The sequence below is a fragment of the Molothrus ater genome, chromosome 24 (assembly GCF_012460135.2).
Source record: "Molothrus ater isolate BHLD 08-10-18 breed brown headed cowbird chromosome 24, BPBGC_Mater_1.1, whole genome shotgun sequence".
Lineage (NCBI taxonomy): Eukaryota > Metazoa > Chordata > Aves > Passeriformes > Icteridae > Molothrus > Molothrus ater.
Window position 1 is genome coordinate 6,589,108 of NC_050501.2, and position 65,508 is coordinate 6,654,615.

The 65,508-nt window shown below is 61.1% G+C and overlaps 6 protein-coding genes across 6 annotated transcripts in view; 4 read left to right on the forward strand and 2 right to left on the reverse strand.

The window, feature by feature from the left end:
• The first annotated feature begins 2,057 nt into the window (after positions 1-2,057).
• Positions 2,058-3,839, forward strand: SH3BGRL3 (SH3 domain binding glutamate rich protein like 3). Its single transcript, XM_036397102.2, has 3 exons — positions 2,058-2,191; positions 2,458-2,625; positions 2,920-3,839. The coding sequence occupies exons 1-3, from the start codon at positions 2,144-2,146 to the stop codon at positions 2,983-2,985; spliced, it is 282 nt and encodes a 93-aa protein (XP_036252995.1). The 5' UTR covers positions 2,058-2,143; the 3' UTR covers positions 2,986-3,839.
• Positions 3,840-4,362: 523 nt separating this feature from the next.
• UBXN11 (UBX domain protein 11) lies at positions 4,363-14,790 on the reverse strand. Its single transcript, XM_036397109.1, has 12 exons — positions 14,766-14,790; positions 14,383-14,483; positions 13,572-13,626; positions 11,915-11,991; positions 11,258-11,513; positions 10,008-10,228; positions 9,204-9,281; positions 8,319-8,439; positions 7,220-7,314; positions 6,925-6,998; positions 6,086-6,226; positions 4,363-5,450 (listed from the first exon to the last, which is right to left on the reverse strand). Exons 1-12 carry the CDS (start codon positions 14,776-14,778, stop codon positions 5,288-5,290), a joined length of 1,395 nt encoding a protein of 464 aa, XP_036253002.1. The 5' UTR covers positions 14,779-14,790; the 3' UTR covers positions 4,363-5,287.
• Positions 14,791-19,206: 4,416 nt separating this feature from the next.
• Positions 19,207-26,859, reverse strand: CRYBG2 (crystallin beta-gamma domain containing 2). The gene is made up of 19 exons (XM_054517209.1): positions 24,928-26,859; positions 24,219-24,263; positions 24,017-24,135; positions 23,593-23,803; positions 23,374-23,513; positions 23,164-23,290; positions 22,843-22,878; positions 22,629-22,756; positions 22,345-22,471; positions 21,960-22,102; positions 21,764-21,890; positions 21,644-21,676; positions 21,438-21,550; positions 21,229-21,358; positions 20,916-21,055; positions 20,578-20,701; positions 19,876-20,034; positions 19,404-19,563; positions 19,207-19,295 (listed from the first exon to the last, which is right to left on the reverse strand). Exons 1-19 carry the CDS (start codon positions 26,857-26,859, stop codon positions 19,207-19,209), a joined length of 4,083 nt encoding a protein of 1,360 aa, XP_054373184.1.
• An 8,697-nt stretch (positions 26,860-35,556) lies between these two features.
• LIN28A (lin-28 homolog A) lies at positions 35,557-47,635 on the forward strand. Its single transcript, XM_036397083.1, has 4 exons — positions 35,557-35,587; positions 36,366-36,544; positions 45,566-45,750; positions 47,422-47,635. Exons 1-4 carry the CDS (start codon positions 35,557-35,559, stop codon positions 47,633-47,635), a joined length of 609 nt encoding a protein of 202 aa, XP_036252976.1.
• A 4,931-nt stretch (positions 47,636-52,566) lies between these two features.
• Positions 52,567-62,515, forward strand: DHDDS (dehydrodolichyl diphosphate synthase subunit). The gene is made up of 9 exons (XM_036397050.1): positions 52,567-52,628; positions 53,574-53,657; positions 54,463-54,579; positions 55,118-55,260; positions 55,887-56,003; positions 56,178-56,279; positions 56,932-57,046; positions 58,174-58,281; positions 61,002-62,515. Exons 2-9 carry the CDS (start codon positions 53,595-53,597, stop codon positions 61,236-61,238), a joined length of 1,002 nt encoding a protein of 333 aa, XP_036252943.1. The 5' UTR covers positions 52,567-52,628; positions 53,574-53,594; the 3' UTR covers positions 61,239-62,515.
• Positions 62,516-62,609: 94 nt separating this feature from the next.
• Positions 62,610-65,508, forward strand: part of HMGN2 (high mobility group nucleosomal binding domain 2) — a 4,912-nt gene continuing 2,013 nt past the window's right edge. Inside the window, exons 1-3 of the mRNA XM_036397103.2 lie at positions 62,610-64,329; positions 64,910-64,954; positions 65,359-65,388. Coding sequence (XP_036252996.1) covers positions 64,315-64,329; positions 64,910-64,954; positions 65,359-65,388 — 90 coding nt within the window. The 5' untranslated portion in view covers positions 62,610-64,314. The remainder of the gene's footprint in view (positions 64,330-64,909; positions 64,955-65,358; positions 65,389-65,508) is intronic.

Below are 65,508 nucleotides of genomic sequence, written 5' to 3' on the forward strand. Positions count from 1 at the left end.
GACCTGCTCTCCTCAGGTGCTGCAGCCATTCAGCAGCCAGCACGAGTTGAGGAATAAAGCAACACTTAAAGACTCTGGAGATGCTTCCCCTGGGCACTGTTACCCCAGAAGCCTTAAGCCTTTTGTCCCCCTGGATCAGCAGTGGGAGTGGGCTGTGATTCAGACTGCAGAGGAAGTGGATTGATGCTGAAGTGCCTTAATGAGCTGGAAGAACCCTCTGCCCCCATCTGCTCCGTGCCTAATGCATCCCCTGGCAGGTGAGGGGCTGCTCTTCCCTCTCACAGCCTTTTAGAGCCATCAAAACACTCCTGGGGAGCCCCAAGTGTCTGTGGGCCCTGCCAGAGCCTCCAAGAGCCTCTGTGGACACATCAGCTTTACTGGGAGAAAGCCATACTGGTCCTGATGTGGAGTGGGTGGCACAGGGAGCTCTTCCTGCCAGCAGTGGCCACTTGGGCTTTGTCACAGCCCTGTCCCTCCTTCCCTGCTCCTCTGCAAGTAATGAGATTTCTAAATGAGTCCCTGAGGGATCAGTTTCACTGTCCCACCACCCTCCCTAACCCCAGTGACAGCCTTACAGTACTGAGGGTGGAACTTGGGTTTTCATCTTGAGTTAACAGCAAGATGCCCAAGCTGTGACAGGGAAAAGTCCTGCTGACACTTGTGGTGTTTGGCTGCTCTTGGTTCACGTTGGGGCTGCGAGCCCTGCGTTTGGCAGAAATGCTTTTGTTATTCCTTTGTGTTACAATTTTAAGACCAAATCTGTTTTGTTCTCGGTGTTTGGCCACCATGGGGGACGGTGGCCAGGAACTGGTTGGTTTGTCCCACACAGGGAGCACACGGCCATGTCTGTCTGTCCTGCTCTCCCTGGGTGTTCTGTTCCTGTCCCCAGGCTGCTGGTGCTCTGTACTGAGCAAAACACATGGCCAGGGCTGTTTTTGAAGCCGTTTGTCCTGACTGCTGGGAGCTCTGCTGGCTCCTGCAGGTTCTCAGGGGCGTTGAGCACCATCTCCTCTCCCCTTTGCTTTGGGGGTGCAGGATCTCGTCCCTGGGTGCTGTGAGGGGACAGGTGTGCCCTCTGCCCCTGCAGAGGTGATTCTGGGATGAGATTATTGTGGCTGGAACCACCTCAGCTGCTGCCTGGAGCTGTCCCAGCAGCTGGGCTGCCCAGTCCTGTGTCCCCTCCTCATCCTCCTGCTCAGCTGAGCCCCTCTGGCCCTGTGTGCTGTCTGCTGCTGCTGCAGGGGAAATCTTGGCCTATGGAACACCCCAGGCCAGGGCTCCAGGACGGTGTCCCCTCCCTGTCCCCCCTTCCTCGTGTCACCCATGTCCCCCCGCTCCCCGGCGTTGTGCCCGGTCCCGTTGGGCTCGGTGTTTTTGTCCCAGTCTCCGTCTCGGCGCTTGTTTGTATCGGGTATTTGGAGAATCAAATAAAGCTGCTCTGCCCCACTCGTGCGAGGCCGTCCTGCCTGGGGAGCGAGGGAGGAGCTCCGGGGCTGCCGCTGCCGGTTCCTCTCCCGGTACGGGCGGTGGCTCCGCAGTGCCCGGTGGGAGCGGTGCCGGTGGCTCCCCATTGCCTGTCGGGGCGGTGTCGGTGGCTCCAGGGTGTCTGTCGGGGCGGTTCCAGTGGCTCCCCGGTCTCTGTCGGGCCGGTGCCGGCGGGGCGGTGCCGGTGCCGGTGGCTCCCCGGTGCCGGTGTCGGTGGTTCCCGGTGCCGGCGGGGCGGTGCCGGTGTCGGTGGTTCCCGGTGCCGGTGGCTCCCCGGTGCCGGTGTCGGTGGTTCCCGGTGCCGGCGGGGCGGTGCCGGTGTCGGTGGTTCCCGGTGCCGGTGGCTCCCCGGTGCCGGTGTCGGTGGTTCCCGGTGCCGGCGGGGCGGTGCCGGTGTCGGTGGTTCCCGGTGCCGGTGGCTCCCCGGTGCCGGCGGTTCCCGGTGCCGGCGGTTCCCGGTGCCGGCGGGGCGGTGTCCCGGGGCCGGCCCCGCCGAGGCCGCATGCCCGGTGCCGCCGGCCCCATTGGCCCCCGCAGTCACATGCCGGCCGGGCGGCGGCGGGGCTGCCGCTCCTCCCTCCCTCCCTCCATCCTCCCTCCCTCCCTCCCTCGCTGCTCCCCCGGCCGGGCTGGCGCTGGGAGCGGCCGCGATCGCACCATGAGCACCCTCAAGGTCTACAGCACCTCGGTGACCGGCTCCCGGGAGGTGAGCGCCGGGCGGGGCTGCGGGCCGGGCCCGGGGCTGCGCGGCTCTGTCCGTGCGGCAGCCGAGCCGCCGCCCCATCCTCGCTGTCCCCTCTCCCCTGTACCGTCCCCACCTGGCCCCGGAGCCACCGCTCCGTGCTGGCTGTCCCCCCGTGCGGCCGGGGGCACCGCGCTGAGCCCGGCTGGCACACTGGGTGTGTGCCCACCCAGCCACCCTTGGCGCTCCTCTCCATCTCCCGTAACCTGCCTCTCCCACCCGGCTTCCAGATCAAATCCCAACAGAGCGAGGTAACCCGAATCCTGGACGGCAAGAACATCAAGTACGAGCTGGTGGATATCTCGCAGGACAACGCTCTCCGGGAGGAGATGAGGGCCAAGGCAGGCAACCCCAAAGCCATCCCACCCCAGATCGTCAACGGGGACCAGTACTGCGGGGTGAGGCTGTGCTCCACGCCGGGGCTGGGTGCTGGGTGCTCTCCTGTCCTTGGATGTGCTGCACGTGTTCAGGATGCCCTGTAAATCATTTCTAGCGAGGTGCAGGGACCAGGCACGGCTGTTTGCCTTGGGAAAAAGGGGGCCCAGGCAGGGGGTTTGGGTGGCAGTGGGGCTGTGCCCGCCTTGTCCCGTCATCCTTGGCACAAACGGCTGGTGCCAGGGCTGTGAAGCAGATGTGCCATGGCCTCAGGGCCCCTCCTGCCTCGGGAGTGAGCGTGTGGCGTTTCCCTGCAGGATTACGAGCTCTTCGTGGAAGCTGTGGAGCAAAACACTCTGCAGGAGTTCCTGAAGTTGGCCTGAGCCGCGCTTCCCCTCCCAGCCTGGACTCTACCTGCATTCCTGAGCGCCCTCATCTCCGACCACCCTCACCCGCAGGCTGTCAGCGCTGTCCTGGCACCACCACCTGTATCCCAGCCCAGGGAAAAACCCACGACCAAAACTCCTCATTGCAGCTGCCTCCGACTCCCTCCTGCCTGACCCCGGCCTCATCCCAGAGGGATCCAAAGAAAGCGACGCTCGCTGCTTGGCCTGTGAGCAGAGCTGGGCCTGGCTCACGGCAGCTTCCAGTGCCTCTGTAAACAGCAAAGCCTCTGGGGCTGTGTGAGGTGATCCTGGCCTTCAGCCCCCTCCTCTGCCTCGCCAGGGGAGGGCTTAGGGCTGCACGGTACTTCCCACTTCTCCCAGTTGCTGTTAAAGTTGTAAATTCTGCTGCCTCATTTCCTTTTTTTTTTTTTTTTTGTCTTTTTCCCCCCCCCTCTTCATCTCAACTGCAGAGATTATGGCAACTAAGTAAGGGTTTTTTTGTTGGTTGGTTTTTTTTTTTTGGTCTTAATTTAATGCAAAAATACTGCACAGAATTTGGGTGTGAGTGCCCACCACGGTGGGGCTGGGGCTGAAGGCTGCCTGGGGAATGGGTGGGGCTGGCAGTGGGATCTGTGCTGCTCTGGCCACCCTCCACCCTGAGCAGGCTCCCCGGTGAGCATTAATGGCTCAGGGCTGCCCCAGAACAGCTGATGCTCCAGCTGTCCCATCTTTCCTCTTTGTGTTGGCTTGTTTGCAATCCTGGACCAAGTGCATTTTGTTTTCCTGCCAAAAAGCAAGTTTATAACCAGTGTTGTCTTCCGAGATGCTATTAAATGTTACTGTACCTTTCACAGCGCCGCTCTTGCCTTTCCTTTAAATTGGGTTTTATTTTGGCTACAGGTTAAACATCACCCTACCTAAGGATCGTGAGTCATTTCCAGCTGAGTGGGTTGTACCTGCTGCTGCAGCCTGACACAAAGATCTTAACACCTTAGCTTGCTGCTGCTAATCAGAGGCTCCCAGGACGTGTGTGAATGTCCTACGGCGCAGCAGGGACAGGTACCAGAGCATTCCTCCCCTCTGCCCGGGGCAGGGACAGCCTCAGCCGGATGTGGCAGTGAAAAACAAACCTTTGGCACAAGGATTGCCTAGAGCAGGGCACAGAGGGGCAGGGGAAACAGCTGCTCCTGAATCTGCTGCAGGTGGGAAAGGAGGAAACTGAGGGAGAGCTGGGTGGGTTGAGTCAGTGCTCACGGGGAGCTGGGGAAGCTGCTGGTTTGCTTCCTGTGTTTGAGTCGCGCAGCTCTGCTCAGAGGGCTCTGGGAAGAGCTCTGGGCTTCCAACCGTGCCTTTGAAAGCTGAAGGAAGTGGAAATTGCAGTGGAATAAAGGGTTTTATTGGGAGCCTTTACTGAGGGCTGGGTCTGTGTGAAGAGGGAACCTGCCAGATGGCCCTGCCCCGCGTGAGTGGGAGTGCTGTCAGCTGGGAGTCAAGTGAGAGCTTGTCACAGCTGGAATGGGAAGAATGTGCTGGGGAAAGGGAAAGGGAAAAGCGCAGCCCCAGCCCACGGGCCAGGGAGGAAGATGCTTTGTTCAGGGCTGGGCAGAGGGGGGTTCTGCTGCTCTCGGTGACACGGTGTCCTGTTGCAGCACCAGGAGGAGGAGGAGGAGGAGGGCGGGTGCCTGCAGGCAGGCTGGAGCCTGGGCCCCGCTGCAGCTGGGGGCTGTCCAAGGGAAGGAGCTGTGCACGTACAGGAAGCCCAGCAGCAGCAGGAGCTCCCAGCTGAGCCTGGCCCAGCCCCAGCCAGCCAATAACTCAAGGCCTTCAGGTTTAGCTCCAGCACAGACCGTGGGACTGAGCCTGTCTGTCCTCTGCTGTCAGTGCAGGTGAGATCTGCAGGGAGCAGCAGCTGTGTGCAGAAACTGCCCTGGCTGTGTGTCCATCCTGCTGCTCCAGTCCCGGAGCACTGCGCGGTGCTGGGGTGAGGCTGGCAGGCTCCTGGGCAGGGCTCAGCCTCTGTAACCTGCACAGAGATGAGGAGCAGGCCCGAGCCCAGGTGAGCTGCTGGAAATGTCCCTGTGCTGGGACCCCGCTGTCCAGGGGCCCAGCAGCCGCCGTGGGGCAGCAGGGCTGGCCTGGCCCCTCTGCCAAAGGGAGCGGCCAAACGGCTGCTCCAACCCAGCTCCTCTCCATGTCCAGCACAGTGAAACTGAATCTGGAAAGAAAAGCTCTCCCTGTTTCCCAGGCAGGGCAGGCCGGGTAAGGTGAGAGGCAGCTCCCTCCCGGTGCAGAGCAGCTCCTAGGCTGGCTGCAGCCCCCTGCCCTGCTGCTGGCAGGGCTCTCTCCTGCGGAGCAGCAGCGAGGCCCTGGGGACCAGCCCACACTCCTGCAGGCTCCTGGAGCTGTCCGTGTACACCCTCTGGGGAAAGGTGCTGATGATCTCATAGTCCGAGTTTCCACCCCTAGGAAAGAACAGCACAATCTCCTCCTACTCATGGGATTCCCCAAGGTTCTGACTGATCCAGCTGTGGTTATGCAAGAGCAGGAAAAAGGGTTTGCAGCCCAAAGTGCGGCCATGGAGCAGCCTGGCCAGCACACAGCTGCACTGGGGAGGAAGAGGCTCCTGCATCCCACCAGCACTGAGCTCAGCCTGGGCTCGCACTAGGCCAGGCAGCAGGAGTGGGGACAGCAGAGGGGCCCCTCAGCCACCTGGAGCTGTCCCCAGCAGGCTGAGGGAGCCCTTGTGCAGCGTTAGGTGTTTTGGGACACAGCTGGCTGAGCCAGGCCAAGGCTGCAGCTCAGCTTCCAGCACCTTGGGAAGGGTGGCACCAGCTGGGTGAGTGCTGGAAGGAGGCAAAGGCAGCACTGGGGCCGGATCTGATGGCAATTTGGAGAGGACAGAAGTTTTCCTCTGTTGCTGTGTGGCAAAGGGGGGTATGAAACGCTCTGAGCTTCTCAGGACCCGCTGCCTGGAGAGTGCTGGGTGGGCACAGGGCTGTGACCCAGCTCAGGCTGATGTTTGAAGCTCCAGGACCTCAGGAACCCTTTCCTGGGGTCCTGCAGAGTCAGGCAGGGAGGGGAGGGAGGGCTGGGCTACCTGAGGTGGGCGAGCAGCTGGCGCAGGTCCCCGATGGTGTCTGTGAGCAGCATCCTCAGCTCGTACGTCTGCTCCCCGCTCTCGGACCTGACGCGCAGCCTGCAGAGCTCGGGGGCTCCAGCCTCCTCTGCTGCCTTCACCCTGGGTCAGAGAGCCCTGTCAGCCCAGGAGAGAGCTCCTCTCAGCAGGAACAGCCTCCATGGCCCAGCAGGGGACAGGAGTTTGGTGTTTGGGAATGTCCTTGAGGTGAATGAGGCCGCGTCTGACCAGGGGCACCCAGACCAACCCAGTGCCCAAACTGCTGCTGAGCTTCCCCAGCCTGAAGGTGCCTTCAAGAGGGTTATGGGCCTTTTTTAGCTTTTTCATTTCAAACCAGGGCTGTCTGGTAAGTACTTTGCCCTACTTCTTTGATTAAAAATAATCTGCTTGGGGTTTTTTTTCATTAGTTATTTGGGTCTTGGCTTGCCAGAAGACTGAGTGGAAAAGTGCTGTTAGTGAGACCTCCCACCATCAATTTTCTGGAGGAGTTCTCCATTTAATATGACTGCAGAGAGCTCCTTCAATAGTTACAAACTCCTAGGCCTTGGCTTGCTGTCGTGAAAACTTTCACATAAATAAGTGACATTTTGAACAACAGAAGCTTTTTGTTAGAGATGTAAAATATGGCATGTTTGCCATGAAAAAATCAGTGGTTTTCCCAAAAGACCGAACTCGGCCTTTTGTCTCACTATTTCTGAGGGCTAAAAGGGGAAAGTCCATTCCTCAACTGAACTCCCTGAATTAAACCTGCAGTGATAAAATAGGAGGAAGAGGAGATCCTGAAGGGTGGGGGGCTGTACCTGTAGCTCTCCAGGGCAGCCAGCCCAGGTGTTTCCAGCAGGATTTCCTCGCTGCTCTGCTGCCCATCAGAGCCCTGCAACCAGAGCAGGTGAGTGTGAGCCCTGCAGGGAGAGCAGCCAGAGCTGGCACAGCCACCAGGCAAGGGCCCAGTGCCACGTGTGCCCTGGTGCAGCCTCTCTGGGAGCTTCCACAGAGCTGAGAGAGGCCAGGGAGGGGCTGTGGGTGCTGTGCAGGGAGCTGAGTCCAGAGCATCACCCCTGCTCTCCTCCTGGGCTGTCTGGAGCCCACTGGTACCTGTGGAGCTGCTCCTTGGGCGCTGCCCATGCTCCCTCTGTGCTCCAGGGGCTGGCAAACCTCGCTGGGATCCTGCTCCAAGGAGGCTTTGGGACCTGGAGAGTAGAGGGGAGACGCGTCCGTGCGTGATCTTTGTGACAAAGGCTTTGCCTCCAGAAGAGGCAGATTTGGTCAAAGGAGAGAGCAGCAGCCGACAGGGAGAGCTCTCAGCACCCCAGTGAGGCCCAGAGCAGCTCCTGGGTTCCTCCCTTAAGCTGTCCCACTTTGTGCCCCACTGAACGTTTGACTGTCAGCATCACCAGTGCGAGCTGTGCACAGCTGGGGTGCTCAGCAGGCAGGCAGCTCTGCTGTGGAAAACTGGAGCCATCCCCATTTTTACAGACTTGGGCATTTTTCACCTTGGGAGGGTGAATTTGTAGGTGTCCACTCCTTTCTGCTTGGACAATTCTTTATTTTGCTGCTCGGATAAAGGGGATATTTAGCTTTAGCCGTGAGCACAGTTGTATGAAGCAGGCAGCTGTTTCTCATGAGGGATACCTGTGCTGGGTTATTTAGTGATGCACCCACAGCCCCACTGATTTCTGACTTCCCAGCCCTGTCAGATACTGCTTACACAGACTGCAAGTGTCTAGAAGCCAAATGAGGAATCTGTGGCCTTTGATGTCCCATATTTTGCTGTGAAAGTCTGAAGAGAAACTGTCCCATGTTGGGTGCAGTTACGGTAAATTCGCCCTGACGATATCTTCATTTTTGGAATGACTTTTTGAAAGGAGTGGTGTTTGCAAGCAGCTCTCCCCAGGCCTGCAGGGTTACCTCAGCATCCTTTCATGTGGTCAAGCTGGAAGGAAGCTTGGCCTTTCAGAAAAGCACAGGGCAGATATGGTTTTGGCAACCTGCTGAATTTCTATTATTTTATTACTTGCCACATCTCATTCTTCAGCAGGATTAATGCTGAGAGGATCCTGTGTGTGCTGCTGGCTCCCAGCTCCTGACCCAGAATTGCTGAGACCCTCACATTCCCCTGCTACCACCTGGTAAGGTTGAAGAATCCTCCTCCTCAAGACTGAGCAGCATTTTCGAGGCAGGTTTAAGATTTTACCTGGGATCTTGGAGGTTCCCTGCACTCTGCTGGATTCTGAAGTACCCACCACGTGGCCAAGGCCAGGAAAGCTCCCTGCGAGGTCTGGCTTCTGGAACACCACGTCCCTCCTGTCAGTGACCTGTAAGCAAATCTGAGTGTTGCACAAGCTCCTCTTGCCGCATCTGAGCCCAACAAACCAGAGCCATGCCAGGCAGCAGCTGTAAACCCCAAACCAAGGCTGCCCAGGGGACCCCAGCCCCCAGAGCTCTGCACAATCCCCCTTCCATGGGCCTTCCATGGGCCTTTCTCAGCCCCAGAGCTCCCAGCTGGCCTGACCTTGTCCTGCTCAGGCAGCTGTGCCCTGGATTCTCCTGGCACAGGGGGAGTCCAGCCTCTGGCTGTGCCTGCTGACATTGCAGGTGCACTCCCAGACCTACATTGGAGTCCTCTGAGGCTCTCTGCCTGCAAATGTGGCTTTGGCTCTTTGCCATTTCTGAGAAATCAAAAACTGGGGCCCAAGAGAACCTCAGGTGGCCAAATCCACTTAAACTGTGGCAAAACAAACTCCCACAACATCCCCTTTAAAAAGTTCTTGTTCAATCTCACGTAACGAACTTTTCCAGGGGACCTTTTGAGAACTTTTTTCCCCCCTCCTTTTTGTGACACAGCTCCTAATTTCCTGCATGTGCTGTTTGTCTCACAGAGCCTGCTGTGCTCTCAGAAGCCTCGTTCCAAGGCAGCTTCACTGAGGCACAGGAACCCTTGAACCCTGATGCTGAGACGTTTCCTGTAACGGCTGCTGCAGGTGCCCTGGGTGCCCGCCCTGGCCCCAGCCACACCTGCACGGCCCCACACGCCCCAGCCTCCCTTCTGTGGGCCCAGGCAGCTGGGGGTGGCACTTGCCTGCAAGGGGACCCCGTCAGGGTAGCGCGGCTGCAGCTCGGAGGGGAAATAACCATCCATGATGTCCTGCAGGCATTGCTGAAACAACAGGAGAGCTCCTGCTCACGCCTCAGCCTCGCTGGGCTGATCTTTCTGCGGGGCAGCTCCTGGTTGTGGTGCTGTGGCCTCGCAGAAAGGTCTGCATCACAGACATGGATTGTCCATCTCTAGAAATTACTGCACAGGACAGGAGAGGCTTTACAGGCACTGTGGGGATGCAGCTGGGCTCCTCTGTGTAGCCACGATATTTTCTGAAAAATCCTCGGACCCCTGCCAACTGTGACAGTGTTCACTGGGGCTGAGGATGAGGGAAGAGAGGAGGATCTGACTCCATGTTTTAGAAGGCTGATTTATTATTTTATGATATATTAAAACTATACTAAAAGAATAGTAGAAAGGATTTCATCAGAAGGCTGGCTAAGGATAGCAAAAGAAAGAATGATAACAAAGGGCTCTGTCTTGGACTCTGTCCAAGCCAGCTGGGCTGTGATTGGCCATTAATTAGAAACAACCACATGAGCCCAATCCCAGATGCACCTGTTGCATTCCACAGCAGCAGATAACCATTGGGTACATTTTGTTCCTGAGGCCTCTCAGCTTCTCAGGAGGAACAATCCCAAGGAAAGGGTTTTCCATAACAGATGTCTGTGACAGCCAACACCAGCACCCCTCTGCGGGACTGGGATGAGCCCAGCAGCCCCATGCCCTGTCCTGGGGCTCAGTGGGGGCTGCAGGGCGGCTCTGGCTCCTCTCAGCTGCCCGTACCTGCGTGGCCGGGTGCTGGTAGGGCCGGAAGGCTCCGTGCTGTCCCACGGTGATCCCGTCCCGGTACAGGGTCACGGGCAGGGGCTCTGCCCGCCGCAGCCGAGCCCCCCGCGCCGTCTGCTCCACCTGGGAGCTGCCCTCTCCCACCAGCGAGTTCAGATCCTTGATGTGCTCCAGGATTAAATCAAAATCCACCTGCTGCTCGCCAAGAACGGCCTCACCTGTGGCAGAGGGATCGGAGTTAGGGGTGGTGGCAGGGCGTTCATTTATCTGTAACAATCTGAGGTGTGCTGGAGCCCTGACACTGCTGGGCTGCCCGTGCTCTGCCCTTCACGCCCATGCAGGATCTGCTGCAGCCTTTGCTGTGGCACAGCCCTGCCAGGCCCCGGGCTGTGTGCTGAACCACAGGGGCAAGGCAGGGATGCAGAGCTGCGGCTGCAGCTCCAGTGCAGCTCCTGAGCAGCTCCTGCAGCCCAGGCTGGGCTCCCCGACCCTCCCAGCAGTGCTGTGCTGTGCCTGTGCAGGATGAGGAGCTGCCCCAGCTGGATTAAGCAGATTGGATCAGGGGATCAGGTGCTGAGCAGGTGCCTGCAGCAGGGCAGGGCCTCTGCCAGGATGTTTGTGTGGCGCTTTGAGGGCTGTGATGGGCCACAGGGAAGAAGTCAGAAGAGGAAATGAGAGGAAAGGGCTTAGCTGAGTTGAAGTCCTTGTTTGTTCTGCTTTTGTTATGAGTTGCTAAAGGATGATTTGAAACAGGTCAGGGAGCTGAAACCAAAACTGTTTCTGGCTGATCTCCCTCTTCCCTCCTGCATCTAAGGGAAGCTCTGGTCTAATATTTCCATGGTGGTTAGGAAGCAGCACTGGCTCTACAGTACAAATAATTATCTTTTTTTTTCCTCTGTCACCACTCCCTAAGGAGGCACTGCCAAAGCTGCTTGGGCCCCAGAGAGCAGAGCCAGGTCCCAATTAAACCCTCACATGTGGCAGGGAGGAAAGGCAAACAATACTCCCTGATGGAGCAGGCTCTGTGAGTAAATTACCACAGCTCCTGTGTGCACAAAGCACCTGATTCTGTTCTCCACCCACTCCATGTCAACGTCATCAGAGCAGCGGAGCCTCAAATGTGCAGGGTTTGTGAATTCTGCAGGAAGCAGCTGCTCTGAGGTCTCCTCCTGCAGGGCTGAGCCATCAGGTTCTCTCCTCTCCTCCCCCAGAAGGGTGTACAAAACACAGGAATACAAAATTAAAACCTTCTGCTGAGCTCCTTGTCTGTGTCCCTGAGAGGGACTGATGGGAAGATCCCGGATCCCAGATCCTGAGGGTTTGGTGCTTATCTCGGGTCCCTCCTGGGAGCTGGGCAGGCAGCTCCAGCCGGGAGTGCTGTGCTTTACCCGGCCTGCAGAGGCTCCCTGCGGGCGGCTCCTCTCCATCCCGGGCCGAGCCCGGCTCCTCCAGCTGCTCCCGCGTCTCCCCAACCCAGATCAGGCCGTAATCACTCAGGAACCGCTGCAGGAGGAGAGTCAGAGCCTCAGAACCGGCAAAGGGAGCCCGAGAGGGGTCAGCCGTGGCCGGGAGGGAGCGGGAACGGGATTGTCCTGGGGCTCCTGGCCCTGGCAGACAGACAGACAGACAGATGGAGCAGCTCCAGCAGCACAGGGAAAGGGAGCAGGAAGGATTTGCAGTGCCAGAGGACAAGGCTGCAGGAGCTGGGCATCCCAGAGCCCTGGAAATCAGGATGAAGCTCACAGGAGGCACAGGTGTGTGTGTGTCTAAATCCTCCTCCTGCTCCTCCTTTTCAGAGTGGAGGGGCTGTGAGGACCAAAGGGCAGCTTGGCAAAGGCCAAGGTGGGAGGGCAGTGACCCCAAAGCAAAGCAGAGCTGGCTCAGGGCAGGCAGAGCAGCCTCACCTCCATCTCCCAGACCTGGCTCTGCAGCTGGAGGCACCTCAGCTCCAGCTCCTCTGTGCTGGATGGGCCAGGAGCACCTGCAAGAGAGAAGCTGCTGCTCCTGTGAGGATCCCAGGCAAGAGCTGTGGCTCCCCTGTGCTCAGTGAGCTCCCACCCGTGGCACACAGGGGCTGAGGGGGACAAAATTCACCCTGCAGGGTTTGACGATGCTGCTGACAGACTGAAAATGCAGTTTATTGTATCCAAGAGGTTCCAGCAGTCCAGGGTGGTGAGTGACAGAGCTGTGCCCACAGCTGTCAGCTCCAGCTGCAGGCAGGCCTGGAGACCCTGAGTTTGGTTACAATGCATTATAGACTTTTCTTTTGGTTACAATGCATTAGAGACTTTTCTTTTGGTTACAATGCATTCTATGCTTTTCTTTTGGTTACATTGCATTCTATACTTTTCTTTTGGTTACAATGCATTAGAGACTTTTCTTTTGGTTACAAATGCATTCTATACTTTTCTTTTGGTTACAATACATTATATACTTTTCTTTGCTGAGCATCTTAATACAGTAGAACCAATCTATACCTTAACTACTATCTATAGCCTCTCATAACTCCTGTAATTACCATGTTACTGTTATATCATGTTACTGTTCTCCAAACACTAAAAGTTAGTGCATTACAGTTCAAGGTAGAAGTTGGTTTTCAGTTTTCTTGCAGTGGAAAATTCTGAGACCTTTTTTCTCCTTGCCCCATTTGCTGCCTTGTTTGCCTGTGCTCTCTTTCTGCTTGGTGAAAACATCTTCTTGTTTGGGGTGGGTTTATCCTCTGCTCTAAGCCATAAAACCCCCTCATGATAACTCACACACCCTTTGCCTCCTTGGTTATCCAGTGAGACTGGCTCAGCAATTCTTTTCATCTATATCAAAACTTGCTTCCATCTCTATTCCTTCATCAGACTCTACATTTAAAAATCTTTCTGCCCAGCACAGATATCTGTGAGACTTTCCTGTCAAACCTTCATCCTTCCCAGCAGTGGGAGCTGCTGTGAGAGGTGCTGTTGGCAGCCCAGAGTGGGCATTGCTTGGCTGCCCCAGGGAGCCCAGGAGGAGCAGGAGGGTCCTGGAGCCCTGGCTGGCAGGCAGAGCACACGGCTGTGGTTTCACAGCCACGTTTGTGTTCAGAGCTCAGGAAATGGAGAGCTCAGCACAGCCCTGCCCACGGGGGCCCTGCAGGAAACGTGTGTGGGCTCCAGCTGGGGCTGGGAAGCTGCTGGGCCCAGGCAAAACCCCTGCAGTGACTCACTGAAGCTGGCTTCAATTTAGAGCCAGGCTGGCCTGGGATCCTCTGGGGGCTCCAAGTGGGTTTTTGGTTTCTCCCAGCAGCTGTGAGGAGCTGCTCTCCTCCTGTTTGAACCCTTTGCTGCTCTTCATCCTGGGCTGCCTGTGGTTGGCTTCACAGCCATGGAGACCCAGAAACGGGTCAGGAAATGATGTTTTACACAAGAGGAACAGCCACAAAGTGCAGCTCTGCCCTGGGACATGGCCCCTCTGTGTAGCTGTGCCCTCTCACCAGGGAGGCTGCTGGCTTTAGGAGCCAAGGACAGGATCCAGGATCCAGCTGTCCCCAGGCCTGCCCTGCAGCTCTCCCAAAGGTAGAACAGATTTTACCTTCCTCTTCCTGAAGATTCTTTATCTTCTGCTTGAGCTCAGCGATCCTCCTGTCCTTCAGGGGCAGAACAATGGCCTGGGTCAGTCCTGGGCCCCAGCATCTGCTGGCACAGCTGGCACAGCCAGCCAGGGCTGGGCAGCTCCTCTCACCCCACCCAGCCCAGGCCAAAGGGCAGAACCACCCTACAAACACCTTAATGAGGCTCAGATGAGGGCTGGGATAAATAGAGAGCCCCAGGAGGGGGTGACCCAGCTCCCATCCTCCCTCTGGGTGCTCCTGCTCAGAGCTGCAGGGAGGGGCTGATCTAGAAAATAAACCACTGCAGCCACTTCTTAAAAAAACCTCAAACCAAACAAAAAAAGGTATTTATTCTAAGGTTTCAAAGGGTATTTACTCTAAGATTTTAGAGGGTCTTTGTGCTAAGATTTTAAAGGGGATTTATTTTAGATTTTAAAGGGTATTTATTCTAGTCAGAGAGGGCTGCTCCAGGATGGCTCTGCTGTGGGAGCAGCTGCTGTTTCAGAAAACAAAAGGGGAGATGCACCACAACAGGAGGGCAAAAATAAATTCTGAAGCCAAAGAGCTGCTGATCTTAGTGCCAGGGTGCTGAGAGTCACTGCTGCCAGGAGTCCCAGCAGGGACTGTCCCCTCTGCCACCCCAGGGCCTGATCCCACTGCTCTCTTGCTTTGTAAAGGGCTTGTTTGGGTAACTAATAGCAGGCCACAGATTAACTGAGCCCACACAAGCTCTGGGAGGTGGAATTCCTGTAGCAGGGGACAGAGCAGGCTCAGCAAGAGGCTGACTTTTACCTTCAGCTGGATTTCTTGTGCCTGTTTCTCTACTTTTTGTTCCAACAGGGAGATTTTTTCTGCCAGAGAGGACACGAGCTCCACGTCAGCGTGAGCTGCACCTGAAAGCACAAACACCTGTGAGCAGGGCTGCTGGTCTGACACAGCAGGGAGGACTTTTTGGGTAGAAATCCCTTGGCTCCTGGGTGTGTGTGTGAGAGGGGAGCCACAGGAGCGGGTCTGGCCTGGGGTGCCACCAAAAACTGACGGCCCAGAACGCCCAGAGCCCTCAGGGCTTCACCCTCCGTGTTCTTTTGCAGGGTTGTCCCCCGGAGCAGGAGCAGAGGGTGCCTTGAAAGGATTCCCTGGCCCAGAGACTGCCCGGCCTGACCTAGGACACTCACCCCCCGCCGCCATCTTGTTTACGGCCGGTTGCCACGGCGACGCGAGGCCCGCTGCGATTGGCCCGGCGCTGGTCACGTGGTGGGAGAGGCAGCACCTGTGAACTACAATTCCCAGCATGCACCGCGCGCGTTCTCCCGGGATACCGGGACCGGACCGGGACAGGTCCCGTTTTTGTCCTCAGCTCCTCTCCGCACACACCCACCAGCCTGGCCTGAGGCCCCTCACGCCGCGCAGCTCCTCCCAATGCCCTCGCCTGCTTCCTCAGTCTCTGTTTTCTCACCTAGGGTTTTGCTGATACCCTGAGCTCCTCCAGCGCCTGTCCCCATCCCGGGAGCCTTTCCTGGCTGTCCCCACCCCACTGCTTCCTCTACTGCTCTCCAGCAGCTCGGTCTCACCTGCTGGAGGTGAGCGAGACAGGCCAATGATCCCCCCGGCTTCCCCTCCTTTGATGGGGTGTGCAGAGAACCACAGAGGGGTTTGTGCTCCAGGGACCCCAAAGCTCATCCCCTGCCATGGGCAGGGACACCTTCCGCTGTCCCAGGCTGCTCCAACGCAGCCTTGGACGCTTCCAGGGATGTTGGCTGTGCTCACGAGGCTGTAATTTCTACTTGGCCAAAACCAGAACTAAATTTGGTGAAGCTTTTCTGCAGAAAATCCCCCAGCTCTGGGCGGAAGCCGGGGGAGCTCACCATGGTGAACACATCACCACGATGTGCTCCAGCAGCACGAGCCCAGACAGCAGGTGCGTGCTCTCAGCACGCCCCAGTGCCTTTATTCACTTCAAACCATCTTAAAATAACCGGATCCTTTTTGTTTCCTCTGCTCCCATCCCTTTTTCTGGGCTCCCTCCAGGGTGAGGGAGCGCGGGGAGCTGCGGTGGGCAGACGGAGCTGGGGGTTGAGGGAAGCATTTCCTTTATTTGGGGTGTGGCTCTGAAATCCCGAGGGATGCCTTGGCTCCAGCTCCACCTGCAGGGAGGAGGTTTGTTCCTGCCAACCCTCCGGTGATCCAGGGAAGGTTTCAGTCACTCCTTGGTGGGCGTGAGCGCAGAGAGACCCGGGCAGGAGCAGAGCCTGAGGGGTTTCAGCCTTTCCTTGAACTTTTTCTTTGGGCAATCGCCGTTGCTTCTTTTTACATACTTTTACAAAAACCCCACTGTAGTTCTTTTTATCTGTTTCTCCACTGCTTCCAGCCACGTGCTCACCCCTTTACATCCTTTTATCTTATTTTGCCACTTAGTCTTTAGGCTCTATTCAGTGGCTCCAGAAGAACTGAATATCAATATATCAATATATCTATAACATGCCTCTAATATCTATCTATAACTGAAAATTTCTATAAATCTATATCTATAATCTATAGATATATATTATAGATATATAATAGATATATCTAAGATATATATTATAGATAGATAGATATATAGATATAGATATCTATATATCTATAATATATATATCTATCTATAACTGAAAATTTCTATATTCTGCCCTTATCCTGGCACACCAGGAGCTGCTGCAGGGGACTCGGAGGAGCAGCCCCGCAGGTCCCTCACCACGTCTGGCACCTCTTTCCCGCCCGCTCAGGCAGCGCACGGGACCTTCCCCTTTTGGGGAAGGGAGGCGCGATTGGTGCGCGGTGCCCCCGCCGCCTTAAAGGCTCGGGGCGGGCGGGGAAGCGGCACGGGAGGCGCCGATCCCGCGGAGCCCCGGCCATGCAGCGCGCCCGCCTGCTCGCCCTGCTCGCCCTGCTCGCCCTGTGCCTGGTAAGGAGGGGCTGCCTCTGCTTTCTGCTCAAAACCTCCGCGTCCGGCTTTTCTCTTCGGCTTTAAGCGCTGCCATCTCAGCGAGAGCTTCGTGCTGTGCTCTGCAAGGTCCAAACGCTTCCACGTGGGGATTTTTTTAATGCCTTTCTTCACCTTGAGGGTACCACTGAGCTCTGTAAGCCCAGCAGAGCTCTCCAGCCCATCTCCATCCTTCTAGCCAGCAGGGCTCTCCAGCCCATCTCCCATCCTTTCTAAGCCCAGCAAGCTCTCCAGCCCATCTTCCATCCTTTCTAAGCCCAGCAGATCTCTCCAGCCCATCTCCAGCCTGGCAGGGCTCTCCAGCCCATCTTCCATCCTTTCTAAGCCCAGCAGGGCTCTCCAGCCCATCTTCCATCCTTTCTAAGCCCAGCAAGCTCTCCAGCCCATCTTCCATCCTTTCTAAGCCCAGCAGATCTCTCCAGCCCATCTCCCAGCCTCTGTAACCCCAGCAGGGCTCTCCAGCCCATCTCCCAGCCTGGCAGAGCTCTCCAGCCCATCTCCCAGCCCCTCCTGCAGCGGGGATGCTGAGCTGGAGGGGGACTCAGGCCTGTGCTTTCCTCTCATCTCTCCCCACTGGGTTATTTCTCTTCCTGCTGGGGGCTCCATGGGCTGAGAGCCATGCTGAGGGACACTGGGGCTCTCCTGGGTGTTAGGGATGAACCCACCAGCACTTTGGGGAGCACCCTGCACTTTGGGGCAGCTTTTGGGATGGTTTTTTCCCCCTACAACGAGTTGGGGCCAAATCTACCTGTGCTTATTTCACTCGTGAAGTTCCCCAGAGCTGGGCCCTGCTGCTGCCTCCACAGGCTGCATTTACACGCTGGGATTCGCCCTCTGTAAAGCAGGCAAAGAGAGCAAGAGGGTGGCAGAGAGAGCAGAGTTTTGGGCTCTGTCCCTGCTCCTTCCCCATCTCCAGAGGGACCCTGAGGACGGGTGTGCTTCACCCTGGGAAATGGCATTGCTGTTCCAGCAGCCAGGGCAGTGTTAGAGAGGCAGAGAGGTTGGGCTCACCCCCTGGCTGTGCTGCATTCCCACACCGGCTGCACCCCCTGATTGCACCTCGGGGGTCCCCCCTGCCCCTCGCTCCCAGCACGGGAATTCCCCACAGCCCGGCCCTTCTCCTTCTGCAGGGCCGTGCCCCGACGCCTCCTCACCACTTCCTCGCAGGGCAGGGGCCGCTCCCCGCCCTCCACTTCCCCCTGGTTTCTGAAAGCCCCTGGTTAGCGGCGGGGCAGCCGTTCCAGGGAGAGCTCACCTCACTTCCCTCCCTGCCCTGGCCCAGCCCGGAGCTGGAACCTGCACCGGGGCACACACGGGCGGCTGTTTGTCCTGCCGGGGCTGGGGCAGCGTGGCCGCGGGCGTGCCCCGGTCCTTTTGCCCCAGGACCATCCTGGGAGGGCTCTCGGGGCTTTCACCGCCCTGCCGCTCTTGGAGGGGTGTCTGAAGCTGTTTTCTTTCCCAGTCCCTCTGCCAGGCGAAGGAGGGGGACACGGCGAAGGATGACAAGGGGAAGGAGGAGGTGTCTCCGCCGAAGGACGCTGCCCCGATCAACGCCACGGCCAGCGGCAGCGTGAGCCCGCCCGGCGCCAGCCCCCCGCTCCTGTCCGCGGCGCTGGGGGGGCTGGCGGCGCTGCTCCTGCACCTGCGCTGAGCCCCAGGGGCCCTGCAGCCCCCCGAGACCCTCCCCAGGACGGCACCGCCCCCGTTCCTGCCGCTCGGAGCGACCCCCGGCCCCGCGGAGCGGAGCAATAAATGCGCTGGTGCCGACCCGCAGGGCTCGTCTCCGCCTCCTCCCGGTTCGGTACCGGGGCTGGTGGGGGTGTGTGGGGGCGCAGAACCGGCCCCGTCACGGGGCTTCAACCCTCGGGGCTGGGGGGCCGGGTGGGGCCAGGGCCGGGACCCCCGAGCGAGCATCTCCCGAGCGAGTGGTCCCCAGCTGTCCACCGAGCATCCCCCGAGCCGTCCCCGCCGGTCCCCCCAGCGGTCCCCGAGCCGTCCCCGCCTGTCCCCCGAGCATCCCCCGAGCCGTCCCCGCCTGTCCCCCGAGCATCCCCCGAGCCGTACCCGCCTGTCCCCCCAGCGGTCCCCGAGCCGTCCCCGCCGGTCCCCCGAGCATCCCCCGAGCATCCCCCGAGCCGTCCCCGCCTGTCCCCCGGGCAGGCCCCAAGCAAGCACCCCCCGGGCGGTCCCCGAGCACGGCTTGGCCGGCGCCTCCCTCCTCAAAGTCCTTGCCCACGGAGCTGCCAGTGCCCATGGGCACTAGAGGGCACTGGGATCCCATCCTGGCACCAGCATCGGGCTGGGGGAGCTGCCAGGCTGTGCGCACGACAAGGACAAGGACGCCAACCAGCCAGGCAGGGCTGTATCTTACACACGTACATAAATACAGTTCGGGGGAAGGAACGCCTGTGGGGAGGGGCCCTGCTGCTCTCCAGAGGGTGCCACGCTGGCTGTGTCCACGGGATCCTTCATGGGCCGTGTTCAGGCCTCCATGGAGGGAGGGTGGTGGTCATCCCCCACAGCAGCAGCTGGGACGGAGGTGCTTGGGCTGCAGCGTGGATGGGTCTGAGGCCTCCTGCCCCAGTGTGGGGATGCTGGCAGGGTGTCCCCATCCTGCCCCACGGCACCTCTGTCCCTCACAGCACCTGGATGTCCCAGATCTGCGTGGCTCGCTCCTCAGCCATGTCCCACACGATGGCGTGGTCCCGGTCGTAGCTGCGGCCGCCTGCAGGGAGAGGGGGAGGTTTGGGGAGGGCAATCCCCGCTCCTGATGGAAACACCCCCTTCTGGGGCGTCCCTGGGAAAGCAGGGGTGTCCGGGGCTGGGGCCTCACCCTTGACGTCAAGGATCATGTCCTCGAACATCTGGCTGTGGATCCTGCCCCGGGAGTCCACGCTCCAGGTCTGCCGCGGCAGCCGCGTCTCGGACCAGAGCACGGCCTTGGCTCCTTTCCCCGCCGGCCCGATCACCTGCAGGCTCATGGTGGGGGCCACCTGCAGGGGACACGGGCAGGGATGGCCCTCTAGGGCAGCTGCCTCTGGGCTGCAACGTGGGTAAGCAGGGGGACCCCCTCGGCGAGAGGTGCGGGTGGTGAGGGTGGCAAAAACTCTGCGGGGAAGGCAGAGGTGGCTTCATATCCCCAGGGGAGACTCGGGGAGGAGAATCACCGGATCGTTGGGATCAGAGGCTGGGAGAAGCTCTTATAAACCCCGGAAGATGGCGGTGGGGTGGGGAGTGCCCAGAGGAGCCCTGCCAGGGGCTGCAGGTCCCCTGGGTGGTGCTGGCTCTCACAGCCGAGCCCTGACCTGGTTTTTGATCAGCCCATCCTCGTAGTACCACACGGAGCTGCTCTGCTCGCTCAGGCTGGAGACCACAACCCTGCCCGCCTTCATGTCCTCCACATCGTCGGGGACCGAGAGGAAGAGCTGCAGCTCCCTGCTCCTGATGTGGAAATAGACCCTCCTCTGCAAGAGAGGGGCCTGGCCTTGCACCCCAGACCCTCCTCTGCAAGAGAGGAACCTGCCCTTGCACCCCAGACCCTCCTCTGCAAGAGAGGGGCCTGCCTTTGCACCCCAGACCCGCCTGCCTGCAGCTCCTCACCCGGCTGGGGCTCTGGGAGGGAGGATCCTGCATTCAGGGGGGTTCTCCCCATTGCTCTCCCTCCCAGGATGTCCCCAGGTGTCCCCAGGGCGATGGCTGTGCCCGTGACCTGTCCTTGGCAGCTGGCACGGGCACGGCTCACCACGCTGGGATGCTGTGTGTGTTTTATGAGGCACTTGCCCATGGGGAGCATTTCACCACAAAGGCAGCCACTCCCAGGGTGGGGGACAGGAATCTGAGCTGGTGGCACCTTTCCTGTGTCAGAGCTGCCAGGATCTCCAGCTGCCCCAGCCCAGGGCTGGCAGTTCTGTCTCCATGTGAGCCCCGTGCCCCAGGGTTTTGGGTTCACCCCAGTGGGTGACACGGCCCTGTCCCCTCCCTTGTCCCCTCCCAAAGGTGCCCCCCACCTGGCGGATGGGGTAGAGGGACCCCACGTGCTGGAGCCCGCTGTAGGTCAGCCAGTTGGTGATCTCAGTGCAGTCCAGCAGCCACTGCCGCCCTCGGAAATCACCGTGCTCACACAGCACCCAGCTGTGGGGACAGGGGGCACAGGATGGGTCACCCCGGGTGGGCAGGGGACACCCAGGGGGGGCACAGGATGGGTCACCCCGGGTGGGCAGGGGACACCCAGGGGGACAGGGGGCACAGGATGGGTCACCCCAGGCGGGCAGGGGACACCCAGGGGGGCACAGGATGGGTCACCCCAGGCGGGCAGGGGACACCCAGGGGTGCCAGGGTCACTCACATCCCTCCTTTGACCCGCACGGACAGCACGTGGTTGTTGAAACCCTCAGCCTGCAGACTCCGCACCTCGGAGTTGAGCTCGATCTCCTTCCCCTCGAAGCACTCCAGGCCGTGCAGGAAGATGGAGGGCTCCGAGAAAAACTGTGGGATTGGGGGGCAAAGGGGGGAGTGAGGGCTCCTGGGGGGCAGAGCCAGAACTGGGGGTGCCATGAGAGGGGAAAAACATCCTGAGGAAAAAGGGGAAAGGAAAGGAAAGGAAAGGAAAGGAAAGGAAAGGAAAGGAAAGGAAAGGAAAGGAAAGGAAAGGAACTGACCAGTGGAACTCTCCTCAAGGAGCAGATGGCGGTGGAGCAGAGGCAGCCCATGGCACTGAGCGTGGGGTACTCGCCCTCAGACAGCACGTGCTGCTCCCCTGTGAAGTCCTGCCCATCGAACAGGATCCAGCTGGTGGGGAGGAGCGTTCCAAGCTGACAGAGCTGTCGTGGAGGGCACCCATCCCTCCCCCAGCACCCTGACACCCCACCTGCCCCCACGGACTCTGCAGGAGCGCGGGGTGAAGGCTTCGGGCAGGGCCTCCTGGTCCTCCTCAAAGGCAATGTGATCCCCCAAGAAGTCAGGCTCTGAGAAAAGCAGGATCTGGGCAGGGGAGCACAGGGCTCGGTGAGGGGGCAAAGCATCACCAGCACCCCCCAAGGGGCTGCAGCCCCCTCCCCATCCAGCAGCCCTGACCTTGGAGACGAAGTGCAGGTTGTGCTCCCTGACCTGGAAGGAAGCAGAGCGGGGCTGGTGGGGCTCTGGCCGTGACACCACCAGCCCGGGGGGTGCCGTGGGGGGTCGCTGTCCCCTCACCTGCAGGATGGGCTGGGCAGAGGCGATGTGGCAGTCGGTGGCGCCCCAGTCCTCGCAGCTGCGGTACACGCCCTTCTCCAGGATGTACTGCTCGCCCGAGTAGTTGGGGCCCTCGTAGGCCACCCAGCTGTGGGGGGCAGGTGAGTGCTGGCCCATTCCCGCCCCGAGCGCCCCCCGAGCCCCCTGGCACACTCACACTCCGCTCAGCACGTGGATGGACTGCGTGACGCTGCCGTAGCCGGCCAGCCCCGTGTCGGGCAGAGCCTCGCTCAGCTCCACGCTCGCGCCCTCCTCGAAGTCCATGGCCTCAAACAGGACCAGGGCTGGGTCAGAGAAGTCCTGTGGGGAGAAGGAGCCCCCCCAAGCCCCTGGTCTGTCAGGGGAAGGGGCTGTGGGCTGGGCACACGCACAGGCGAGGGTGGGAGCAGCTGCCAAACTTTGCTTGGATGATTTCGGGGGATCTCAGGCCTTGCCCAGCTGCCTGATGCAGGCAGGGACGGCTCCCTTTGGGGGTGAGGATGGGATGGGGGTGCCTAGATCTCTCAAATCCCTTCCCCAGCCGTTCCCATTGCTGCCCTCACCGTCCGGATCAGCCGCAGGGACACCAGCTCCTGGCTGTAGCCGCCCCACTGCCTCCAGTCCTGGTACTCCCCTTCCTCCAGCAGGTACTGGTGGCCACGGAACCCTTCCTTCTCGTAGCCAACCCAGCTGTGGCACAGGCAGACACGGGCACTGAGGACTCCAGAGGGTTTCCACGTGCTGGGGCACGGGGGCATCATCCACAGCCTCCCCCCCAGGTGCCCCAGAGCCATCCCACAGCCCTTCCCGGCTGGGATGCCAGCCCTGCCCTCCCCGTGGCACTCACCAGCCCCCCAGCACACGCAGGGAGCCCACGGTGGGCAGAGCTGGCTCGGGCAGGCGCCTCAGGTCGTAGATGTCCCTGCTGATGGTGAAGCTGCGGCCCTGGAAAGCTGCAGCCTCATAGATCAGCACCTGGGGACAGGTGAGAAAGGTGAGGAAGGGACAAGGTGGGGTGAGGAGGGTCCCAGGGCCATCCCAGCCCAGGGTTCCTGGCTCACCTGTGGCTCACCAGGCCTCTCCACGACGGGACAGCCCTGGAAGGAGAAGGAGCCCCAGTGAGGCTGTGGTGGCAGGAGGAGACCTCGCAGGGACATCTGCTGCCACCCTACAAAGTCTGAGCTGGGTTTTGGGTCATTTTCATTCAAGAAGCTCTTTTGAAGCTTTCCCTCACCCCTAACCCTCAGGAGCACTTTCCAAAGCCACGCTTGGCCCGTTCCCACACCGTGATCTCACTGATGGCAGCCAGGAGCTGCCAGGACTCGCTCACACCTGGACACAGCCCTGGCACCCCTGGCAGCACCCCCAGAGCCAGCACTCACCAGCCTGATGGGATGCATGGAGCAGATGGATGGCTCCTTTGCTCCCCAAGCCTTCAAATTGGGGTACCCGCCCGGCTCCAGAACGTAGGGATCATCGTCAAAGAAAGGCTTGGAGTAAAGCAGCCACCTGGGGAATGGGGAAAGGCGTCACACCCTGTTCCTGCCGGTACCCGAGCCCACCCGCAGCCCCCAGCCCCCGGGTCCCCTCACAGGCCCGAGTGGACGATGATGGAGGCGGCCGCCAGCGCCTGGCCCCGCTCGCGGGTGTCCTCGGCCGAGCCGCTGAAGCGGAGCCGGGCGCCCTCTCCGTTCTCCTGGGCGAACAGGCTGATCTGGGGCGTGCGGTAATCCTGCGGGGACAGCGGCGGCGTTGGGGCCCCGCTCTGTGCCCGCAGGCAGAGCTGGGGGCTCGGGGCTCCCGGCACTCACCCGCACCACCCTCTTGAAGGAGCCGATGCGGAAGGGGCGGCTGCTGCGGGGCTGCGGGCCGTGCCCGCTGTGCCCGCTGTGCCCGCTGTCCCCGCTGTCGCCGCTGTCGCCGCTGTCCCCGTACGCCGTCCAGGGGTTGTCGATCTCCACGTCGCCCTCGGCCAGGACGCATTTGCGCCCTCGGAACCGCGGCTTCTCGTACATCACCCACCTGCGAGCGGCGTGGGGGCGACACGGGGGAGATCCCGCGTTACCGGAGCCCCGCGGGGCCCCCGGGGCAGGCTGTGGGTGGGCACGGGCTGCACCGCCGCGCCGGTAATTAGCAGCGGCAGGTAATTAGCAGCGGCAGGTAATTAGCAGCGGCAGCACGGGCGCTCCCGGAGCCCGGGCTGCCCTCCCTGGTGTCCTCTCCGCCTGTCCCTACCCGCCTCGGATGACTCGGATGGAGATGGTGTGGGACAGCTCCCAGGACGTGGCGTCGGGGATGTCGTCCCAGATCTCCCGTTTGTGCCCCGCGAAGCCGGCGTCGGAGTAGAGGATGATCTGGGAAGGGCGACACGGCCCGGGAGTGCTGCCACCCCGGCCCGGCCGGCCAGCCCTGCCCGGCCACACCGCCCTCCCTGTACCTTGCCGGGTCTTGTGTTGATCTTCTCCAAGCCCTCCTTATCGTCCTGCTGGGAAGAGCCCGGGGGACGGGCGGGTGAGGAGCGCGGGGCCACCTCGGCTGAGGCAGCCATATCCCTGCAGCCTCGCGTCTGGCGCCTGCCAGGCCCTCCTATCGCCCCGGGCAGCCACACCTCGAGCATTCCTGCCCTGCTGGGGAGCAGCCTCCCGTCTGCCCCCGACCCTCCTGGCACCTGCCCGGGACCCTCCCAGCAGCTGTGCTGGCACCCTCCCATCCCTTGACCTCCCATCACCATCCCTTGACCTCCCATCACCATCCCTTGACCTCCCATCACCATCCCAGTATCCTCCCATGACCATCCCAGTATCCTCCCATCACCATCCCAGTGCCCTCCCATCACCATCCCAGTGTCCTCCCATCACCATCCCCTGACCTCCCATCACCATCCCAGTGCCCTCCCATCACCATCCCAGTATCCTCCCATGACCCATCCCAGTGCCCTCCCATCACCATCCCAGTGCCCTCCCATCACCATCCCAGTATTTCCCATCACACATCCCAGTATCTCCCATCACCATCCCAGTGCCTGGACTTTCACCCCATGGCCTCTCTGACCAGAGAGGAAGCACCAGCCACATTTTGGGAGCAGGGAAGGATGCTGCAGGGAAGGAGAGCACTCCCCAGTGCTGGATTCACTGGGATTCACTCACCAGGACAGGCTCGAGGCTCAGGGTCACGGTGCTCTCTGGCTCCTCGGGGACAGGAGGGACAGAGCCCGAGCTCAGGGCTTCCAGCACGGCCACCTCGGGGCCGGGATGGCCAGCAGGGCCCAGCCCGTTGTGGTCCCTGGGGCAGGGTGGGTCCGAGCCCCCGCTGCCGTGGGGCAGCTGGAGCAGGGCGGCGCCGGGGCACACGAAGCGGCCGTAGAGCACGCTCTTGTCCAGGCGGGAGTAGGGCTTGCCCTCCTCGGCCCCGGCTGCCCGCTGCTCCAAGAAGTGCGAGAGCAGCGCCATGCCCTTGAGGACGTTCCCTCGGAAGGGCACGCTCCTCTCGGCCGCCGCTTTGGCGTTTCCATCCTCTCCCAGCGCCCCCAGGAGCGAGGCCCTCTCCACCCACCCCTCGCCCTCCGCGCCGTCCCCGGGCACCCCCCGGCGGCTCCCGGCGGCCGCCCGCTCCTCGGGGCTCAGGTAGGGGTTCTCGATCTCCTCCTCTTCCTCGGGGGGCTCCTGGGGCCGCCCCGGGGCCGGGCCCCGCTCCAGCAGCTCCCGCAGGGCCTGGGGCAGGGACAGGGGGGCGCGGGGGGCCACGCGGTGCTCGTGGATGGGCGGCAGGGCGGCGCAGCGCCCCAGCGCCGACGGCCGCGGCTGCCGCGGGGCTTTGGGCGCCTTCCGCATCTCCGAGGGCTCCATGTTCCGCAGCGTGTCCACGAAGATCTCCATGTCCACCAGCAGCTCGGGGTCCTCCTCGCTCGCGTCCGGGGGGCTCTCAGCCGCGGGCTCGGGGGCTGGGGGCTCGCTGGGGGGCTCTGGGACGCTCTCGGGCTCTTGGGCTGCGCCCTGGGGCTCTCCCGTCGTCTCCTCCCCCTCCAGCTCAATCTCAGCCTTTGCTGATGCCGCTGTTTCGGATGAAGGCTCTGGACCCTCGCTCACCTCTGAGGGTGGGGTCTCGGGGGTGCTGCCAGCCCCCGGGGGGCTCTCTGTCCTCGCTGGCGTGGCGGGCATGGTGCCATCCGCATCTGCCACGCTTCCCTCACCCGTGCCAGCCGGAGCAGCCCGGCCAGCCGAGGGACGCTGCGGGGAGCTGCTCACGCTGCTTTGCGGGTCCCCGGCCCCCGGAGCCGCCTCCACCGGCGCGGGCTCGGCTTCTGCTGAGTCCTTCTCCTCGGGGGATGCCTCCTCTGGGGGCCCGGCGGCCTCTGCGCTGCCCGGCGAGCTCTCCCTGCCCGCTGCGGCCGCCGCAGAGCCGCTGCCCTCCCGCCCGGGGCTGTCCCGCTGTGCCGAGGCCGCGGTGGCCCCGGCAGTGCCGTGCGTCCCGTTCGGAGCCCCCCGTCCCTCCGCGTCCCTGCCCGTCCGCAGCACGGTGACCTGCCGGGCCCTGGGCAGGGCAGGGGCGCTGCCGGCCTTGGCGGCACCCGGGGCACCGGGCCCGTCCCCGGGAGCCGCCGCGGGACGCTCGGCGGGGCGGGTGGGCAGCAGGGTGCCGTGCACGTAGCTCTCCCGGTGCACCGGCACCTCCGCGGAGGGGGAGCCGTCCCCGCCGGGCCCCCCCTTGCCCCGCTCGTCCTGGCGCCGGGGCCGCTGCGCCGGGGCGTAGACCTGCGAGAAGATGGGGCCGTGCGCCGTGAAGTCCTTGAGGAGGCCGGCGGGGGACGCGTGCTCCCGGTGGGTCGGGGCGGCGGGGCCGGAGCCCGAGCCCGTCTTCTCCACGATCTCCCTCTCCCAGGCCTGCAGCAGGAGGGACACGCGGGACGGGCTCCCGTCCCGGCCCCGCGCGCTCCCGGGGCTCTGCAGGCGCCGCGACACCAGCGAGACCTTCTGGAAGCGGGAGCGGCCCTCGGGGGCAGCCGCGGCCCCCGGCTTCATGCTGAGCTCCGCGCTGGAGACGCAGGCTCTGCTCTTGCTGTGCCGGAACGGCGGATCCATGGCAGGGAATGGTTCCAGTTCCGTGGCTCTCCCCGCGCTGCCGGGCTCAGCCCCCGCGGCCGCCGCGCTGGGGCTGGCAGAGCTGCGGGGACAGAAGGAGTCTGGGAGAGCTGAGAACACCCCCCGCAGTCCCAAAGCGGGCCTTTACACCCCCCAGAGCTCCCTGTGATCCTGAGGGACAGTTTGGGAGCACAGGAGGCGGTTTTGGGGCTCACGCAGGGTGTGGGGGCTCCCTGTGCCCGGCCGTGCCAGCGCTGCTGTGTCCGGCAGGGCCGGGGGCAGCTCTGCCACACCGGGGCGGGCTGCGGGCTGTGGCAGAGCCTGGCGGGGCTCGGGTGAGCCTGGCGGGGCTCGGGTGAGCGTGCACGATGCAGCCGGGCCGTGCCGTGCCCCGAGCTGCGGGATGAGTCAGGCGGGCAGCAGGGCTGCGCCGAGTCAGCAAAAGCAGCAAACAAACAAGCCCAGAAAACAACAGGGAAGCTGCTCCGTGGGGAAAAGCCTGGCTGGGATCGGGTGCTCGGGAGGAGGTGGAGACCTGAGCAGCTCCATCCCCTGACCCTTCCTGTGGCTGCCTGGCAAAGGTGGGATTGCTGCATCCTCCTCTGCAGCTTCCTCCCAGCAGGGCACGAGGAAACGAACGGGAATAATCGTCCAGAGCTCACCCCCGACCTGAGATTGTCCCCAGCACGCAGCTCCACCTCCTGGCGTTGGCTGCTGCAGGGTGAGCATCGCTCTGGGGCTCAGGGCAGGGGACAGGGACACAGTGCCACCTCGGCCTGGGGGGATGTGCCTGCCCCAGAAAGGTTTTATTGCTGGTTTGGGGTTGGGAAGCAGCTGACGCAGCAGGTGCTGGGGAGGGAGCTGGCAGGGCACCCACGTCCCAGTATCTCCCAGTTAGGAGCTGTTCAGCGTCACCGCCCGGCTGGGGGCAGTGGCGGGGATGGGGATTTGGGGTCAGCCCGAGGACAGGCTGGGATTAAGGTCCCCATCCAGAATGGGGACACCTCCCTGCACAAATCCCAGGCTGCTTTCCCTGGGGGACACCTCGGGAGAGGAGCTCATCCTGCAGCAGCCGGGTGGGACCAATCCAGCCCTGCCAGGTTGGGTTTTCCCAGCCCCGAGGGGGATCAGGGGCCGGGGGCAGGCAGGGAAGTGCTGGGTACAGGCAGCTGCCTGTCCCTGCTGCCAGCCCACCATGCGCCCTCCTGAGCCTGCCCTCCCCGGCCCAGCAGGTCTTTCCAGAACAGATAGGAAGAGTTTGTGTCATTTCTCCGGAAGGCGATGAGACCTTGTCTGGGGCAGCCAGCACCGCTGGAGGCTGGGACCAGCCTGGGTGGGGCTGCACAGCCGCATGGCCACAGCTGGGTGCCCAGGGCCACAGCCGGGTCCCCAGGGCCATGGCTTGTGCCAGTGGAAGGGGGATGGATGCGCTGGCCGTGCAGGATGGCTGCAGGACAGCACAGGGACACAGGGACAGGGACACAGGGACACAGGGACAGGGACACAGGGACACAGGGACAGGGACACAGGGACAGGGACAGGGATGCTGGCTCCGTGCTGGGGGGAGGGAGCACCTGCTGACTCAGCATCCTGCCTCTCACCTGGAGCTGCATTTCCGAAGATCTCCAGGTCTGTCTTTCCTATCCCATCCCATCCCTGCACCTGGTGCCCCCCTGAGCCCCCCAGTCCTGGGAAAGGAGCCCACCCAGAGCCCTGCACTGCCCCAGCACTTTCTGTTTCTGCTAAACCAATTCCCACTGCAGCAATGGGTCAAGGACACGAGGACGCAAGGACAGGAGGACAAGACCCTGCAGCTCCCAGGCTGCCGCTGCCGGCCATCCCCGCCTGCCCGGACGTGCCAGGCTGCATCCAGCGCTGTTGCCACACCGGGGCACCCAGCACGGCTCTAATTAATCCCCTTTGGCCAAGCCAAACCTCTGACCTCGTTTGCTGCCTCCCGCCACCCCAAAGGGTCCCCCAGCACCCGAGTCAAAGGCGCTGTTTGATACCCAGCAGAGACGGAGGGGCCGAGGGCGGCAGCTGCGGCTGCCTCTGAGCCGGTGACCACGGACTAAGCTGAGCCTGCGGCCACGTTGGGCTGAGCTCTGTCACCGCGGGCTGAGGGCGGACCTGCCACCTTCAGGAGAATCGGGGATCTGGGTTGGGCGGCTGAGGCTCATGGGGAGGGCAGGGGCGCCCCCGGCCCCGCTCGCTGCCCCTGTTCTGCCGGGCCATGGCCAGCCCTGCGGCACGGCGGGGGACAGCGGTGACAGGGGAGCCCCGCTGCCCCCTCAGCCCGGGTCCTGCAGGCGTGCGGGAGCCCAGCTCACTCTGGCACCTCTTGGGATGCACTGTGGTGGCAGGAGCTGGATTACACCCCCCGAGCCCCCCAAATTCAGGGACTGACGGTGAGAGGGTCAGAGCAGGGCTCAGCCCCCACCTGCCGGCCCCATCCTCCCTCCCGGGCCCGTGCTGGTCCTGGGGAAGCCGGGACCCATCCCAGCGCCTGTCCCGCCGGGGCTCGGCTCCGAGCACCGGGCAGCCCCCGTGGGTGGCAGCGGGACGGGACCCCCGGTGCCCGAACCCCCGAACCCCTTCCCTGCCAGCCCCCGCCAGCCGGGCAGCGCCCGGTGCCCCGCACCCCCCGTACCTGCCGGCCGAGGGTCCCGCCGTGCCGGGCCGGGCTCTGAGCCGTGCCGTGCCGTGCCGTGCCGCGCCGAGCGGGCTCGCGGGGCTGCTCTCTGCACACCGCACAGCTGGGCGGACCGGCAGAGTCACCCTGAGCACCCAGCCCTGAGCACCCAGCCCTGGCGCAGCGGAGGTTTGGCATTCCTCAGGTGCTGACAGCCGGGGAGCCGGTCAGGCTGGTTCCCGACCCGGCTCCCCCGTTTCCTCCGACTCAGCAGTGCCGCAGGGAGCCCAGCCGGCCTGGGTGGCTCTGGGTGGCTCTGGGCCCCCCCCGCTCTGTCCCACCGCCCACCGAGCAAAGGGCGATGGAACCTCGGAGGGGACACCAGGGACCGCTTTGTCCCCGCACCTCCGGCCAGCGCGGCGCTCCAGCAGGGCCGGGGGGGCTGCAGGGTCCCAGCAGGGCAGGGAGGGGCTGGGGGTCCGCAGGGCTGGGGGCGCCCCGGGTCAATCCTCGGGGGTCCCACACGGAGCCCCCGGCACAGCAGCGCGTTCCCGAGGGGCTCGGAGTGCGGGGACGTCCCCGGCTCTGAGGGGCTCTCGAGGGGCTCTCGCGGGCTCGGGGAGGGGGTGCCGAGCGCAGTAGCCCTGGGCCACCGCGGGAGCCCTGACCCGGGGCGCAGCAGGGCCAGCCCTGCCCTCCCGGAGCCGCTGCGGTGCCAGCCCCTGCCCGGGGCCACCACTCTCGGCTCTGGCCCTGCCCGGGAGCCTCCCCGGCCACCGCCAGCCCGGCGCAGGTGGCCACAGCTCAGCCCTGCTGGGGCCACCCCGCTCCGGGTGACGCCGCTCACGTGCTGGGGAAACTGAGGCACGGCCGAGCTCCCTCTGCCGGCTTCTGGCCGGTGCCCGGTGCCCTCCCGTGCCCTCGGCCGGGCTCCCAAGGGTGGCTGAGCGGGTTCTTGTGCCCCCTGCATCCCCCCGGTGCTTGCAGGAGGGGCAGCCGTGGGGTCCCGGCCCGGTGCTGGGGCTGGGTCAGTGCGGGTGCACGCGTGTGTTTGGCGTGTGCCAGGCTGTGCCAGGCTGTGCCAGGGTTGGGGTCCGTGCCGAGCCAGCCGCGGCTCCAGCGGGAGCTCCCTGCACAGCCCCGCACCGGCCGGGCAGCGTTGAGTCAGCGCTGGGGAGGCTCCCCCTGCAGCAAACCAGTTCCCCGGGCACTGGAGAAACTGGAGGGACACCGGGGCGAGCCTGGGCCTTGAGTCACTGTGTGCCAAGGGAGGGACACGGAGCGGGGCACGCTGGGGACGGGCGGGGTCGGGCTCAGCCGCAGCTCCCGGCAGGGAAACGGGGCCGGGGGGAGCCCCAGAGCGCCCCGAGTCCGGCCCCGAGTCCTCCCGGGGCTCCAGGGGCGTCCCGCGGTCACCGTCCCTCCAGCGGGGGAAATGGGCAGGTAGGAGAGGAAGAGGAAAAGGAAAAGGAAAAGGAAAAGGAAAAGGAAAAGGAAAAGGAAAAGGAAAAGGAAAAGGAAAAGGAAAAGGAAAAGGAAAACGACTCCCCCATGAGCCGTGCCCCCTCTCCCGCTGGACTTGGGGTGCCGCTCCCCGCTCCCAGCAGGATCCGGAGGGCTCGGCTCCGTTCGGCCACAGCTGCAAAGCGTTCCCAGCTCCCAGCATCGGGGCGGGGCAGCCGCTGCTGTGTTTGGAGGCAGTGAGGGCCGTGGGCTCTGGAGGTATCAGCCAGCTCAGCTCCTTGGGAACACCCTGAGCGGGACATTGAAGGGGGCTCTCCAGCCCCCCAAGGAAGATGAGAGCCCTGTTTGCCAGGCCACCACTGAGAGGAGGAAGATGCAGGAGAGGCCGATGCTTTGGGAGGTGAGATTCAGCTGCTGAGGAGAGGCTCTGCCTTTCCTCAATACCCTGCTGAGCTCTCCTGGCTCCCCCAAAGCAATTTTAGCAATTTTCTCCCCCACTGCCTGGGTTTGCTGTTGGGGGAGTGAGGTTTGAACAGGGCTGGGGGGATTTAAGGGGCAAGGGCAGACGTGTGAGCTCTGGTCTGGGGGGGTCTGCAGCCTCCGAGGAACATCCTTCAGCCATCGATTCCCCTTTATCAGGGAGCAGGAATATGTATGGGCTGAGGTGCTGATCAATCCTGCCCTGCCGCCGATCGATCAATCAGCTGCTGCCCCGGGGCTTCTATCAAAGGGAGCTGCCGAATTTGGGCACAGCCCATCGCTGCAGGCCCGGGGGCACGGCTGTGTCTGTGCCCCTCTGCCCTGCGGGGCGAGCCTGGCCCCGGGCAGCGCCCTCAGGAGCCTCCTCATCCTCCCCGTGCCGGTGCCAGCGCCCCGGGAGCCCCCCTGGGCACGGGGCAGGACGGCCACGCTCCGTCCCCTGAGCTCCGGGGCACCACAGCCCGAAAGGAGCCCCAGGGCAGCGTTTTTGGAGGGTTGGGAAGGTGCTGCCTGCTGAGGGCACCCTCGGTGTGCCAAGGTCCCCCCAGCCCCGCGTTCCCAGCGCTGGGAGCATCCTCAGCCCCGGCCGGGGGGTGTGGGGGCCGGGCAGGGGGAGGAGCAGCCCCGTGGCTCCTCTATTGATTGCTCCGTAGCCAAAGGTCAGCGTGGAAGGGCGGGGAGGAGGGAGGCGCGCTGTGAGGGGCTCGCTGCCAGCCCTGGGGTGGAGTGCCCAGCGTGGGCGCCCAGCGCTGCCCTCGTGCCTCAGTTTCCCCAGCAGCAATGGCCTGGCAGGACTGGGCAGTCCTGGGCTGGCTGGGCTGGGGGCTGAGGGCCGGCTCTGTGCCCACAGGACGGGGTGGAGGTTTGTGGGTCTGTGTGCAGCCAGGAGGGCTGGGCAGGGACAGGGATCCGTTTTCCTTGGCAGGAGCTCGGAGGATGCTTTGCTGGTCAGCGGTGACAGTGACAGCGCTGCGAGGTGGCGCTGGAGCCTCAGCCCAGATAAGATCATTTTCCACGGCCCTTCAGGACCCTGGAGGGGCTTTCAGCGCCCTGGGGACACCCAGGGTCCCCATCTCTGCCAGCGCTGTGACCCCCGTGCCCGGGTGCTGCCCATGCCAGGGCTGATCCTGCCGGGGCAGGGCCCGGGGGGAGGCCCGGGGCAGCTCCGCGGCTCCGGCCCGGGGACAGCAGCGCCGGCGCTGGGCTCACGGAGCCGCAGGGATCGCGGAGCCGCTGGGCTCACGGAGCCGCAGGGATCGCGGAGCCGCTGGGCTCACGGAGCCGCAGGGATCGCGGAGCCGCAGGGATCGCGGAGCCGCTGGGATCGCGGAGCCGCAGGGATCGCGGAGCCACTGGGATCGCGGAGCCACTGGGATCGCGGAGCCGCAGGGATCGCGGAGCCGCTGGGCTCACGGAGCCGCAGGGATCACGGAGCCGCTGGGATCGCGGAGCCGCTGGCCTGGCCCCGGCCGTGCCGAGGGGAAGATTTACAGGCTGTCAGAGCCGGGGCCAGAGGTCAGCAGGGGTCAGAAAGTCCATTTCAGTGAGGTCACTGTCCACTTCTTTCAATCTAATGAAGCCATTATTTGTGAAAGCGGCCGCTTTGCCGGCGCTTCCCTTGAAGCCGAGCAGGGCAGAGCCACGGGCTCTGAAAGAACAGGAAGGAGTCCCCGTCCCTTCCCTTCCGCGTTTGCCATTCAGCAGCCCCGAAAACAAACACAGCGCACACGGAAATGTGACACTGCTGCTGTGGGCTGGGACACGGCACCGGGGAGGGGATAGAAGTGCCCAGATCGGGGATGGGGCTGCGTCCCCTGGCTGGAAAGCCACCGAGGACGGGCAGAAACCGGGGGGTGCTGAGGAAGTTGCTGCTGCCTGCGAATAGTTCCAGGAAAACGCCTCGGGGGCTGCTGCTGTCGCTGCTGTCCGTCAGGAGGGGGCCGCGGGGGGAGGCCGCTGCAGGGTGCGGGTTATTTCCGGAAGGATTCGTTGTGGACAAGGCAAGGATGAGCTCATTGCTCAGCAGATCCTTCCACCGTGCCCTCACACCGCGCAGGCTGCGCCCTCCCCAAATCCCGACAGAAACGGGGGAAGCGGGGCAGGAGCTGGGATGGAAGCAGGGATGAGCAGAGGCGGATGAGCCGTGTGGAGGGTGGGTTGGTTGCTTTCTCCCCTCCTGCCCCAGCTGTCCCACAGCCGAGAGGAAAACGAGGATGAGTGTGGAACCTCTGCAGCCAGGAGAGGGGGCCAGACGCGCTCCTGTCCCGGGACGGTCCTGGGATGGTCCCGGGCCGCCACCCGCGCTGGCTGTGAGTTCCATCAGGGGCGGGGAGGTGAACAGGGACAGGACCGCGGTTTCCTTCCCGCCAGGACCGCCGCCAGCCCCGTCCGGGACCGGGAGTTCTGCGGCTGCCAGAGCCTGGGCAGGGACGGGAGCGGGGATCCCACAGGAAACACCGGCCAGACCCTCCCCTCCTCCTGCTGCGGGTGCGGAGCTGCTCCTCGGCTTTGGGGAATCCTCGGCTCAGGACTGACGAGGAGAGACCAGAGGAGTTTCCTCCAGCCCGGCTCGTGCCCTTTGAGAGCAGGATGAAGGTGAGGGGACAACCGGTGACACCGGGTGGGGTCACTCGTGACACCTCCCCCTCTGTCCCTGTGGAACACGGATCCACCAGCACCGAGTCCTGAGCTCCCAGCAGCTCACTTGGGTGCCTGAACAGAGAAAAACCATCCTCTTCCTCCTCTTCATCCTCCTTCTCCTCCTCCTCCTTTGCCGTCCGCCCGTGGGGTCCAGCGGGGCTGCTCGGCTCTATGGGGAAGGGGCAACGAGGAGTCTCCGGTGTGCGGGGCAGGAGCGGGAGGAGGGAGAGGAAGAGCAGGAGGAGGAGGAAGGCAGCGCCAGGACCCTGGACAGGGCCGCGGTTCAGCACCACGGCCAGCGGCGGCGGCCCCGCGGGCGGCGGAGCCCTCACGGGGGGATTCCCCACGCGGGATTTCACCGCCAGCCCCGGCCCGGCCCGGGGTCCCCCCGCGGTGACACCGCGCTCCCGCCGCTCCCGGTGCCCACCCGGTGCCCCCCCGGTGCCCGGCTCGGTGACACCACGCGGGACCGGCCCCGCGTGGGGCGGCCGCGGGGGGCTCAGACGCCACCCCCGGCCCCAGGTTCCCCTCGAGGGGCGCCGGCGGCTCGGTTCGGTTCGGGGGCGGCGCGGGGCGGCCCCGGTCCCGGCGCGGGCGCGGCGGCGGGCGGCGCTGTGCCCCCGCGGCCGGCCGGGCCATTGTCCGCCGCCGGAAATGGAGCCGCTGGTCACTCGCTCGCCCTTTGTCCCCGCCGGGCCCCCGACACCGCCCCGGCACCGCTGCCCGCGCCGCTGCCGCCGGCACCGGGGGGAACGGGGCCGCGGGGGCTGCGCATCCCGGGGCTCGCACGGTGCGGGGCGATCCCGGGGCTCGGGATGGGGCTGGGGGCGCAGGGAGCCCCCGGGGCCCCGGGAAGCCGCCCCCTCCCCCGCGCTGCCGCCCGGCCGGTGCCGGTTCCCCCGTCCCAGCGGGCCGCGGCTCGCAGGTGGCTCCGCTCGTGGAGAAACGAGGCGGGAGCTGCACCGGGGTCCGGGGGTCCCAGCTCCAGCCCCCCCTGCCCGGTGTCACCTCCTGCCTTGACAGGTGGCCTCGCCCCCGAGTGCCCTAAGTGTGGGGGGGGTCAGCCCACAGAGCCCCCCCGCCGCAAATCCCTCCCGGAATGTGTCGCTATTACCGGGGGGGTTAATTAGGATCACGTGGGGACGGGATGGCGGAGCAGGGCCCGGCGCCCCCCGGCCCCGCGGGTGGGTCCTGGGGGGGGGCGGGGGCTGCCATTGTCTGCGAGAATTTGGGAGCCTTTGAAAAAACCCTCCCGCTCCCTCCCACCCCTATTGTTGGAGTGAAGATGGAGTCAAACCTCTCCCGGCTCCCTCCCGGCGGGGTCTAAGCTGGGGTTTTTGTTGTTTTTTTTTTTTTTTTCCTCCTTTTTTTTTTTTTTTCCTTTTTTTTTTTGGCTGGCCTGATACCCTCAAAGCTGGCCGAGGAGGAGGAGGGAGGAGGCGGTAACAGCCACAACTCGGAATTTGCAAGCGAGTGTCGGGATGGGGTCTGTTTCCAACCAGCAGTTTGCAGGTTAAGTTATATTATTGTCGCAGCCCGCCTCGGCTCCGCGATTATTAATAACGAGGGCAGAGCCCGGCCGGGGGGCGCAGGGCCCCCCCCGAGCCCGGCCCGGGCAGTCCCGCTGAGCCCCGGCAGCGCGGCCGGGCCCGGCGGCGCCTCTGCCCCGCGCAGCGCTGGGGCTCGCAGGGGGGGATTTATCGGGGTTTTTATCCCCCCTCCAGCCCCGGGATGACCCCAGAAGTTTGGGGCCGCTGGCGGCTGCTGGGGCTGTTCGGGAGCGGGGGTGGGACGGTGCCAGGGGGGGATGCTGACGGCAAGGGAGAGTTTCTCCAGCGTGGCTTGCTGGGGGCAGGGGGGTTTCGGGTTGGTGTTTTGGGGGAGTTTTCCCCTCCTTTTTATATTTTATTTTAATATTTTGGTTTTAGAAAAATAACTTGGCTATTTTTTTCGTCGCTCGTTTGGTCTTTTTTTTTTTTTTTTTGTGTGAGTCTGGGATTTTGAATTTTATTTTTCGTTTTTTAACGTTTTGAGGAAGAAACGGATTTAGGGCTCCCACTGCACGCACTGCCTGGGTCGTGCTGGCAGGAGCTGCCTTCGTTTCCTGGGGCGATCCCCGTGCACACGTGGAGGCAGAGCTCGCCTCTCTGTTGGTTTTTCGGGCGGTTGGGGATTTTTGGGGCATTTTCCAGCAGGATTGGAGGTTCCCGTGCGGGGCGGGGGGCGGCTGGGCCGGGGGCACCCGCGGCTGCCCCAGCCCCGGCTCAGCGGCTCCGTGGCTCTCTCCCAGGTGCGAAGCCGGGCGAGGAGCCGGCCGGAGACTCGCCCAAGGCCGAGAACGAGTCCCAGCCCCTGCACGGCTCCGGCATCTGTAAATGGTTCAACGTCCGCATGGGCTTCGGCTTCCTCTCCATGACCGCCAAGGGCGGCGCGACCCTGGACTCGCCCGTCGATGTCTTCGTGCACCAGGTACGGGCCGGGGCGCCGGGAGGGCAGGGAGCAGCCGGCGGAGGATGGAGGTGGGATGGGGACCCCCCTGCCGGATCCCCGGGCCGGCACCGCCGCTCCGGGGCTCCTCTCCGGGGACCGGCGCTGAAAGGCGATCCCGAGCCATTTCATTTTGCCGTGGTTGTTGCTGAGGAGCCCCTCGGGGCCGGGCCGGAGCGGGGACACCCCGGGAATGGGGGAGCGGGCGGCGCTGGCCCGGGACCCGCTCCGAGCCGGGCCGGGCTGCGGCACCGGGAGCTCATCCCGGCACCGGGCAGCTCTGCCCGAGCCCTTTGTCCCGGGCGCGGGTGGCACAAAGGCGTCGCGTTTGTGTCCCTGCGGATCCGTGTGACAGTGACAGTCCCGTGTCCGGCTCTGAGCCCGCTGAGCGGGGACACCCACGCGTGTCGGGGACCCTGCCCCGAGGGAGGTCGTGGATGCGGGGCTGAACGCCCCGGATCTCGGGGCAGGATCTGCCGGGAGATGTCCCCGGCTGGGGAAGGGGTTTGGGGATGGTGCCCAGAACGGGGCTCTGCGTGTGCCCCTCACCTCGGGACAGCGGCTGGGGGGCAGAGCGAGCACCAGCGAAGGGGGCACGGGTGTTTTTGGGGCAAACACGGGGGCCTGTGCACATGACTGAGAGCGGCACCGTGGTGTCGGCTCTGGGGCGCAGCCTCCCGCAGGGGCTGCAGCTCTCCTCGGGCCCAAAGCCCCCCAGACTGGGTCCATCCTGGGGGCTGGGGGCGCGGGCTGAGCCCTGGGCTCTGAGGAGCTCCTGGAGCAGGGGGTCCCGGGGGTCGCTCGCTCCCTGCCCTCGAGGGGGGCTCCAGGCAGGGCTGGCAAGGAAATGACGGCCAGGGGAGATGCCAGTCCCTTCTCCCTGGGCTGTGGCACGGGCAGAGCGCCTCGGTAGGAGCTGCTCTGCCAGGCACAGCCGGTTTCGGAGTCAAGGGCTCCAAATCAGGCAGGGGAAAACAGATCCTGGTGTTCTCCGGGGAGCAAATGGGCCTTTGCATCTCAATGCGGCGCAGCGGGACCCAGCGCTCCTGGGGAGCGCCTCCCGCCCTGCTCCCGGGGTTTATTGCCCCCAGACAGTCTGGTTTCCTGATTGCTCCTGCTCACATTCCTGCAGGGCAAGGGAATTAGCTGGGGTGGCTCTGCCGGGAGCGTCCCCCTGCCCTGCAGCCTCCCGGTGCCCCCCGGTTCCTAAGGCCGGGGGAGCCGTGGGATCCCAGAGACTTCAGAGTTTGGAAATTCGGGGAACTCTGGGGAAAAGCGGCTTATTTTGGGGGGGCAGAGGGGCCGGGGGGCTCCCCTGCTGCAGCAAAGGGCTTTGCCCCACCAGAAGCTTTGGGCTGATGGAGAATTCTTCTCCTCCGGGCTGGGTTTCGCCTCCTGCTCCTCTCACTGGTGGCACAAAGCCTCAGCTCTCCTGCAGAAACAGCCGGGGCTGCTCCCGGTGTCTCTCCTTGCAGAGGGAACAGCTCACGCTGCCACCGCGGCCTCGCTGCTTTTGGGTGGAACCGGGTCCTTGTCCCGACGCTGTCCCCACCCCGAGAGCCCGTGTCAGCCCCGCTCCCGGGGAGGGAGGCAGGGCCGCCAGGGCAAAAGCCACCAAAAGCCACAAAAAGCCACCAAAAGCCAGGGGGAAACGCTCAGGGCTCGGTGTGCCCTGCCCAGCACCCAGCACCCCAAACCAGCTTTGGGGCTTAACACTCCAGAGCCCCTCAAAACCTGCTCCTTCCCCTCTTCATTTACATATGTGAATGATGACCCACAGGAAGTAATTGTGGGAGAAAGAAGGGAATTGGCCTCTTTAGATCTATTAAATCACTTTATTACAGGAACCAGGTCTGAATGGCCCCTCTCTGCAGGGAGCGCGTCTCCATCTCCCTCTGCCTTTATCTGATCACAAAGAGATTAAAATCTCGGCAGGACAGGAGACTAACAGGGCTCCTCGGGGCTGCCTTTCCCTCGCATTGTGAGCTAAAAATGAGGCATTTGGGTTCAAATGCCTCCCCTGGACACTGGAGATGGATTCATTTGGGAGCTGTGAGGAGACAGGAGGGATGAGGCAGAGGGGAGCAGAGCAGATCAGATCGTCCCGGGGAGCCCAAGGGCTGAGCAGCACCCCTGAGGAAATGGGGATCTTGAGGTGGCAGAAATTGGGCTGGTGGTGATGGTGAAGACCCCAGAGGTGCAATGGCCCCCTCGGGATGCAGCTCCCGGGCTCTGAGCGTCACTCCCAGGAGTGTGGAGCTGCCTGGGAAGGCAACATGGAAAGAGGGAAAGGAGAAACCAAGGCTGGGTGCCGCTGATTGGAGCTGGAAGAGCGGTGCTGAGCAGCAGGGCTGGGATTGGGGTCGGGCTCTGGCTGGGGGCAGAGGGGAAGGGGATGTCCAGTGCATAGAAATCATCGCCCTCCACAGCTTGGCTCTTCATTTCTGAGCGTTCCTCCCAGCCAGCAGCTCTAAACCCTTGATAAATGCACTTAGTTGGGTGGTTTCGTTCCTTCTTGTGATTTCAGCAAGAAATTCTGCCGGGCACTGTGGGCACAGGGTTTGGTCACTGCGTGTCCTGGTGGGGACACAAAGCTGTGCCTGAGCTTGGACCCGCTGGGGCTGGGATGGGCACAAGAATGTGGGACTCGTGGGCACATCCCAGCACGGGAGGGGCTCCTGTCCCCTGTGCTGCCGGGCAGGGATGGATGGGATGGGATGGTTTGGGATGGGATGGGATGGATGGGATGGGATGGTTTGGGATGGGATGGGATGGGACGGATGGGATGGGATGGATGGGATGGGACGGATGGGATGGGATGGATGGGATGGTTTGGGATGGATGGGATGGGATGGTTTGGGATGGGATGGGGTGAGGGGGGTGGAAGCGGCCGTCTGGACACGGCAGAGCCCACCTGGGCTGTCACCCACCTGTGCCGATGCCACGCCGGGCACGCGGCCAGGATAATACAAATAATCATCCACGTGAGCATGACGTGAGGCCTTAAAAAAAAAAAAATCGCGTTTGGAGGCAGCTCCATGGCTGAGCGTGCGGGAAAGGCAGGAGGGGCAGTTCCTCTGTCAGGGAGCAGGACCCAGCCTTTCCCTGCGCTGGGCTGGGGGCAGGATCCGAGCGGGGATTTGGGCTGGGGGCAGGATCCGAGCGGAGATTTGGGCTGGGGGCAGGATCCGAGCGGGGATTTGGGCTGGGGGCAGGATCCGAGTGGGGATTTGGGCTGGGGGCAGGATCCGAGTGGGGATCTGGGCTGGGGGCAGGATCCGAGCAGGGATTTGGGCTGGGGGCAGGATCCGAGTGGGGATCTGGGCTGTGCAGGGCTGGGCTGGGCTGGGGGCAGGATCCGAGTGAGGATTTGGGCTGGGGGCAGGATCCGAGCGGGGATTTGGGCTGTGTGGACTGGGGGGCAGCGAGGGGAGGGGGGATCCGTGACGCTCCATCCTCCAGGGACACGAGCAATATCTCCTCGCTTTTCCTGCTCCCTGTGTTCGCCCCCGCCCCAGGACCGGGGCACCATAGGTGCTCATCTCTGGGGAGGGAAGAGATCGGGGAATCACAGATTAGTTTGGGTTGGAAGGGACCTTTAGAGGTCATTTAGTGCAACCCCCCTGCAAGGAGCAGGGAACCCCCGCAGGGATCCCCTGGGGTAGAAATGCTCAAATGCTCCTCGGAATCTCTGCTGCTTCTTTTTTTTTTGTTTTTTTTTTTTTGGGGGGGGGAGAGGGGTAGTGGCAATTTCTTTGGTTTTGTTTATTCTGTGGTTTGTTTTTTTTTAAATAACCGCTGGAATGAAATTGTATTGCGCCGCTTGTGCGCCGCCGCGTCCCGATGGGAAACACTGAAAGAGAGTGGCTTTATTCCACCCCTGAAACTCCCTCAAGACGCTCACACACACAAAAAAAGCCTCCTGTCTCTGTCTAAAGATTAACTGATGGCCGCAGGCACATCCCTTCCCCCAGCTCCCCCTCCCTGCCCCAGGGAGAGAAAACACCCTGGAATGGTCTCCTGATAAAACGGCCCAAATGAATGGGATTGCTCCGGGATGGAGCCCCCGGCCCCGCCGCCCCCTCCTCCAGCTCCGGCGTTGCCTTTTCCCCGTTCCCTGCTCCCTTTCTCCTCAGAATTAGCGGGGATGGAGCTGGAATCATCCTCGGGAGACGCGCGGCCGCTCCGGGCCGTGCTCCTGCTTTAAGACGGGAGCACAAAATTAATACGCAGCCACTGATCCCAATTAGCTGCTCCTGGGAAGTGCGGGAGGGTTTCGGTGGGGAAAAAAAAATACAACCAAAGGAGCTAAAAGGATTTAGGACAGGAAACTGATGGATTAAACTCTGTGGTAGATGCCTTTTTTTTTTTCTTTTCCCCCTCGGAATTGGTATCTAGAGTTTAATTTTACTGGCTTGTGGTGGAAAATTAAGAGCAAACATCGTTCCTTTGGCAGGGAAATGTCTTTATTTTGATTTTAGTAGGGATCGGTAGGGGTCCTTAGGGATATGGCAGCAGATGACGGGGAGGGAGCCAGTGGAAAGCCTCGGTGGTGTTTTGTTAAATCTCTGTGCTCTCCCCGAGGGCTCCAAAGGCATCGCCCTCCTTATCTCGGCCAAGCGCCCGGGGCTGAGGCAGGAGCCCTTTGCCGAGCACAGCCCCCGTTTGTGGGGTGCGGGAGGGAGGATTCCTGCTCCAAACCCTCCCCAAAACCCAAACCCCAACAGCAGCAGCGGCCCTGGAGCTCCTGGCGCCGGGAAAGATTTGCTGTGCGATTTGGGACAGGGACAATCCGGGCACAGGCTGTGAGGGCAAAGGGACATTTCCCTGCCGGGATTGGGGACTCGGTCACTGCCCCGAGCTGGCAGAGCCAGCCCTGCCCTGCCCTGCCCTGCCCTGCCCTGCCCTGCCCTGCCTGCTCCGGGGGCTGTTTGCCCTCAGCCGAGGGGAGAACGGCCCTGCCAGGGCTGGGCTGGGGCCGCTGCACCCGCGGTACGGCGGTGCCACATCCAGCGGCGATGGGAGCACCCGTGGCTCGGGAATGGGGCAAATGTCACCCCAAAGCCACCCACAGCCGGGCTGCTCCCACCGGCTGAGCCAAACCTGAGCCCCTGGGGCCGGGGCTGCTCCCCGGGATGGCCCTCGGGGGTCCTGGTGCTCTGAGGGTGGCCCTGGGGTGGCTGGTGTCCTGGAGCCGGCAGAAGGAGGGACTGGGGACAGGGACACGGTGGCTCTGGGGACAGAGGGCTGCAGAGGAGGCTGGGGGCGCTGCAGTGGGTGCCAGCTGAGCCAGAGCTCACTGCAGACAGGGTACCCAGGGATGGGGGCATCGCCCCCACCCCCGGGGGCTCAGCAGTCCCTGGGCTGCTTGTCCGGACCCTGCTCTGCAGACTGGGGGAAACTGAGGCACGGGCACTGCCTGCAGTGGGGTTGGGCTGCCCGAAACGCTCTGAGCAGGGCTCAGAGGTAGCCCTGGCAGAGCTGGGCACTGCCCGCAGTGTTCCCACAGCCGGGTTGATCCCAGCACCCCAGCCCGGCTGGTTTAATCTCAGTTTAAAGGGCTCTGCAGAGCCGAGGTGCAGCGGCTGCTCCGCCCCGGGCCCCGCTGGACACAAAGATGGTTTGATTGAATGGCCGGGGCTGGCCGGGAATAAACGTCCCCTTGTGTCGCGCTGGGGACAATGGTGACCCCGGGGCCGGCCAAGCCCCTCGGGAGCCCGGCGGGGTGGGGGAGAGCCGGGCCCGGCACTTCGGGGGGCAGCGCTGGGGTTTGGGGCGCCCCGCGGTGTCATCCCTGGAGGACGGGAAAGGGTCTGAGAGCGGGAGCTGTGATGAGCGGTTTGCTGGGTGGGAGGAAGAGCAGGGATGAAGGCACCCGTGTGCAGGGGGCAGCCAGCCCGGGGGGTGGGCAGCTCGGGCACTCACGTGCTGCGGCTTTGTCCGCCCTAAATAACCGGGGAGTGGGGAAAGGGAGGGGGAGAAGGGCAGAGGTGCCCGCTGAGGTGCCCGGGGGCCGCTGGTGAAGCTGTGCCCGCTCTGCCTCTGTCCCCTGTCCCCCCGTTCACTCTGGGCCCGATGGGCACAAGGAGATCCTGGCGCTTCCTTTGGGACGGCAAAGCTTTGTGACCCGAGCCCAGGGCCACCCCAGAGCCCCAAACCGCGGCCACCCCCGGGACTGAGGCCGGAGCTCCCGAGGGACGCGGAGCCCGGAGCCGAGCCGGGCACGGCGCTGTGAGCGCAGGGGCTGGAGGGGGTCAGAGGGCTCGCGGCCATGCCGGCCACCCTTCCTCCCCCCGCCGGGGCCTGGAACTCCTGGAATTTGGGCAGCGGGAGCGCGGCCGCCGCCGGCCCTTTGTTCTCCTGGCCGGTGGCTCCCGGCCCCGGCCCTCCCCTGCGCTCCCCCCATCCCCAGCATCCCCGGCTCGCTCCAATCCCCCCCTCCCTCTCTTTATTTTTTGGGGGGGGGGGTGTGGGTGTGCGGAGGCCTGGGAAGGCTCCGGCTTTGTGTGTGGTGTGGGACAGGGGCTCTGGGCCCCTTCCTTTCAGATGCAGGAGGTATGCAGCTAATTCAATGGGCTGCAGTTTGATTACCTATCTGATAACAGAGGAATGCCAGCAATGTGTGTGTTTTGGGAAGGGGGCAGGGGGGATGCGCAGGGACCACCGGCCACTCTGCAGCGCACATCAAAAGGCTGAAGGGGAGGAGGGGGAGAGCTGGGACGCCCCAGCCTCTGTCCCCCCCTTCCCTGGGGAGAGGGCGTTTCCTTTGGCCTTTTGGCGGAGGGGGCTGGGGGTGCTTGTCATCCTCACCCGCTCCTGGAAAATAAATCGCTTCCCCGTCATGTTGCGGCAGCTTCTGCCTCATCCCTCCTCTTCCTCCCGGTGGGGCTGAGGGTGCGCGGGGCTGGGCTCCGGCAGAGGGGCGGGGGTGCCCAAGGTGGGGCTGAGCTGGGGGGCCCAGCCCGGGCGCTGGGGACGCCCTGGCACGGCTCAGCTTTAGCCCGAAGCTCAGGGCTGGGCGCCTGGGAGTTTTCATCCCGGCAGTGTAAACACAGCTGGGCCAGCTGGGGCTGTAAACGCCCCGAGAGGAGCCACGGGAGGTGGTTGGGCTCGGCCCCCGCTCCAGGGCTGCCTCCCGTGCCAGGGAGTGACGCTCAGCCCCTCCAGACCCCCTAACCCTGGGCTGCTGTGGGAATGGGGTAAATTCCCCATTTGGGGCAGCTCCCATTGCCCAAATCACCTCAGGCTGGGGACAGCCCAGGGTGGTGGCTGAGGATGTGCTGGGGACACCTCTGGGATGTGCTGGGGACACCTCTGGGATGTGCTGGGGACACCTCTGGGATGTCCTGAGGCACCTCTGGGATGTGCTGGGGACACCTCTGGGATGTGCTGGGGACACCTCTGGGATGTGCTGGGGACACCTCTGGGATGTGCTGGGGGCACTCTGGGATGTCCTGAGGCACCTCTGGGATGTGCTGGGGACACCTCTGGGATGTGCTGGGGACACCTCTGGGATGTGCTGGGGGCACTCTGGGATGTGCTGGGGACACCTCTGGGATGTGCTGGGGGCACTCTGGGATGTGCTGGTGCCTTGGGCACAGAGCTCCTGCACGGGGCAGCTGGGTCGGTGGTGGGAAGCAGTGTTTGATCACTGTTTGGGGGGTTTGCCAGGGGCTGGTGGTGCTGGCCCTGCCCCGGCTGGGCACAGGGGGCTGTGACACTCTGTCACGTCCTTGTTGTCATTTGGAACCTCAGAGCTCAGGGTCTGGCTCTCCCTTGAGGCAGCAGGGGCAGGTCAGAGAGCAAAGGAGGGTCCCTGTGGCCACCCTGGGTCCCATCCCAGCAGCCAAGGGGATCCAGGGCCTGGGGGTGACTTGGCCCAGCACATGGGGCCTGTCCCACCCTGAGCTGACCCCAGGCACAGAAAGGGAGGGGAAAAGCAGCAGAAAAAGGGGCCTCAAGGGTTGCTCCTCGAGCTCTGCTGTGCTCCCACTTCTCTCGTACACAGGGACATCCCGCCAGACCCTGCCAAAAAAAATTCCCTCCTAGAACCCAACAGCTCCATTTCTCCCCTCTCTGTTTTTCCGTGGGCTGTTTCCCCGTCACTCCCGGTGGGATTCAGAGCAGGGATGGGAGCAGACGGTGCCTGCCCGTCCCGCACCGCGCTCACGGAGCCTCGGTGCCGGGAGAACGGGAGAACGGGAGAACACACACGTGACGGGAGCTCTCCGGCCATGAATGGGAGACGCTCCATTCATAAATGCAGGGTGGTGCTGCAGCCGCGCAGGCGTTGGGAATCCCCAGGGCAGGAGCAGGAGCTGCTCCTCCCTCTGAATTCAGCAAATCCCCTGAATTCGCTGCTGGAGCTCGTTGTGGCTCGCAGAGCAGCGGGGATGCCGAGCTGGAGCTGCTGCCCCCGGGCAGAGCAGCAGGGATGCTCAGGGCACAGGGGATGAGAATTCCTGCCTGTGCCCGGGCAGAGCAGCAGGGATGCTCAGGGCACAGAGTTCCCCCCTGCCTCACCCAGCTCTGCTCCCTAGGGCTTTGTTCTGCTAAAATGGACAGAGCCCCTCAAAGTGGAGTGGGGTTTTCCTGTCACCTCACAACCCCTCCTTCCCAGCCTGGGTTTTTCTTGGCTCCCCTGCTTTGATTGTGTGGTGATAACCGATGTGGTGTTCCTGGAAGGAATGGGAGAAGCTCCCAGCAGTGATAATCCTGTGCCAAATGGCTGCTTAATTAATTATTGCAGGCAGTTAAAGGGCTTGAGCTGAGCTGAGCTGGGGGCCGGCAGTGCCAGCCTGCAGCCTCCTGGCCTTGCCACAGGGCCTGCCACTCATACCACTGTGCAAAACCCCGAGATTCTTTTGTATTTAAAAAAAGCAGAACCAAGGGACAGGCAGAGGGGACATTTGCAGCTCTTGTGGCGCAGGAGGGCTTTGTGCTGTGCCTGGAGAGTGCCCAGCTCTGTGCTGACCCCCATCTCTCCCTGTGCCCCCTCCCCAGAGCAAGCTCCACATGGAGGGCTTCCGCAGCCTGAAGGAGGGCGAAGCTGTCGAGTTCACCTTCAAGAAATCATCCAAAGGCCTGGAGTCCATCCGGGTGACCGGCCCCGGGGGCGTCTTCTGCATCGGCAGCGAGAGGAGGCCCAAGGGGAAGAGCCTCCAGAAGCGCAGATCGAAAGGAGACCGGTGAGGGCTGGGCCGGGCTGGGGCCGAGCACCGCGGGCACCGGGAGCTGCCCAGGCACCCTGGGATGGGCACGGGGCCAGAAACTGCCCGGGCACCCCAGGATGGGCACAGAGTCAGGAGCTGCCCGGGCACCCCGGGATGGGCACCGGGAGCTGCCTGGGCACCCCGGGATGGGCACTGGGTTCTGCCCAGGCACCCCGGGATGGGCACGGGGCTCCAGGAGCTGCCTGGGCACCCCGGGATGGGCACTGGGATCTGCCTGGGCACCCCGGGATGGGCACGGGGCCAGAAACTGCCTGGGCACCCTGGGATGGGCACAGAGTCAGGAGCTGCCTGGGCACCCCGAGATGGGCACGGGGCCAGGAACTGCCCGGGCACCCTGGGATGGGCACCGGGAGCTGCCCGGGCACCCCGGGATGGGCACAGAGTCAGGAGCTGCCCGGGCACCCCGGGATGGGCACTGGGATCTGCCCGGGCACCCCAGGATGGGCACGGGGCTCCAGGAGCTGCCCGGGCACCCCGGGATGGGCACTGGGAGCTGCCCGGGCACCCCGGGATGGGCACGGGGCCAGAAACTGCCTGGGCACCCCGGGATGGGCACTGGGAGCTGCCTGGGCACCCCGGGATGGGCACTGGGAGCTGCCTGGGCACCCCGGGATGGGCACGGGGCCAGAAACTGCCTGGGCACCCCGGGATGGGCACTGGGAGCTGCCTGGGCACCCCGGGATGGGCACTGGGAGCTGCCTGGGCACCCCGGGATGGGCTCCAGGAGCTGCCCGGGCACCCCGGGATGGGCACGGGGCCGCGGGACAGGCAGTGACCCTGGGGCTGGGACAGCAGCTTCCTGCGGTGCCTAATGAGCGGCAGATGCAGCGCGGTCGGGAAGGGGCAGGGGAGCAGCAGGGAGGGGCAGAGGTCAGGGACACCCCTGAGCCCTGCTGGCATGGGCAGTTTGTCCAGGAGAAGTTTGTCCTTTCCTTGTGGGGAGGAAACGGCCGGAGCACGGCGGGATGGGAGCCCCGGGCAAGTTTCTGGCCAGGCCTCCATCCCCCCTCTCCCATCCCCTCCCATCCTCTCCATCCCGGCTGCCTGGGGTGCCTCATCCCAGTTCTCCCAGTGGCTGCTGTCCACCCCACTCAGCTGTTCTCATAAACAGGTTTTTTAATTAATCAGAAAGGAATTGTGAAGGAAAAGGAAAGAGAAAAGGGTTGTGTCCGTCCTGCACGGATGCAGGATTTGAAATGGACACAGGGTAGCTCCCTCTGCTCCGCTGTGAGGGTGGCACCCATGGGACAGGACCTGGGAGGTGCCACCCTTGGCCCTGTCCCCACACGATGATAGCTGGGGATGTCATCGTTCCTTGGCCTGTTCCTGGGGCAGTGTAACCCCGGGAGTGGGGTCTGGAGGCACAGGAGCCGGGACGCCGATGGAGCCAGAGGGGTGGAACCCCCACATCCCGATTTGTGTGTGGCTTCAGTGCAGTGGTTTGCTGCCATCTCCTGGGTGCCAGCAGCACCACTGAGCCCCAGCTGGCCGTGCTGGAGCCGGGGCTCTGCAGGGACCAACCCTGGGGCCACCACCCGCCCCAAAAACCGAGCCCAGCTCTGGCTAAGGAGCCAGCTGGGTCCCAGCATCCTCCCGCCTCATTTTGCTTCTCCTCCCCTCACCCAGGTGCTACAACTGCGGCGGGCTGGACCACCACGCCAAGGAGTGCAAGCTCCCTCCGCAGCCCAAGAAGTGCCACTTCTGCCAGAGCATCAGCCACATGGTGGCCAACTGCCCCGCCAAAGCACAGCAGTCGCCCAGCTCGCAGGGCAAGCCCGCCTACTTCCGAGAGGAGGAGGACATGCACAGCCCAGCGCTGCTCCCCGAGAGCCGGGAATGATGCGGGGCAGCCACAGGGGGCTCCCACCGGGGTGAGAAGGCTTTGGCAAGGCAAGGGGCACGGCAGGGGACAGGGAGGGCAGGTGGCAGTGCTGGCAGCAGGGACCTGGTGTCCCTGCACAGACCTTTCCCCCACGCCCAGGCTGGGAGAAGCCCTGCTAGCATCAGGATGGCTTGTTCCAGAACAGGGGAAGGCAGCACCCAACACGCTAAAAACCCCATCCATCCTTGATTAATCTTTATTCTTTTCCTAAGTTAAGCCAGGCAGTCGTGTCAGGGGAGGAGGAGCAGAGGGGGGCACCCCAGGGAGGAACTGATGGCTCCTTGTTGTCCTGGGCTGCCCAGAGGCTCTGCACACCCAGGTGAGCTGGGGGACCCGCTCTGCTCCTGTACCTGCCCCGGGGGAGTGAGGGGAAGGCTGCCCCAGCAGCACCAGGGAGACGCCCGTGGGCCGGTCCCGCGGCTCCCTCTGCTCCTCGGGGCTCTCACTGCCAGGGACGTGTGAGGATTTGTGGTTTTCCACGGTTGTTCCATTGCTGACAGAGCAGAGCCCAGATCTGGGCTTGTTCTGGGGGGAAATGGATCCTCTCTCGGGGCTGGGGTACCACCACCAGTCAGTGTGTGGGCTGCGAGCTGCAGCCTGGGGGAGAGCAAGCCAGAGGAAAAACACTTTATTTCCCCTAATCCTCCCCAAGTGCCCGCCCAGAGAGCACGAGGTGCTTCATGCAGGCAGCTCTTCCCCTCCCAGGCTTCTCCCAGCCTCTGGTCGTGGAGCTGGGGAGACCCCAGTGCTGGGGACATCCCTGTGCTGGGGACATCCCTGAACTGGGGACATTCCCCTGCTTGGGGACACCCCTGTACTGGGGACACCCCTCCATTTGGGACACCCCCGTGCTGGGGACACAGCTGGGGACACCCCTGAGCTGGGGACACCCCCGTGCTCCTCCTGCCCACCCCACGCTGCAGACTCTGCTGCCCCTGGGGCTGAGCCTCCCTGGGGACAGGGGACGGGGCTGTCCCGGGTCAGTGGCTGTCCCTGTCCCAGGTTAGTGGCTGCTGTCCCGGGTTAGTGGCTGTCCCTGTCCCAGGTTAGTGGCTGTCCCTGTCCCAGGTTAGTTGCTGTCCCTGTCCCAGGTCAGTGGCTGTCCCTGTCCCAGGTTAGTGGCTGCTGTCCCGGGTTAGTGGCTGTCCCTGTCCCAGGTTAGTGGCTGCTGTCCCAGGTCAGTGGCTGTCCCTGTCCCAGGTTAGTGGCTGTCCCTGTCCCGGGTTAGTGGCTGTCCCTGTCCCAGGTTAGTGGCTGTCCCTGTCCCAGGTTAGTTGCTGTCCCTGTCCCAGGTCAGTGGCTGTCCCTGTCCCAGGTCAGTGGCTGCTGTCCTGGGTTAGTGGCTGTCCCTGTCCCAGGTTAGTGGCTGCTGTCCTGGGTTAGTGGCTGTCCCTGTCCCAGGTTAGTGGCTGCTGTCCTGGGTTAGTGTCTGTCCCTGTCCCGGGTTAGTGGCTGCTGTCCCCCCTCCCCAGGGCCCTCCCCAAGTCTTGCCTGTATTTATTGGCCCCTGTGGACCCCCCCTGTCCCAGGAGCCCCCCGGCCGTGCCCAAGCCAAGGCCAAGTGAAAGCTGCACTAGGACGTGCGTGAATGACGTATCTTTGGGTTTGTTTGTTGTCTTTGTTTTCGGGTTTGTTGGTCTTTTTTTTTTTTAATATAAATATTCTGGTTTTTGTATTTTTGTATATTTTAATCTTTAAGAAAAGAAAAGGAAAAAAAGAAAAAAAAAAAAAAAAAAGGAGAGAAAGGACATAATTCCTGCAATTTATTCTCAGGTATTCAAGCAATCTCAGGGATAAAATGCCTCTGTAGCCCAGTGCTGGACAGAGAGGAGGGTTTTTCCTAACAGCACAAAGAAATGATGAAGTTTGTATTGGAAGTGTAGATCTACCTCACTGGATGTTTGCTAGGTGGGCTGACGTGTTGTCGAGCTTTTCAAATGTGTTTTTTGGTATGTTTGAGATTTGTTTTCTTTTTAACTGTATTGTAGTGGTCTCTTTCCCTTCCCCATGCACTGGTGGAGGCGTTTGGGTCTGTGGATCCGTGTGTGGGGATGGAGGAGCCAGGCAGTGCCATGGGCAGGGAACAGGTGCTCGAGCCCCTGGCAGCTCCCAGCTCCTGAAGTTCTCCCAGCCTGGTGGCTTTTGAGGCCTGTGCCCTGTTTGCCTCTCCTGTGGACTCTGCAGCTGATGGGAGCGCTGCAGTGAGCCCTGCTGCCCATGGCTGGGATGTCACACAGGCTCCCAGCAGGCTGGGGGGCCAGGATGGGGGTCCCAGCCCCATGCAGGGGGACAGAGGAGCAGCAGACAGTGACCAGGGAGTGCTGGGGACAGGGTTACCCTCAGTCCCTGCCCTTCCTCCGCCTCGAGCTCAGGGCTGGCTGTCCATGGCCTCCTGGGACGGGGAAGGTGCAGCTGCTCCATCCTTTTCTCCCTCCTGGCTCCTCTCAAATGCTGACTCACCATGGCTGGGAGAATCTCTGGGTCCAGGCTCTGGGGTATGAACACTCCTCTGCAGCCCAGGGGGTGGCTGGAGCCTTCCCAGGGAGGGTGTCCAGCTGTGGGCACGTTTTCTGCTGGTTTTTAGTAGCAGTAGGTTTAGCTGTGGGGCAGGGCTGGATCAGACAGGAGCACCCACTCCATCCCCAGGGACGGGGGCTCTGGGGGGACTCGCTGAGGCTGCCCAGGGACCCCCAGCACGTGGGCATTGAGGGGGATGGAGAGCAGCCCCAGCTGCTCCCTGCCCTGCTCCAGTAGTTTAGGGTGAGGTGGTGGTCTCTTCTTGGGAGAGGGGGGAAGGGCTTTGTATTTTTTGACTAGCAACGGGATCTGTACAAAACTGCTTCAGGAAAACAGCTTTAGTCTGACGGGGTAAATGCAATAGAGCCTTGGGGGGTGGCTCTTGGGCCTCCCCCCAGTACCTCGGCTGTGCCAGGGAAACTGCTGCCCCCCTCAATCCCTGTGTCTGCCCCCAATCCCTGTGTCTGCCCCCAATCCCTGTGTCTGCCCCCCTCAATCCCTGTGTCTGCCCCCAATCCCTGTATCTGCCCCCAATCCCTGTATCTGCCCCCCTCAATCCCTGTATCTGCCCCCAATCCCTGTGTCTGCCCCCCTCAATCCCTGCATCTGCCCCCCTCAATCCCTGTATCTGCCCCTCAATCCCTGTGTCTGCCCCCAATCCCTGTGTCTGCCCCCAATCCCTGTATCTGCCCCTCAATCCCTGTGTCTGCCCCCAATCCCTGTGTCTGCCCCCAATCCCTGTATCTGCCCCCAATCCCTGTGTCTGCCCCCAATCCTCGTGTCTGCCCCCTCAATCCCTATATCTGCCCCCTCAATCCCCGTGTCTGCCCTCTCAATCCCTGTGTCTGCCCCCTCGTCCCTGTACCTTCCCCCAATTCCTGTATCTGCCCCCCAATCCCTTTATCTGCCCCCTCATCCCTTTATCTGCCCCCCTCATCCCTGTCTATCCTTAAGGATTCTGTAGGACCTTCGCCCCCCTGCTCCCACTTTAATGGTTTGGTGATTTCTCTGTCAGATGTCTCGTGTGTGTAAATACCTCTGTAAACCTTTCCACTTTCTCTCAGTATTCTCCTTGGTTATTGTTTACAAAAAATAAGAGGAAAAAAAAAAAGAAAAAAAGTAAAAAAAAAAAAGAAAATATCCAAAGCATCTACTAGGTTATGGAGCAGGGAGATGGATGTGCTCTCCCACACAGAGCTGCCAGGTGGGAGCTCTGAACCATCCCTGCCCTGGGCAAAGCAAATAGGGAATCACTCAGCTTTCCCCCGGGGTGCTGGGATCTGAGAAAACAGGGATTTTTATCTGTGCTGGGAAGCCACGCTGGAGGAGATGGGATTGATTCGCATCTCCTCGTGTTGGCCATTGTGGCTCTTCCCTTCTGCTGACAATAATTAACTCAATTGCTGCATCATGGCCCACCCTGCCCACGGGCACTATGCATGAGGGGACAGGGGAGGATGGGGCGCGCTCAGGGTCCTGCCGTGACACGGGAGTGTTTGAATGTAGAAAATGTGAGAAATAAATGTAGAGAATGTGAGAAATAAAACAAAGACGTCCCTCACGAGGGGGTGTCTGCCCTGGGGCGAAAGCCTTGAGTCCCAAAAATGTCCACGAGGAGACGGAAGAATGTAATCCATGTTTACTGCTAGCAACCAAAGCGTTTGTGTCAAACCCGAGAAGTTTTACAGAGTGGGAGGGAGGGGATGTGGGGGGCTGTGTGTGTGTGTGTGTGGGGCTCAGGGTGACCCCTGAGCAGTTACTCACGCTTCCCAAAGACATTTCCTGCCGTGGTCCCTGCAGCGACATCCTCTGCCCCTGCTGCTGCAGGTTTCCCCCCCTTCTGCTCGTTTTATTTTTGTTTTTGTACCAACTATGTAAAATGTGGGTTTTTTTTCTTTTCTGGAAAAAAAAATTAATAAAGACCATGGGCAATGGCTGCTGGTGATGTTCTGTGTGTGGTTACTTGTGTTTTTCTCCCCTGGGGTTGAGGAGCCCAGGGAACCACACCCCTCCTCCCCAAAAGTGCCCCAGCCCTGTCACGGAAACACAGAGTGGTTTGGGTGGAAGGGACAATAAAGCCCACCCAATAATCCCACTCCTGCCATGGCAGGGACATCTTCCCCATCCCAGGCTGCTCCAAGTCTCCATGTCCAGCCTGGCCTGGGACACTTCCAGGGATCCAGGGGCAGCCACAGCTCACAAAGGGAGAATTTCCTGCCAATCCACGCTGCCCTCTGTCCCTCTGTAGCCATTCCCGTGTCCTGTCCCTCACCATCTCCCCCGCCGCCATCTTCCCCTCCCCGCAGGGCGCCCCCGCCCTTGCGCACGCGCGGCCCCGCCCCCGCCCCGCCCCGTCCGGCGCGCGCCGCCGTGTGACGTAAGCGGAAGGGCACGTCACCGTCCGGCGGAGGCTGAGGCGGCGCCGCCGGGGCAGGTACCGGGACCAGGAGGGACCGGGGAGAGCCGGGGCTGACCCGGGGCATAACAGGGCTTATCGGGGCTGAGCGGGCACGGCGGGGGCGTGGCGGGCGGGCTGTGTCTCCTTCCGCCGTGCCTCTCCCGCCGGCGGCCGTGTCCCTCCCCTCACGGAGCCGGCGGAGGCCTGAGGGACGCCCCGCCCGGGAGGGCCCGGGGGGCTCCGGGGAGCGGAGGCACCCTCAGGGTCTGGCTGTGCGTCCCGGGCCCGGGAGGCACCCGCAGGGCCCGGCTGTGCGCCCCGCCCTCGGCCGGCTCCGCTCGCTGCCGGCGGCGGGACGGGGTCCCGGGGGCTGGAGCCTCCCGGGCGGCCCGGGCAGCGGGCACGGCTCTCTCCGGAGGGCGTTGTGGGGGAGCCCTGGGTCACACCGGCCGCCGGTAGCTGCCCGTCAGCGGTGGCGCTGGGTGAGCTCTGCCCGAGCCCCGCGTTAGGAGCTGTAGGAGCAGCCCGAGGTCCAGCGGTTCCCTGCCCTAATGTTTGTGGCTGTGGCTGTGGGTAGGGATCCCCTCCTGAGGGAGGAGGCCGAGAAGGCCCACACGGAGGATGAGCTCACGAGTGTAACTCGATCTGCTGCTGCCCCTGCATGGTGGGATGAAGTCCAGGCCGTTGGGTCTGGGCTGTTTGTGCTGGGCTGGGTCTGTACGAGCCCGTCCTGCAGGCTGCAGCACTCGGAGATGGTTTTCCTTGCACCAGCTGCTGCAGAATCCACTCAGATGACACAGCTGGAAAATTCCAGAGCCTGTTTCTGAGCTTCCCCATGGCCTGCTTATCCAAGGACTTGCACAGACAATGTAAAGGGCTCCAGATCAGCAAGTCAGAGCTGATTTTTCCCAGGTGGTTTGTTTGCTTTGGGTTCAAACAATCACCTTTAACCCCTTTATTTTCATCTTCCCTTTGATAAAGGAAAGGAGCTCTCAATAAAAAATGTCGTGGATCAGAGAGGGCGAGCTGACCATCATAGAGAGGTTCTGTGCCAACATCATCAAGGTAAGGAGTGGATTTGGGTGGATTTTGTGGTGAGGAGCTGGCAGGTTCTTCAGGGTGGAACTGTCTCTGTGGCTGCAGAGCTCTGGAAAGGAAGCATTGTTGGCAAGGCTACATTTAGTGCTGGCACTGGATGTGCATCCCTCAACTCCATCCCAGGGTGGGAGATTGCTTAGGCTTAGCCTTGCAAATGAGCAGGACTGCAGGCAGTGCTTGCCAATAAGGATCTGTGCCCTTGCTGAGGATGGCAAGGCATGGGAAGGAGGGAGAGAAGAGGGATCCTCACGGTGGGAGTTTAAGGAAGGAAACTGAGTATTGGGACAAAATCTCACCAGTTCCAGGAAGATTCTCTCCTTGCTCAGGCTTGAGACTGGTGGGGCTGCCCTAGTGAGGTCAGTGGAAAGGAGCACTGCTCTTTGTGGGGGGATGTCTTATGGCCTCTTCTTGTGCTCTCTGAGCATAACTGTGTCTGTGAAAAGGCCCTTGAGGTCTGAAATGAAAAATGCAGCATAAATCCTGTGTGGCCCCTCCCTGGCTGCAGCTGTGGCAGCACTGAGCTCCTGAGCACTGCAGCTCTGTCCTGAGGGAGGTGGGGAGGGCAGAGCTGCCTTCCAGCTCAGGCACTTGTCAGCACTGAGCTGTTCCTTTGGAGAGCCCAAACTGGCCTTGGCAAGGAGGAAAGGAGCACCCTGAGCACCCTGCTCATTCCAGCCCTGGGAGGACGCAGGGCTGCTGGGGACAGGGCTGGGCTCTCAGTGGGGACAGCCCTGCTCACCTGCTGCCCTCCTGTGCCTCTCCCTGTCTGCAGGCAGGTCCAATGCCCAAGCACGTTGCCTTCATCATGGACGGCAATCGCCGCTACGCGCAGAAGTGTCACGTGGAGAGGCAGCAGGGACATTCCCAAGGCTTTGATAAGCTGGCACAGGTGGGGAGGATGTCTTCTGCCTTTCTGTGGTGGGAATTTGAGCTGGGTTTGGTGCTGGACTGGTGTCCTGTGTTCCTTCTCTCCACTCTTCCTGTGCTTGGAGCTGCTGTTCATCATCGGGATTCACAACTTCAGCTCCTCCCTCTCTGTGTTATCTTGCAGAGTCATTCTGTTCTGCTGGTTTTCCTTCTGTTTTGTGCTCAATTAAAACATCTACCTTAGAGATCCCAAGGCTTTTATTTCCACAAAACAGGTTGACTTTCTTTGAAAAGAATTTGAAAGGTGCAGTATGATACAATTTATAAACCAGTGGTGCTTTTCCTTGCTGGATGAGTCCCCTGTGATGGATTCTCATCCTCAGGTAGTGATATTTTCCTCCTGTTCTTTAGCATGAATCTGAAATTCACATCTAGGGGTTCCATATTTTTGACAGTCATTTATTTTGATCCAGCCCTGGCCTGGTGGGAAGCCACAGGAAGGTTTCACATGGAGCAGTTGTGTCCTGCTGGCCTGACTGTTACATTTTGTCTTGTTGCAGACACTGCGGTGGTGCCTGAACCTGGGCATTCGGGAGGTGACAGTTTATGCCTTCAGCATCGAGAACTTCAAACGCTCCAAGGAGGAGGTGGATGGGCTCATGGACCTGGCCAGACAGAAGTTCAGCCGCCTCCTGGAGGAGCAGTAAGAGCCCCTCACGGGTGGAACTGGGGCAGGACACCATGAGTGGCAGGGATGTTCCAAGTTGTGAGCGTGGATTCATGAGGAGAGCCTTCCCCACCTGCAGTCAGGGACTGACTGGAGGGGCTGTGCCTGCCTGGGTGGGGTGTACAGCTCTGTGCATGCACACTGCCCCTGCACATCAGATTTGGGACAACTGTGCCGCCCAAACCATGGGGACAAGGACAGCTTTCAGATAAACAATCAGAATCACAGAGCACAATCAGAAACACAGAGTGACAGATGTTGTTTTCATGAAATATCAAAGCTCTGTCTTAATTTTTGGTTAGTTAAAGGTGCCCAGAGCCTGTGGTTGTACTCTAAGCCTCCACAGGGAGGGATGCCTAGTCTGTGGTCATGTCCTGGTCCTTTGGTGATGTCTGTACCTCAGGAACTGGTGTGGGGAATGATCACTGTACCTTTATGGAATGCTTTGGGATGGTCAGATCTCAGCCAGCTTGGCACACCTGAAAAGCATTTGGTGGTTTTGCCTTTCTCCAGTTGCCAGCTTTGCTGAAGCTGGGGGCGGGTGTTGGCACTGTGCAGTAGGGACTGATGTGCTTCCTGTGCTCCCCACTGGTTGGGTGCAGGGAGAACCTGAAGAAGCACGGGGTGTGCATCCGTGTCCTCGGGGATCTGCCCCTCCTGCCCGTGGATATCCAGGAGCTGATTGCCCAGGCTGTGCTGGCAACCAGGAACTACAACAAGTGAGTGACACTCAGTGTAACGAGCTGACAGCTCACATCTTCCTCCTCTTCCTGAGGGCTGGGACTTGTCAGACATGCTGCACCTCTTTTTCCTTCCTGGTCCTACAAGCACACATCACTGTCATGTGCTGGGCCTTCCCAGGATGAGCCTCTCACAGCTTTTCCTCTGTGCAGGTGCTTTCTGAACGTCTGCTTTGCTTACACATCGAGACACGAGATCAGCAATGCTGTCAGGGAGATGGCCTGGGGGGTGGAGCAAGGCCTGCTGGAGCCCAGGTAACTCTTGGCTTTCTGTGTGAGGCTTTGGGGTGAATCCTGCCTCTCTCACCACTCACACTGCATGAGAAACCTCTCAGAAGCCAAGTGGCTTTTAAATAGATCTCATTAAACCAGTGGGACTGGAACAAATGACTTAAAGTTACTATGCAATGTTTGGCTTTTATTATTTCAGTTACCATGGTGATGGATACACAACCAAGGCAGAAGAGAAATTAGGTCTGTGTCTTAAGTTAGTTTAAATGTGAAGGCAGATTTTATGCCACAACAATTGGCTGCTTGGCTGACAGTCTTAGCTATGAGGTCAAACAACAGATGAATCATGAATGCTGCACTGTTCCTCCACCCTGAAGGAGAAGGAATAGTTACACTCTGCTCCCTGCTGCAGATGGAAGCCCTCACAGTCTGCTTCCACCACTGTGTTATGTTTCAAAGAGCATGGAGTGGGATGCTCTGGGGGCTGAAGCAGCATTTGGAATAGCCTGTGGAGCAGACAGCAGTGTCTAAAAGAAGCAAGTCAATGATTGCCTGTGGTTCAGCTCCACCAGCCAGTTTTAATTTGCAGCTCTGAGTTTACAGAAACCCCTTAATTCTGCTTTGTGGCACATCCATCAGGCCAGGAAGGGTGTGTGATGAGCTGTGTCTCTTTCAGTGACGTGTCTGAGTCGCTGCTGGATAAATGTCTGTACACCAACAACTCCCCTGACCCTGACCTGCTGATAAGAACCTCTGGGGAGGTTCGCCTCAGTGACTTCTTGCTCTGGCAGGTAAAGTCTCTGTTCTCTCCTTGGGATGGTCCATCTTTGCCTCAGAGGGTGCTGGTGTTCACTGACTCCAGGTGCAAGCAGAAGTGAGGGCTCTGAAGCTCCTTCTGCTGGGGTCAGGGAACTTCCAGGATGGGCTGAGTGCGGGGGCACCTCTGAGCAATCTGTGTCTGGCAGATCTGTGCTTGCAGAAAATCATGAATTCTCATCCCTTGGCTCCTCTCCTCACCTTTAGATAATTTCTTGTTTGTAGAGAATGTTTGAGTGGAGTTGCTTCAGCTGAAGCTCACGTGTTATTTTGTATGTACAGTTTGGAGCCAAAACCCAATTGCCTTTAGGCAACCACATCAAATTATCCCCATTCCAAATTATTTAATTGGCAAGTTCTCAGAAGTTGGCTGGCCTGAGCTGTGCTTACCTACCAAGGCATCCCCTCTCCTTCCCCCTATTTTTGGGCACACCCTGGGTGGTGTTGATGCTATGAAATAACACTTGGCTTGCTCCTCTCGGTGGTAGAGGAGTCCTGTTAAGTGTTGGCTTGTTTTAGCAGTCATCATAGGAACATATTTATCCCAAACTCTGAGGAATTTGGTGGCAAAAATAGGTTTTGACTTGAAATCTTTCATCATCCAGCTCAAGGATATCTTCAGTGCACCACAACTCTTGGCTCCATGAAGCACTTTAAATGCCATGAGTGGGCAGTAAGGAATATCATGAGATGTCATTTGAAGAATGGCTTAAATGTCATGTCCTGATCCTCAGTTCAACTGTTATTCCCTTAGCCTTTGGTACTCCAGTGTTGCTATTTTAGGTTTTTTATAAGTCTGTGATGCTTAAGCTATTAAAAACACCTCTCTGAAGTCCAGCACAGCATTAGAAAGAATTCTGCTGATGCCTTTGCAGGAGTGGATGACTGGTGTCCCAGCATTGAAAACGAATTACAAGGACTCTACACTGTGCAATTTCAGACTCTCCTAGCTGGTTTTTACCTCACTTTAAGTAGAATCTGATAACACAGCCTAGGTAAAACCTTTGTGGGGAAAGTGGCATCGTTTGCCCAACAGAGTTGCATCTTAATGAGTTTTTCTCTTGCTCAATGATAAAATTGTTGGTGATCTTGCTTCCTGCAGACATCCCATTCATGCCTGGTGTTTCAATCAGTCTTGTGGCCAGAATATTCCTTTTGGAACTTGTGTGAAGCTATCCTTCAGTTCCAGATGAACTACAGTGCTTTACAGGTAAGGGAGCCTTGGGGAAGTGGGAAGCCCAGCCCCACGTGTTCCCTGCACAGCAGCTGAGATCAGGTGAGAGGCTGCAAGGGGGGAGCCCTGGTTGGTTGTTAGGATCTCGTTTCAGTAGCAGCTCATGTGTTGCTCCTCCTGTACCCCTGTGGCTTGTTACAAGGTCTTGGGGTGTGGCCAGACTCCTCTACTTTCAGCAAGTCCCAAAATCTCCAAAGTCAGCCCTGTCTCTGTCACGCGTTGCTCATTCCAGCAGCTGGAGCATCTGTCCCAGGGCTCACACTGCTGCTCTGCCACAGGGTGAAATCTGCACTCTAACAAGCAGGGGGTACTCACATGCTCTTCCTCCAACTCCACTATTGTTTTTAGGGTTGTTTCCTTTCTGGGAGCTGAAACGAGGCAGCCTGAGCTGTGAGTCTGTGGACAAGTGTCCTCTTTCTGGTGGGTCCAGATGTACCTGCTGAAGGGATTGTTCCTATTGCTCACTGACATTGTTCCTCTCCCTTTGGATCTGTTGCTGTGAGCTCTCCCTGACCTGCTTCTGCCACAGCTGGCCAGTTCAGTAGTGAGGTAGTAGTTTGGCTGTTTGTAAGCCAAACCAGTGTGGGAGCTGGAACTCCTGATGGAGAAATGTGGGGGCCAGCAGCTGGTGACAGAGGCAGCAGTGACTGGCAGAAGGACCTCACCACATCTCACTGCTCAGTGTGTCTGTTCCGTAATTATTTGGGTCCTCTTTTTAAAAACAGGCATTCCACTGCCCTTTTCTACCTTCAGGGACCTTGCTCACCCCTGAGACTTGTCAAAGAGATTATAGCCAGTTGTGGCTATGGCTGAATTTAATCAAGTGCAGCCAGTCTGGCAGCATCCAAACTCTCCATGTCCTTAACCTCTTTTGTTCCTATTTCTGGCCCAAGTCTGCCCTTTCCCTACCAGCAATTCATTGTATTAGTACAACTAATGGCAGTTCACCTTCTGCATGAAGAGGGAAGCAAAGAAGGCAGTAGTGTTTGTCATTGCCATGAGCTTGGCCTCTGTCTGGAACAGTAAGGTCACTGTTCTGACTTTGCTCCTGGTGCTGGTTTCTGACAGGCAACAAATGCAGCTTCTGTTCCCAGCTATTCTCATCTTTTCTTAGTTCTGGTTGGTGGCTGGATGTGTTCATGCCATGCTATTATCAAGGTTTCTCATTGTCCACATTTGTTCTCTGCTCAGTTTTCTCCCTGTAAGAGCCACTTTGCAGTGTCTGAGGCTGCCCTTTTTCCCAGGGAACCCTCACAATTGTGCAAAGGGAGGACTTCTCCCTCACAGGAACTGAGATTTAGGAGCTGGGTCTTTTTAAATTTAAAATAGGTGATCTTGAAATCCAAAAGAGGTCACAAAGCAAATTCTCTTGGTGGAAGGGTTGCTGTCAGTGAGGATGGTGGGGCTGGGAGGGACTTGCTGAGAGGCCAGGATGTTTTACAGCAGCTTTGGGAAGAATGGGCTGCTGCTTTTGGGATGTGGATGGGCAGCAGGATGGGAGGGGTGACAAGGTACAGAAACCCCCCTTGATTTGGAGGCATTGGATACAAGAAATCCTCCTTCCATCAGCTCAAAGAGCATCACTTTCAATGGCTGGCATTTTATTTCCCAGCTGTTTGTTGCTCTCCATGGAGCCCCAGGATCAGCTGGACCCTGCTTTTGGTGCCTGGTAGATCCTGGGGAGGAATTTAGGGCTTGGCTGGCCAGCCTGCCCCTGCAGGGGTGAGCTGAGTCTTTGCTGGGCCACCAGCAGAATTGCACTCTGAGGATTGAAGTCTCCTGCTCAGCAGCTGCTGCTGATCCTTGCAGTCAGCCCTGAGCGCATCCATCCCGGGGCTTTGCTGGGGATATTCTGCTCACACTGCCAGCACAACAAGAGCTAATTTCCAGAGCTATGGCTGCCCTGGGCTCAGGAAAAGTGTGGGGATGAGTGAGTCAGGCTCTCATTACAGTAATTGTTCTTCTTGCTTGTTTGAAAGACCAGCACTTCCCAAGTGTGTGTGTGTGTGTCAGTTTATGTCACAGTGACCAGTTTTACAGTTTTTAAAAATAGAACCTCAATATTCCTGCCTGCTGATGTGTTTTTGCTGTTGGAGGCTGCAGGCCAGGATGTGTGCAATAAGGAGAAATCTAAAAGTGATGTTCTACAACGAAATATTTCAACTAATTGAAAGGTAGACAAGGATGGCTCCTGCCTTTGCTTTTCTCCTGCTGTGTCTCAAGCCAGTACACTCTGAGATCACAGAAATTTGGGAATGCTGAGCTTATTCCTGCTTTTGTTTTAAAGCTGATTAGCTCAATACTGGATCATCTCAAAAAGTTGCCCTGTAAGTCGTGGTTTGGAATCCCCTAAAACCTTTCAGCAGCCAGGGGAATGGGATCAAAAAGGCTGTGATAACACTGGTGAGGATAAGAGTGTGTGTGTGTGTCTGGGGTCCAGGAGCTCTCCTGTAGCTGTTCCTCTCTGATTCCAGTACCTGAGGGCTTTCCCACAATCTGTCCTGACTTTTATCTGTTCTAACTAGGAGCTAATGCTCTGAGCAGAGCTGTGCCTTGGAGGACATCCCTGTATTTCTTGAGCAGCTGCCTCAAGGTGGAAGAGGCAGACGCAGAGTGAGCCAGGCTGTTTGTCCCCCTATCCCACAGGTGAGCTCAGAGGCCTGCTAAGGTGCTAACACTCCTGCTTTTCCCTGCAGAAGGCCAGAGACTCCTACCTGGAGGAGAGGAGGCGGCAGCAGCTGGAGAGGGACCAGGCTTACGTGAGCAAGAAGCTGCAGCAGGAGGGGAGCGTGTCCCGCGCAGACTCGCGGCGCCGGCGCTCGCTGCTGCAGAAATGCACAGCCCTGAGGGAGGAGAGGATCCAGGGCTTCCTGCAGGCCCTGGAGCACAAGAGAGCAGATTTCTTGGAGAGACTGTGTCCAGTGTCTGCGTGACGCAGGTGCCGGCTCTGGGGAACACGGCCTGCAGGGCGAGCAGCTGCTGCCCACAGGGAGCTCCCGTCCCGCCGGCCCTGCCCGAGCAGGGGTGGCTGCTGGGAGCTCTCCTGGCCTGTGATGCTGCTGGGGAAGGTGCTGCCGTCCTGTGTCACCTCCCTGCCCCCTGCTGGGTCTCTGCTGCCGGGTCCTTGGCAGCCCCGGTGTGCCGGTGACAAGAAGTTCACTGCAATGAGCCTCCCCCAGTTCTCTGCTTGCTCCTGAGCTGGCCCAGCCACACCAGTCCAGTCCTGTCAAATCGGCCTGGGCTCGGGTTCCTTCCCTGGCTCTGCAGTAGGGAATCTCCTGCTGAGATGTGCTCTGTGTCCCATCAAGGGAGAGGATTGTTCTGCTGTTGGGGGCATTCCCCACTGCCTGCTCCCTGAGAGCATCTTGTCCTTTCCCCACTGACTGCTGGCTGGGATGTGTCCACTCCTGGTTTCCAGAGAGCTAAAGGAAGGGTTCCCAGCCTTGCTGTGAAGAAAAGAAGCTGCTCCAAAGCTTCAGCAGGTTCTGAGATCTCTCCTGAGCAGTGTATGTGAGGAAAACCCAGGTGCAGGAGGTGCTGGACCACACTGACCTTGGGGAAGGCTCTGAGCAGGCAGGAAAAAAGGATTGCTTGGGAATGAACCTTCTCAGGAAGGGAATTGGCTAAACAGGTGATGGCTACCACATGCCAAACCCTCTGAGGGAGTTCCAGGGAACGAGGGTGGGCCTAATTCAGGAATACAGTAGCCAAAGCCAACCTCTGACCCCAGCCCAAATGGTTCAGAAGGGCAGTTTGGCTGATCCTAAAGGGAGTGGCCAGAGCAGCTGTGGAGTATTGCTTGTTCTCAGTTTTCCATTGGCAGGGAGGTGGACAAGCTGATTTCCAGGGTTGTTTCCATCCCTCATTCCTCCTGGTTTCCGTCCCCACGATCAAAATGACTGAAAATGTCTTGATTTTTGCTCCTGATGCACACACACGTGTGGCAGTACCAGCTGTTGCTGGGTTTTGAAGTGTTTCTTCCTTACCTCCAGGTGAAAACCACAAAATGCAGATTTAACAGCCTTGTAAGTGCTGCACACTGAGCACTTGGCCTGTGATTGTGAAGAACTGTGTAGTCAAACTGGGAATAAAGTATATTCATACCAAAGTTATTTAAAAAATAACCTGAATGTTTAAAAGTATGTGGAGCTGCTTATTTTAAGGTGTGCTGAAGCTGGAATCCAGGTTTAATATAATAATATTTAATCTGTGACAGACTCCTCATGTGATTCCTGGTAGCCTGGGATGATTTGCAGGTTATTTTTACAGTGCAGTGTGAGCAGTTTGCTGATACCCCAAAGCCTGCCCGAGGGAAGCCGTGTGCAGGTTCCACCTCTTGTGTAAGTAACAAAGAGAATTTGGCTAAAAATGTGCTGAGATGATGAGAGCTGTTGATGTTAAACTTCTTTTGCTGTATTTTATTTTTTCCATGTTTCAGGAAACTGGAAAGTGTGTACTCTCCATGGGATGGAAACTCCAGTCTGCTTTGCCAGGCTGATGGGGAGAGGGGAGACTCCTCTACTCAAAAAATGCATTTTTGCCCCAAGGAAAAAAAAAAGTTTCTGTTGTGTTCTGACTCTACAGGTGACAAAAGCCACAGAGGTGGCTTTCCACAAAGTACTGGTCCTGCTGCAGGGGAGGTAAGTGAAGGATCTGGTTTAGACAATACTTGTGTGGAAAGTTTTAATCCATTTTATGAAAGGCATCACTGGAGCAGGGGAGGAGGAAGTGCCCTTCAAGCAGTGGCAAAAGGTTCCTGTGACCTGACTTTGTGCATTTCACCTGCATCAGTTATTCCAGTAAATGCAATTGCAGTTGTTTCCCCTGTGAGCCTTCCTTTGTCAGAGGGTGCAGATGAGTTACCCAGGCAGACTCCAGAGTTTCAGGAGTGCATCTTTCCAGTGAATCTGTGGGAACAGAGCCACAGGCTGCTGTCAGTGAGAACAGCACCTCCATCGTTAATTTACATGGGCTGAAGATGGGAAGAATCAGCATGGCTGGAAAAACTGTGCAGCTGAGGTGTGAAAAAGCCTGAATTGACCTGGGCAGGGAAGGGGGGAAGGCTGCTCCTTGGCGTGTTTTTCTGAATGAGGCTGAACTAAAAAGTGAAGAGTTCAGGGCACGGTGAAGGGGTGATGAAGATGTTCGGCCGGATTTACAGCGCAGGGGCCGCGGCGGTGCCAGGTGTGAGCGATGTCCCCTCTTGGAAGGAGCCCAACTTCCCGAGCCGCTTGGCACCAGCAGCGGGCACCTGTGTGAATCGATTGAACGTCATTTTATTGCTTTTTAACATTTCTGTCTCTCCTTCCAGCAGTGCCGCCTCCTTTCCGGACCGGCTCCCGCATCTCCGGTGTTTTCACAGGGAAAGGGCGCCCGGTGCTTCCCCCGGGAGGGGCCCGCGGGGCGGGAGGTGCTGAACGAACAGCTCCGCTCACCTGCGCGCGGGATCGCGGCGGGGTTCGGGGTGTCCCCCCCTTTTCCCCGAGCCGTTTTTCACATCCCGGATTTTCACCTTTTCCCCCCCATTTTTCCCTCCCCCCCCCCCCGGGTTTCCCGCGCGCGCGCACGGACGGGGGGGGGGGTGGGGGGGGGGGGTGAATGGCGCGCGCGCCGCCCCCTCCGCGCGCCCCCCCCATCCCCTGCTTCCCTCCCCGCCTTGGCCCCAGCCCACGTGACCCGCGCGGGCCAATGGGCGCGCGGGGCGGCGGGGATCCGGCTGGAACCGGTTGGGCCGCGTCCGGCTCTATATAAAACTTTATAAACACCCGATTCCAATTAGTGGGGTCGGGACCAGCGCAGCCCGCCGGGTGCAGCCCCGCGCACCGCAGCGCCCCGCACCGCAGCGCCCCGCACCGCAGCGCCGCCAGCGCGCCCGGCTCCCCCACCCCCGCCTCCCCGCGCCGCTCCCTCCGCCCCCTCACGCCGCCCGGCGCGCTCCGCTCTCCGCACACGCTCACACACACACACCCTCACTCACACGCACGTTCACTCGCGCGCACACGCGGAGCCATGCCGAAGAGAAAGGTACGTGCAGCTGCCGCCCCCCGCCCCCGCCGCCCTCTCCCCCCTCACGGTGTCCGTTCCCCCCTCACGGAGCCGCCTGTGGGAGGGGGGGCGGGACCAGCGCTCCCCCCGCGCGTTCGGGGCGGTAACGGAGCCGCGAGGCCTCGGCGGGGTGGGGGCGGCGCGGCGCCGGTGCCGGCGGGGCCGCGGCGCGGGAGGGGCCCGCCGGCCCGAACCGGTTGGTTTTGGCGGGAGGTCGGGGCGAGGGGAGGGGGAGGGGAGCGCCGGTGCGGGCGGGAAAGGGCGGGAAGCGGCGGCGGAGCTTTGCCGCCAAAACGGCGGGGGCGGGAGGGGAGGGATGCGGGGGCCCGCCCCGAGCGGCAGCGGCGCCCCCGCACCGACCCCGCGCACGGCCCCGGGGCCCCGCCTGCGCCGCGCCGTGCGGGCCGTGCCCGGCATCCCCCGCCCGGCCCCGCGGGGAGGGGCCGGGACCCGCCGGGCTGCGACCGGGACGGTCCCCTCGGGATTTGGGGTGAAACAGCGGCTGGGGACCGGGGTCCTGTCCGTCACTCGTGCCTGCAACCTGTGTCCGTGTCCCCAGGCTGAAGGAGAGACCAAGGGCGATAAGGCCAAAGTTAAGGATGAGGTAAGAAGTTCAGTGTTTTGAGAAAGTTGGATCATCAAGTGTTTCCTTTGGAAGATGAGGTTTAACGCCATCAGAATAACTGGGGAATAGTGGGGAGGGTTGGTCTCAATTGATTCTGACTTTTCAAAGTCTTAACTGCTTTTTAACCATGAGAAATCTTCTTTTAACTGTGAAAAATCTACTCAACTATCATTAGCTATTAGTAATTTCAACAGCATAGCCTCATGTTTCTTGAGAATACAGAAAAGGGGAAACTGGGAAACTACCATCTTAATTTCTAAAAACTAAAGAGCTATAGATATAATTTCTGGGGATTTACTACATTGGGAAGAGAGCAAGCTTGTGATATTTTGAGAGTGCCTATCCCATGTCATTTCAACGGAACCATTCTCCTTTTCCAACAGCCTCAGCGGAGATCAGCGAGGTTATCTGCTGTGAGTATCCTCTTGCTGGCAGAGGTGTCACCACACTCGGTGGTTTTACACACAACCACTGCGTGTGTAAAATTGAGTTCCTGCCTTAAGGACCTGGCCCATTGTGTGCTGCTGTGGGAG

What these genes read in the sequence shown, in the direction of transcription:
- SH3BGRL3 (XM_036397102.2), top strand. Translation starts at nt 2,144, where the DNA reads ATGAGCACCCTCAAGGTCTACAGCACCTCGGTGACCGGCTCCCGGGAG. An exon ending in CGGTGACCGGCTCCCGGGAG is followed by an intron (nt 2,192 to 2,457) that starts GTGAGCGCCGGG and finishes CCCGGCTTCCAG; the next exon opens with ATCAAATCCCAACAGAGCGA. An exon ending in ACGGGGACCAGTACTGCGGG is followed by an intron (nt 2,626 to 2,919) that starts GTGAGGCTGTGC and finishes GTTTCCCTGCAG; the next exon opens with GATTACGAGCTCTTCGTGGA.
- UBXN11 (XM_036397109.1), bottom strand. An exon ending in CACAAGAAATCCAGCTGAAG is followed by an intron (nt 13,627 to 14,382) that starts GTAAAAGTCAGC and finishes CTGCCCCTGAAG; the next exon opens with GACAGGAGGATCGCTGAGCT. An exon ending in ACCAGCACCCGGCCACGCAG is followed by an intron (nt 9,282 to 10,007) that starts GTACGGGCAGCT and finishes CTGTTGTTTCAG; the next exon opens with CAATGCCTGCAGGACATCAT.
- CRYBG2 (XM_054517209.1), bottom strand. Translation starts at nt 26,859, where the DNA reads ATGGATCCGCCGTTCCGGCACAGCAAGAGCAGAGCCTGCGTCTCCAGC. An exon ending in TCAACACAAGACCCGGCAAG is followed by an intron (nt 24,136 to 24,218) that starts GTACAGGGAGGG and finishes CGCCCTTCCCAG; the next exon opens with ATCATCCTCTACTCCGACGC. An exon ending in ATCCGAGTCATCCGAGGCGG is followed by an intron (nt 23,804 to 24,016) that starts GTAGGGACAGGC and finishes CGCCGCTCGCAG; the next exon opens with GTGGGTGATGTACGAGAAGC.
- LIN28A (XM_036397083.1), top strand. Translation starts at nt 35,557, where the DNA reads ATGGGGTCTGTTTCCAACCAGCAGTTTGCAG. An exon ending in TTCCAACCAGCAGTTTGCAG is followed by an intron (nt 35,588 to 36,365) that starts GTTAAGTTATAT and finishes GCTCTCTCCCAG; the next exon opens with GTGCGAAGCCGGGCGAGGAG. An exon ending in TCGATGTCTTCGTGCACCAG is followed by an intron (nt 36,545 to 45,565) that starts GTACGGGCCGGG and finishes CCCCCTCCCCAG; the next exon opens with AGCAAGCTCCACATGGAGGG.
- DHDDS (XM_036397050.1), top strand. Translation starts at nt 53,595, where the DNA reads ATGTCGTGGATCAGAGAGGGCGAGCTGACCATCATAGAGAGGTTCTGT. An exon ending in AGCCGCCTCCTGGAGGAGCA is followed by an intron (nt 55,261 to 55,886) that starts GTAAGAGCCCCT and finishes GGTTGGGTGCAG; the next exon opens with GGAGAACCTGAAGAAGCACG. An exon ending in GTGACTTCTTGCTCTGGCAG is followed by an intron (nt 57,047 to 58,173) that starts GTAAAGTCTCTG and finishes TGCTTCCTGCAG; the next exon opens with ACATCCCATTCATGCCTGGT.